Source organism: Vipera berus (genome assembly GCF_964194415.1).
Source record: "Vipera berus genome assembly, chromosome: W".
Classification (NCBI taxonomy): domain Eukaryota; kingdom Metazoa; phylum Chordata; class Lepidosauria; order Squamata; family Viperidae; genus Vipera; species Vipera berus.
In genome coordinates this window covers 37,406,019-37,478,107 of record NC_138210.1, presented here as the reverse complement: position 1 = coordinate 37,478,107, position 72,089 = coordinate 37,406,019, and the positions used below count along the sequence as shown (strand labels likewise).

The following is a 72,089-nucleotide window of genomic DNA, read 5'->3' as shown; positions in this document are numbered from 1 at the left end:
AGCCGTCGCAGCAAGATACCATGGTCGATGGTATCAAAAGCTGCTGAGAGGTCAAGTAGGACCAGGACAGAGGAACAGCCCCTGTCCCAGGCCTGCCAGAGACCAGTGTGACCAATGCTGTACCAGTGTGACCAATGCTGTTTCCGTGCTGTAACCGGGTCTGAAACCAGACTGGTACAGGTCCAGATAGTCCACTTCATCCAGGAATTGCGGAAGCTGACGTGCCACAACACTCTCAACAACCTTCACTACAAAGCGAAGGTTGGAGACAGGACGATAGTTATTCAAAAAGGCCGGATCCAAGGCAGGCTTCTTCTTTTTTTTTATTGAAAAGTTTTACAATACATTTTGAATACAAAAAAAAGAAAAAACCCCTCCTCCCCCTCCCCTCTCCCCCCCCTCCCCCCTCCCCGACTTCCCAGAGCTGAATACAGGGTATAATAATACAAACAAGCATAATCTAAAATATGCTAACAACAATAATAAAACATCAAATTCTATCACACTTTAAGTCTCCATAGTCAAAATATTAATAAAATAACTACTAATTATACGTCATAAAAATCCGCTACTTATTCAAATACTAAATGATACTTTTTAGTCCCATATTTATTCTGAATATATTCAATCCATCTTCTCCATTCCACAATGTATCTCTGTTGCGATTGATCTTTCAAATATGCTGAAATCTTTGCCATTTCCGCCAAGTTAGAAACTTTCAAAGTCCACTCTTCTATAGTCGGCAGTTCTTCCTTCTTCCAATATTGTGCTACTAAAAGTCTCGCTGCTGTAATTAAATTCAACATCAACTTTGTATCTATAACAGTAGTATCTGTAATAATACCCAATAAAAAAAATTGCGGAGAAAACTTAAATATCTTTTGCATATTCCACCAAATTTTAATCCAAAAAGCTTTAACCTTTTTACAAGTCCACCATATATGAAAATACGTTGCATCCTCACAGCCACACCTCCAACATTTGGGCTGGCAGTTCGGATACATACTTGCTAATTTTTTAGGATCTAAGTGCCACCTGTAAAACATTTTATAAAAATTCTCTCTTAAATTTTGGGCCTGTGTAAATTTTACATTTCTAACCGAAATCTTTTCCCAAGTGTCCATTGTTATAACTTCTTGAAAATTCTGGGCCCACTTTATCATACAATCTTTAACAAGTTCCATTTCTGAGTCAATTTCTATCAATGCATTATATATCCTTTTTATATGTGCTTGACCTTGATCTCTAATTTGTTTTACCAAATTTTCATCAATCATCGAGAAACCAACTTTCTGGTCCTCTTTCCATCTTGCCTGTAATTGCCCATACTGAAACCAAGTTTGTACAATCTTTTCTTCTTTTAAGATATTATATGGCTTTAATTGCCATACATTCCTTTCTAAACTTAAGATTTCCTTATATGTAGTCTCATCATGTTTAAATCTCACATTTATATTTTCTATTGCATGTTTAGGTATTGCCCAAATTGGTATCTTGTAATTTAACTTATGTCTATACTTTTTCCAAACTCACAACAGAGCATACCTTAAAATATGTATCTTAAACACATTATCCACCTTCTTATCATACAATAAATATGCATGCCAACCAAATAACAAATCATGACCCTCAAGATTTAATAATCTCCCTTGTGTTAAATTAAACCAGTCACTTATCGATGACAAAGCAGCAGCCTTATAATATAATTTAAAATTAGGCATTTTAAGACCGCCTCTTTCACGTGTATCTTGCATTATCTTAAATTTAACTCGTGGCTTTTTCCCTGCCCAAACAAATTTATTAATTCCTTTTTGCCATTCCTCCAAATTTAAATCCTTTTTAAGTATAGGTATCATTTGAAATAAAAATAAAAAATTTGGCAAAACATTCATTTTCACTGGTGCAATTCTTCCCAATGAAGATAATTGTAATTTTTTCCAACTATCTAAATCTTTTTGTATTTTTCCCCATAACATTTCATAATTATTTTTATATAACTTCACATTTGAGACTGACAGGTAAACCCCCAAGTATTTAACCTTTTTAACTATTTCAAATCCCGTTAGCTCTTCTAAAACAGCCTTTTGTGATACAGTCATATTCTTAGACAATATTTTGGTTTTTTGTATGTTTATCTTAAATCCAGAAACTTTCCCATATAACATTATTATCTCCATCAATTCTACAACTGAATAATCCAGCTGAGTTACTGTAATAACCAGGTCGTCCGCAAACGCCCTCAGTCTACAATCCTGATCTCTTATTTGGATTCCCCTGATTTTATTCGAATCTCGTATTTTAATCAGTAATATTTCCACCCCTGCCTTGTACCCTTTTCAATATTACATGGTTCTGTCAAACTGTTATTTACTATTATACGGGCTGTTTGCTTTTGATAGATTGCCCTAATAGATTGTAAAAAATTTTCCCCAAATTCCATTTTCTCTAATACTTTCATCAAAAATTGCCAATCCAATTGATCAAAGGCTTTTTCAGCATCCCAAAAGATCAGCGCTGCGGGGATCTGATTATTTCTTTCCAAAAATTCCAATAGATCTACAATGTGTCTCACATTATTCTTCATTTGTCTACCACTTATAAATCCAGTTTGATCACTATGGATCACTTGTTGCATTACCTTAATTAATCTGTTAGCTATGATTTTTGCAAATATCTTATAATCAGTATTTAAAAGCGATATTGGTCTGTAGTTTTTAGCTTGGGTGGCATCCTGATCTTCTTTCAGGATCAACGAAATAAAAGCAGTTTTCCACGATGGAGGCACCCCTCCTCCCAATTGAATTGTCTTAAACAGTTCCCTTAAAGGTTCCACCATTTCTAACTGTAAATTTTTATAGTAAACGGCAGTCAAACCGTCAGTTCCCGGCACTTTACCCACTTTTAATTGTTTAATTGCTAAAAAAAATTCTTCATCAGTTATCAATTGGTTCATCCCTTCCTTTTGTTCTTGCGTAAGAACAGGAATATTGGCTTTTATCAAATATTCATCTATATCTACATCTCTAATCTTATCTCTAGCATACAACTTAGAATAAAAATCAACAAAAGTCTTTTTAATAAGATTCTGCTGATACACTACTTTATGCTTATGTTCTATTCTATCTATATTACAAGCTCTTTGCTTCTTCCTTAACAAGTAAGCTAACAATCTACCCGGTTTATTAGCATTACAAAAAGTGTTACGTTTAGCATACCGTAAGTTAGTTGCCACTTGATCTGCCATTAACGTATCAAACTACCCCTGAATAAAGTAATTACCTCTTTGATGTTCCCATCAGATGGATTCAGAATTAAAGCCTTTTCTTTTTCCTTAATTTCATCCTCTAATTCTTTCCTCTTAAATTCCAGTTTACGTCTATGTTTATTATTCAAATATATTAATACACCTCTCATATAAGCTTTACTTGCATCCCAAACCATCTCAATAGAAGTACCTTTATGCATATTAATTTTAACAAATTCTTTCATCTGTTTTTTACACTCTTCCACATTTTCCTGGTATCTAAACAAATTTTCATTTAAACGCCAAGACCGTCTATCTCCATTATCTTTTTCTATCTCCAACCATACTGGACTATGATCAGATATAGTTCTTGGACAAATCTTGATCTTCTTAATCCTAGGAAAAAATCATTAGTAATTAATACAAAATCGATCCTGGAGAAAGATTGATGCCTGTCGGAGAAAAAAGTAAAGTCTTTTTCTTGCAAGTTCCTTTCTCTCTAAACATCTCTCAATTCCAAGTCATCCTTCATCTCAAAAAAAGATTTAGGCAGTTTAGCATGACTTGGCGTGCTTTTAAAAAGGCCTCCCTTGTCCATTTGTACATCCAAAACGCCATTCCAATCTCCCATAAAAATACAAGATTTATAATCCCACTGAATAATCTTGCTGTGTAGTAAATTGTAAAAATCTCCTTGCTGTTGATTAGGAGCATATAGTCCAACCAAAAGCGTTTTCTTGCCTTCTATTAATAATTCAATTATAACATATATTCCTTGTTTGTCTGCTTCAATTAAACTCGCTGTTAAAGTATTCTTAACATAGATAACAACTCAATTTTTCTTATCAGGCGCAGAAGCAATAAACTGTGTGCCCAACCTAAAGTTTACCAGGTACTTTTGATCAGCCGCTCGAATATGTGTTTCCTGTAAGCAAATAATATCGTTTTTAAATTGCTTTAAATATTGAAATACTTTCTTTCTCTTATGTGGTGAATTTAGACCATTAACATTCCAGGTTAGAAGCTTTGTCGCCATCTTTTGCGACCTGAAGCTTTTGGAGCGCCTCTTCCCAAATCACCTGCACTCTCTTTGGCCTCGCTCCTCCCACTGCTTCACTGTAAGTAGGTTTTTGAGATGCCATCATAACTCTCTGCTGTTCTTGCTCTTGTCTCATTTGTCTAGCTGCAGCGCGTGTCATTCTTTGGTCTCTGACCTCCTTCGTTGATACTGAAATCTGATCCACTCCTGTAACTTTCTGGAATTCTCCATCTTTCAGCTGCGTGACTCCTTCAGCACCTTGTGTACTCTCACTTTGTGGTTGACGCTCTCCTTCACCATTCTTCCTTTTGGATTCCAGAAGTGGTATGGGGACTGCCTTCAAAATGTTGGCATAGAAATCACGTGCCTGTAACACTGTGAGAAGACGATATCTCATGCCTGCATACATCACCACCATACCTACTGGAATCTCCCATCTGAACTGGATATCCCGTCTTCTTAATTCTTCTGCCAAAAAAGCAAACTCTTTCCTTCTCCTTAAAATTCTTGGAGGGATCTCTTTTAAAATTAAAACTTCTTGCTCTGCAACTGCAAATTTGCTATTATAAAAGGCTTGAATAACCTCATTTCTAATTGCTCTCTTTGTAAAATAAACCACCACATCTCTAGGTAGTTTCCTTTGTCTTGCAATCCAGGAATTGACACGAAATATTTTATCTATATCCACCATAATATCTTCTGCTGAGCGCCCCAAAACCTCTTCAAGGGCTTCTGAAACTACTTTTTTCAAATTTTCCTTAGGGTCTTCCTTCATCCCTCTAATTCTCACAGCAAATTCCATCTCTCTATGCTGAACCAATAATAAATCGTCGTCAATCTTTTCCATCACCATTTCAGCATCCATCATTTTAGTATCTAATCTCACACTATTTTGGCTAGGTTCTTCCACTCTCTCATACAAACGTTCAATACAAACAGCCATGCCTTGAAATGCAAGTAAGATGTCTGCCCTTAATTCTGTGTTCTTCTCCTCCATAAGTTCAGCTAATTGTTGGGATTGCTTTTTCAAAGCCTCTTGCAAAACATCCTGCAAATCTTTTATTGTCAAGGCTGGTGCGGGTGCAGGTGCCGGGGGGGGGGCATTAAAGCCTGTAATGAAGATTGCTGAACTGGCAAAGCCCCCGCGCTTCTAGGAACTTTAGATGATTTGGCAGCCATTTTCACCCACTTAATTCTGTTACGCACTTTCACTTTTAAAAGTCTCCACAAAATGTACTGAGTTAAAGTTCATATACTTGCTCTGACAACATTCTCCTGTACAGCTCTGCCTGCATCCAAGTAATCCAAAGTTCACTCTCGCTGGCAGGGATGGTTGCAGCGTCCTGCTCTGCTCCAAAGCCCTGGAGCAGAGGCGTCCCGAAGTCCGGAGCGAACTCAGGCTTCGGGGGGGGCTCAATCCTTCAACCACCAGAGTTTCAACTCTGGCGGTCTGGTAGAGCTCTACCCCTGCCTGGGCGGTCACCCCCTCCTCTTCTCCCGAGGAGCGGGCTTCCGAGCCGCCAAAAGAGCTGATCGACGTTGTTTCTGGCGGCTCTACAAAAACAACAGGGCTGACAGCCGAAATGGCTGCCGGCAACGGAGCCTTGCCACACGGAGGTCCGATCCAAGGCAGGCTTCTTGAGGAGGGGCCTCACCACCGCCTCTTTTAAGGCGGAGGGGAAGACACCCTCTGTCAATGAAGCGTTGACAACTGCCTGGAGCCACCCCCCTGTCACCTCCCCGGTGGCCGAAACTAGCCAGGAGGGACATGGGTCCAGTAAACAGGTTGTAGCGCTCAGTCTGCGCATAATCCTGTCCACATCATCCAAAGATACAGGGTCAAACTCACCCCAGATGGCCAGTCTCTTCCGGTGGCGACGCGGCGCCGAAGACAGCCGCCTTCAGGCTGTCTGCTCCGCAGCTGTGTTTTTCCATCGTAAACAGCGTCGATCAGCTGTTTAGATGGATTTGAAGCCCCCTCCTCGGGAGAAGAGGAGGGGGTGAGGCCCCAGGTAGGGGTTGAGCTCTCCGGGGCCGCCTGAGCTGAGAGTTTGGGCGGCTGAAGGATTGAGCCCCCCCGAAGCCTGGGTTGCTCCGAGCTGCGCAGCGCCCCTGCTCCGGGATTTATGGAGCAGAGCCAGGCGTTAGCAACCACCCCTGCCAAAAGGAAATACTTTTGATTATCAAGATGCAGGCAGAGCGGTACAGGAGGTCAAGGTGATGTGCACTCTTATCTTTACTCTCTAGCTCAATGGATTTTATAGCTTTAAAGTGAAAGTGCGCAATAAGTGAAAGTGGGGGAAGATGGCGGCTAAAACTTCTAAAGCTCTTCGGAGTGCGGGGTCTTCCCTGGTGCAACAGACCTCATTGCAAGCTTTGCTTCCTCCTGCACCTCCTCCGGCATTGACGCTTAAGGATTTACAAGATGCTCTTGGAAAGCATTCACAATTGATGTCTGACATGATGGATGAAAAGTTGAAAAAGTTGGAGGAGAAAATGGAGAAATTGGAGAAGAAGATGGAAGAGAAGTTTAGAGCAATGAGGGTGGACATGTTGTCTATGATTGAATCTGTAGCTGAATGTGTGCAACAGCTGGATGTAAAAGTGAAGGATCTCAGTCAAAAGAACTCTATATTAGAAGCAAAGGTATTAGAAAATGAAAATATAAGGGATAAAATGGATGGAGAATTGAGCCTTGCTCAGTATCATCAGATGCAGTATGCTATTAGAATCAGGGGTTTAAAGGAGAACTGTAAAGAAGACTTAAAGCAGCTGATTTCTGAGGCTCTGGAAGGGGTATTGGGCCAGCCAGCATCTGAAATTGAGGGAAATATGGACAAAATTTTTCGTGTAAATTCATGGATTGCAAGACAAAGGAAGTTACCCAGAGATGTGGTGGTCTATTTTACAAAGAGAGTAATTAGAGATGAAGTCATTCAAGCTGCTTATGATACTAAACTGGTAGTGGCTGAGCAAGAAGTCTTGGTTTTAAAAGAGATTCCTCCGAAGATTTTAAGGAGAAGGAAAGATTTTGCATTTCTAGTACAGGAACTTAAGAAATGTGATATTAAGTTTAGATGGGAGATTCCAGTTGGACTGGTGGTGACGCATGAAGGTAAAAGACATCGTCTGGTTACTGTGGCCCAGGCACGTGATTTTTATAGCAATGTGTTAAAAGCAACCCCCCTATCATTTTTGGAAGCTGTAAAGGGATACGGCGAGGGAAAGCTTCAAGATGTTGCAGACAGACAGATAGAGGACAATGGTGTTGGAGGGGATCAAGATACAGTTTCATCGGATGTTGCAGGAGGCCAGAGGATGACGCGTGCCGCCCTAAGAAGAGCGAGACGAGAGCAAGAGCAAGACCAGCAGATAGTTATGGAATCTCCAAAGTGTACTTACAGTGAAGCTGTGGGAGGGGCGCGGTCCAAAGAAGTTTTGGGGGTCATGACAGACGTGCTCCAAAAGCTTTGGGGCGTTAAGATTGCTGATTAAATTTTTAAATTAGAATGTTAATGGATTAAATTTATCATAGAGGAGAAAGAAAGTTTTTTTTAATATTTAACACAATTTAAGATGGATGTTATTTGCTTGTTAGAAAAGTATATTAGGGTTATGGACTAAAAGTATGTGTTGAACTAAGAATGGGTATGCAAGCTCCTAATTAACAACAAGTTGTCTTACAGACTGCTTAAACCTTTTTTTTTACTCTTTTTATTTGAACTCAAGGATGACTTGGAACTGCGAGACATTTGGCGTGATACATGCAAGAATTATTTTTGATTATGGTTTAGTTTGGTTGGAGATTATTAAGGTTAATAGATAGGCGCTTTTGGCGCGTAACTGAGAATTTGTTTAGAAATTAGAGAAAGGTTGGAGAATGTAAATAGTAGGTGAAAGTTTTTTTTTTTTTTTTTGAAATTAATATGAATAAGGACTGGGATTAAGAAAATCTATTCTGAGTAAAGCTCTTTTTCTGTTTTTCTCTTTTTCTTTTTTACTTTATTTGTAATATTAATATTGTTTGTATTCATTTTACATGAGCTAGAGGGAGATAGAATTAATAGTTTATTGCTGATAACATAGGGGTGCTTATGTTTGTTTTTTGATTTTATACCCTGTATTTAGCTCTGGGAAGTGGGGGGGGGAGGAGGGAATGGGGGGAAGGGATAGGGAGGGTTGGGTGGGGGTGGGGGAGGGGGGATTAAAGTCAAAATGTATTGTAAAACTTTTTAAATAAAAAAAAAACAAACTCACCCCAGATGGTATAACCAAGACCTGCCCCTTCCACTCTGCCGGATTCCACCCAGTCGGAGTCCAAACCAGACCAGATCTGAGCGATTTTGTCCTGCAGATACTGTACAAATTCCTCAGCCCTACCCTGCAAGGGGTCATCCCTCGGTCGCTGATTAAGCAGTGAGCGGGTCACTCTAAACAGGGTGGCTGGGCGGTTATCTGCGGACGCGATGAGAGCGGAAAAGTAAACACGCTTTGCCGCTTCCATCGCCACTAGGTAAGACTTAAAATAAGTTCTCAACTGTGTTCGGTCAGATTCGGATCTGCTGGACCTCCAACGACTGTCTAGGCGTCAAGTCATTAAACAACTCTTCTATTAAACAAATAATTGAGGCAAAACAAATCCCACATCTGTTAGTAGATCCAAATGTCATATGCAAGCACCACCTCAGGGAAGAACTCAAGAGGCTGAATACTATAGGATGGAGAAAGGATGAAATTGGGTTAGAAGCAAAAGCCAGTCACACCTTTGCTGATACAGGATTTTGAGATACAGTAGGTTCAGAGGGGAGTCATGCAGTTCCTGATAGATGTCAGCAAAGTAAAAGGCACAAATATGAGAATGGGAGATGGCAAATAAGATATGTACAGGTGAAACTCGAAAAATTAGAATATTGTGCAAAAGTTCATTTATTTCAGTAATGCAACTTAAAAGGGGAAACTAATATATGAGATAGACTCATTACATGCAAAGCAAGATAGTTCAAGCCGTGATTTGTCATAATTGTGATGATTATGGCGTACAGCTCATGAAAACCCCAAATCCACAATCTCAGAAAATTAGAATATTACATGCAATCAATAAAACAAGGAGTGTACATAGAACAATATCGGACCTCTGAAAAGTATAAGCATGCATATGTACTCAGTACTTGGTTTGGGCCCCTTTTGCAGCAATTACTGCCTCAATGTGGCGTGGTATGGAAGCTATCAGCCTGTGGCACTGCTGAGGTGTTATGGAAGACCAGGATGCTTCAATAGCGGCCTTCAGCTCTTCTGCATTGTTCAGTCTCATGTCTCTCATCTTTCTCTTGGCAATGCCCCATAGATTCTCTATGGGGTTCAGGTCAGGCGAGTTTGCTGGCCAATCAAGCACTTACTGTCATGGTCCCATGGTCATTGAACCAGGTTTTGGTGCTTTTGGCAGTGTGGGCAGGTGCCAAGTCCTGCTGGAAAATGAAGTCAGCATTCCCATAAAGCTCGTCTGCCGAAGGAAGCATGAAGTGCTCCAAAATCTCCTGGTAGACGGCTGCGTTGACCCTGAATTTAATGAAGCACAGTGGACCAACACCAGCAGATGACATGGCTCCCCAAATCAACACAGACTGTGGAAACTTCACACTGGACTTCAAGCATCTTGCAGTGTGTGCCTCTCCATTCTTCCTCCAGACTCTGGGTCCTTGGTTTGCAAATGAGATGCAAAAGTTGCTCTCATCAGAAAAGAGGACTTTGGTCCACTGAGCAACAGACCAGGTCTGTTTTTCTTTAGCCCAGGTAACAAGCTTCTGACCTTGTTTGTTGTTCAGGAGCGGCTTGACAAGAGGAATATGACATTTGAAGCCCATGTCCAGGATCCGTCTGTGTGTGGTGGCTCTTGATGCACTGACTCCAGCCTCAGTCCACTCCTTGTGAAAGTCCCCAACACTTTTGAATGGCCTTTTCCTGACAATCCTCTCCAGGCTGCGGTCATCCCTGCTGCTTGTGCACCTTTTCTTCCACACTTTTCCCTTCTACATAACTTTCTATTAATGTGCTTTGATACAGCACTTTGGGAACATCCAACTTCTTTTGCAATTACCTTTTGAGGCTTTCCCTCCTTATGGAGGGTGTCAATGATGGCTTTCTGCACAACTGTCAGGTCAGCAGTCTTCCCCATGATTGTGATTCCTACTGAACCAGACTGAGAGACCATTTAAAGGCTCAGGAACCCTTTGCAGGTGTTATGGCTTAATTAGCTGATTAGAGTGGGACATTTTGAGCCTATAATATTGCACCTTTTCACAATATTCTAATTTTCTGAGATTGTGGATTTGGGGTTTTCATGAGCTGTACGCCGTAATCATCACAATTATGACAAATCACAGCTTGAACTATCTTGCTTTGCATGTAATGAGTCTATCTCATATATTAGTTTCCCCTTTTAAGTTGCATTACTGAAATAAATGAACTTTTGCACGCTATTCTAATTTTTCAAGTTTCACCTGTAATAAACAGTGGCAAAAATTTAGCAGTAAGGACTAACAGTTCAACTGAATGTATGACAGAAAGCAAAAATCAAGCAGGGAGTTAAAGGTGAGTTTAGGAATATATTCTGAATCACATTCAGATAGTTGAGTAAAAGTCAAATTCATTATCTAAGCACAAAGTATGCACAGCAAAGACTTTAAATAAAGAGCACAGAATAGAGAAACCTGAAAGAACCAGTAGCAGCTTTGATGGGTTGGGTGGCTTTCATCTGGGCACCATTGGGCATGAAGTCCAAAAACAAATTACCCTTCTTCTATTTGTAGAAAATAATTTTTACAGGCGACAGAGTTGGGATCCTGTGGAATAGTTTATATCAGAAAATGTGCTTCATGGAATAACTAGTGATTTCTTATAGCCTCCATTACAGTAACTTCATATAGCAGTACTCAATTACCACAGAAGAAAAAATAAATGGCAGGTCTGTGCCCTCCAGGGATATTGATCAAGAAAAAGGAGCAGCAAGACTCAGATGAAAAGGAAGCCCATGCAGTTATACAGACCTGGGCTTTAGGATGGCTGAGGTCTTTTAAACTGTGCACTAACTCATAGATTGTTGATAAATATTTGTCAATAATGTTATAAACAGATACTTTTATGTTAATGCTTACTGATTTTAATCAAAAAGTTCTTTGTAAAATTAAAACAAAAGGATGAAATTCCTAGTCTAAGACAGGGTACTGTAGATCAAATTTTCTATTTCACATTGGACCTCAAGTGTGCAATTTCCTTTGACTTTCAAAAAATGTACAACCCATCAACATGCCCATGCCTGCCTTTTGAAATAATTTCCTATATTTACACTAATTTTATGATACAGTCATATTGGGAAAGCATTGTGTCTTCTAACAAAAGAGAAATCTGCCTTGAAGTCATTGGTGGAAAAAAAAAAGAACTTTCAAATCCCATTCCTAATTTATAGTTTCATTTATGCCTTAACAAAATCTTATGCTATGTATAGCATATGCCATGATTTTTAAGCTTTGTAAACCATTCTATGACTTTGGAATAGTGGAGTAATTTGTGGAATTTTTGTTGTTGTTTATAAATGGGAAAAATCCTATCTGAAAGAGTGCACATACATGACGGGAACAAAAAAGTATTTACGTTACTCCCAAAAAGACAGAATCCACAAAGCAGAAGGTACAGGACATAAACACCCCAACAGTCACATTCAAAAGAAAGGCATGTGTAAGAAACACCTTCAGGAAGAGTAAGCAAAGTGTCTTGATTGCAAGTTGATGGTTGATAACCTGCGAAATCCCTCTTTTTAAAAAAATAAAATAAAATTACAAATAACTGATCCTCGTGATAAGAATACTGAAAACATGGAATAAATGAATACAAAATCTTCAGCAGATTTGACAATTGTGGTTGTGAAATCCAACTGCAGATTATAAGATAAAGTTGCAATTCAAATGGGGCAAGAACAATTTGGATTCTTTTAAGAAAACTGAGCTAGTGCAAGTTATTCCAACAATCTGTACTGTATTAGCAGGACAATTGGTCCTAGTGGTTAAGAGCAGTCACTTTCAGCAATTTATTACGTTTTCCCCATATTCTGAGAATGGAGTCTTCCCAACATGGAATGATCAAAAGCTAGAAGGAAACGTATTTCTAACACAGTGGTTCACAGCATAAGATGTTACAAAGAAGTGGTACTGTTTTTAACAGGAAAATATCGTCTTACAGCATAAGCAACCAGATCAACGTATAAAAGTTTGAACCATGAACAATTTAACTCTGGTAGATCTTTACCTTACAGAAATAACTTAATCCAGGTTGTATTCTAACTCAATACAAATGTATTTGCAGCTCATCAAGAGATTATTTTCATGTAGTTACCTCACCGCTTCATGATCTCCACCAAAAAATTGTTATCATATCCCATTATAAATGTGTATTCTTCTGAAACTGCTTTTTTCCTCCCTTGATCTGCATAAAACTTTAAGAAGCCATTTTATTCCCTCATATTCCTCATCTTTTTTGAAATGACGATTCAGAAAAGAAACTGGGATATCAAAAGACCATAAGTAAAAAGTCTTCATTCAACTGACTTAAAATGGTTTTCCTGCATCATTGCAGTTCTTGTCCTTAAAATGGCAACCCATTTCTTGTCCAATCCTTACAGAAAGCAACAAAGAGAATTTGCTCTGAGTAATGAGCAATCAAAGGAAACCATCATTTACAGGTGAAACTCAAAAAATTAGAATATCGTGCAAAAGTTCATTTATTTCAGTAATGCAACTTAAAAGGGGAAACTAATATGAGATAGACTCATTACATGCAAAGCAAGATAGTTCAAGCCGTGATTTGTCATAATTGTGATGATTATGGCGTACAGCTCATGAAAACCCCAAATCCACGATCTCAGAAAATTAGAATATTACATGTAATCAATAAAACAAGGAGTGTACATAGAACAATATTGCTAAGTTTGTAAAGCTGCCCTGAGTCTTCGGAGAAGGGCGGGATATAAATGGAATTAAAATAAATAAAATAAATAAATAAAATATTGGACCTCTGAAAAGTATAAGCATGCATATGTACTCAGTACTTGGTTTGGGCCCCTTTTGCAGCAATTACTGCCTCAATGCGGCATGGCATGGAAGCTATCAGCCTGTGGCACTGCTGAGGTGTTATGGAAGACCAGAATGCTTCAATAGCGGCCTTCAGCTCTTCTGCATTGTTCGGTCTCATGTCTCTCATCTTTCTCTTGGCAATGCCCCATAGATTCTCTATGGGGTTCAGGTCAGGCGAGTTTGCTGGCCAATCAAGCACAGTAATCCCACGGTCATTGAACCAGGTTTTGGTGCTTTTGGCAGTGTGGGCAGGTGCCAAGTCCTGCTGGAAAATGAAGTCAGCATCCCCATAAAGCTCGTCTGCGGAAGGAAGCATGAAGTGCTCCAAAATCTCCTGGTAGATGGCTGCGTTGACCCTGGACTTAATGAAGCACAGTGGACCAACACCAGCAGATGACATGGCTCCCCAAATCAACACAGACTGTGGAAACCTCACACTGGACGTCAAGCATCTTACAGTGTGTGCCTCTCCATTCTTCCTCCAGACTCTGGGTCCTTGGTTTCCAAATGAGATGCAAAAGTTGCTCTCATCAGAAAAGAGGACTTTGGACCACTGAGCAACAGACCAGGTCTGCTTTTCTTTAGCCCAGGTAAGACGCTTCTGACGTTGTTTGTTGTTCAGGAGCGGCTTGACAAGAGGAATATGACATTTGAAGCCCACGTCCAGGATCCGTCTGTGTGTGGTGGCTCTTGATGCACTGACTCCAGCCTCAGTCCACTCCTTGTGAATGTTGTGATTCAGGGTCAGCCTGTGGGTTCGGCAGTTGGGTCGGATGACTCAGAGGAGGAGGGGGTGTTGAAGAACTTGCTGATGATGGCTTTGAGGCTCCGCAGAGCCCTCAGCCAGGCCCCTCCCACCTGGTGGAGACCCAGCTGTGTGAGCCTGACAGCGTGGATGAAGATGACCCACAGCTGGCCCTGTTCAAGGACGCCCGACGCAGGAGGCAGTCAAGTAGGAGTAAACAGAGGAAGGCAACGGGGCTCCTCGGAAGGAGGCACAGAGAAGCCACGCCCTGAACTCTATATAAGGGGAATGTGTGGGAGGGCTGGTTTGCTGAAGGCAACCGCTTGGATTGTTCCTGCTTCTTAGCTCGTGTTTTATGGTTGGTGTTTTGTCTTGCTCTTGTTTTATGTGAATAAATTTGGCAGACTTTATTCCAGCCTCTTGCCGTTTGTAAAGGGGTCGTCCCTGCTTTTGCTGCAGGGCCGGTAGCAGGCTGGTACAGAACAGTGAAAGTCCCCAACACTTTTGAATGGCCTTTTCCTGACAATCCTCTCCAGGCTGCGGTCATCCCTGCTGCTTGTGCACCTTTTCTTCCACACCTTTCCCTTCCACATAACTTTCTATTAATGTGCTTTGATACAGCACTTTGGGAACATCCAACTTCTTTTGCAATTACCTTTTGAGGCTTTCCCTCCTTATGGAGGGTGTCAATGATGGCTTTCTGCACAACTGTCAGGTCAGCAGTCTTCCCCATGATTGTGATTCCTACTGAACCAGACTGAGAGACCATTTAAAGGCTCAGGAACCCTTTGCCTCTAATTAGCTGATTAGAGTGGGACATTTTGAGCCTAGAATATTGCACCTTTTCACAATATTCTAATTTTCTGAGATTGTGGATTTGGGGTTTTCATGAGCTGTACGCCGTAATCATCACAATTATGACAAATCACGGCTTGAACTATCTTGCTTTGCATGTAATGAGTCTATCTCATATATTAGTTTCCCCTTTTAAGTTGCATTACTGAAATAAATGAACTTTTGCACGATATTCTAATTTTTCGAGTTTCACCTGTATATCTTGTTATGTATTCACATTAACTTGTGACCATTTGGAGACTGTGATGCTTTTCAAAGGAAAGAAGTACAAAACTTAACACTACTTTATTCCTCAGGTTTATGTTTGGATATTTATTGTAGCAACCAAAATAGAAAAGGTCCCATTTTCCACCAAGTTTAGAGGCCCACAGCTAGAGCTTAGTTTTCTGCTAGGTCACATTGTCATCATGCACTGACAGAACATCACATCCAGGAGACTAGGCTGCAGTCCTGTAGTACTGGAAATAATAGCTCCAGCCCCACCCCCAACTTTTCTTCTCCCTCCTTTTCTGCCAACAATGGGAAGACAACTATGTTAGGATATTGGACATAAATTCATTGAAGCGCTTCGAATACTGCTCGGGATTGACAGTGGAAATTTCTGCACCAGCCTGGAAGACAAAATAAGGAACTTAAAGCACATGTAATTTCATTCAAGCACAAGACTTGGCATCAGCCAATCCTTTAAAGAGGTTTCCCCAAGTTTTCAAAACTCAGAGAAGTAGCAAATGAGTCTATACTGTTTTGTCCTCTTCAGAATCTGGAGGAGATGATGACTTATCTTGAGGGAAACAGCAGTGGAAACCACATCTTAACTATGCACATATATGAAGAAAAACTGCTCATCTGTAACTGAGGTTTTAAACATTTTCTCACCATCCCAGCCCTTTCTGGCAGCAGAGAATGCTCTCCAAACCCAGTCCAGTTTGCATGTCTGTCCCAAGGGGCAAAGCTCTCTTTCTGTGTTTCTGCTCAGTCCAGAGAAAGCCAAATAATCACCTGCAGCAGAGAGGCAGAACACCTGAAAACTGTTTATATAGCCACCAGAAAAATGCGGTTACAAGTCAGTTACCCATCCTCTCTCTCATGCTTGTGCAGGCAGCGGAACAACAAAGGCACTTACCTGAAAAGTGGTGCAGTATGCCTTAGGATCATGAAAAGAGTAGGACCACCTCCCCAACAGTGACTTCAGCACCTGCTCAAACACCCAAAGTATATTGTTACAGTGAGGGGAAAAAAATCTTTGATCCCCTACTGATTTTGTACGTTTGCCCACTGACAAAGAAATGATCAGTCCATAATTTTAATGGTACGTTTATTTTAACAGTGAGAGACAGAATAACAACAAAAAATCCAGAAAAACGCATTTCAAAAAAGTGATAAATTGATTTGCATTTTAATGAGTGAAATAACTATTTGCCCCCTTCGCAAAACATGACTTAGTACTTGGTGGCAAAACCCTTGTTGGCAATCACAGAGGTCAGAGGTTTCTTGTAGTTGGCCACCAGGTTTGCACACATCTCAGGAGGGATTTTGTCTCACTCCTCTTAATGACTCTCCAAGTGATTAAGGTTTCGAGGCTGACATTTGGCAACTTGAACGTTCAGCTCCCTCCACAGATTTTCTATGGGATTAAGGTCTGGAGACTGGCTAGGCCACTCCAGGGCCTTAATGTGCTGCCTCTTGAGCCACTCCTTTGTTCCTTTCGCCATGTGTTTTGGCTCATTGCCATGCTGGAATACCCATCCACGACCCATTTTCAATGCCCTGGCTGAGGCAAGGAGGTTCTCACCCAAGATTTGATGGTACATGGCCCCATGCATCGTCCCTTTGATGCGGTGAAGTTGTCCTGTCCCCTTAGCAGAAAAACACCCGCAAAGCATAATGTGTCCACCTCCATGTTTGACGGTGGGGAATGATCCTCTGAATCATTATGTTCATTGGCAAACTTCAGATGGGCCTGTACATGTGCTTTCTTGAGCAGGGGGAGCTTGTGGGCGCTGCAGGATTTCAGTCCTTCACGGCTTAGTGTGTTATCAATTGTTTTCTTAGTGACTATGGTCCCAGCTGCCTTGAGATCATTAACAAGATCCTCCCATGTAGTTGTGGGCTGATTCCTCACTGTTCTCATGATCATTAAAACTCCACGAGGTGAGATCTTGCATGGAGCCCCAGACCGAGGGAGATTGACAGTTATTTTGTGTTTCTTCCATTTGCGAATAATTGCACCAACTGTTGTCACCTTCTCACCAAGCTGCTTGGTGATAGTCTTGTAGCCCATTCTAGCCTTATGTAGGTCTACAATCATGTCCCTGTCATCCTTGGACAGCTCTTTGGTCTTGGCCATGGTGGAGAGTTTGGAATCTGATTGATTGATTGCTTTTGTGGACAGGTGTCTTTTATACACGTAACAAGCTGAGATTAGGATCACATTAAAATTATAGACTGATCATTTCTTTGTCAGTGGGCAAACGTACAAAATCAGCAGGGGATTAAATAATTTTTTCCCCTCACTGTATAGTGTTAAATTAAAATAAAGGGCTGAGGGTAGAGGACAGCCCAGCAAAAATTAGCATTTCATTGGAAAAACCTCTCAGGAGACAAAGAGTCATCTTAAAGTTACTGCTAAGGCAGGTGAAAAGAAAAAAAAACCTGAGCAGAAAGGCACTGGATCTTGCCCAGTTGAACAGGTACATTGGACTGGATGGAGGAGACACTGTCTGCTATCCTAACAGCCTCAGCTCTAGATTCTGAATGCTCCAGAGATTCTTCTGCACTAATTTCACTCTGGCCCTCATTTAGCATTCTCTAAATTATGGCTTTGGATGATGAAGCCCTGATGGGCAGAGCTGAACTAGACAAGGTTATTTAAGAGGGAAGTCATGCACACTGACAAGACCTTCACTGAAAGGACGTACCTTGTGGGAGAAAAAAACCATAGGAATAGACAGAAACAGAAGACAGAACAACAGCAACAGAAAAATCATATCAAAATGTATCTGTGGTGTGGTCACATTAAAATATTCCTGATGTGTACAGTTGAAAGCTGCAGAATGGTCAGAAAATGACAACCAAAATGATTAGAAAATGAAAGATTGTGATGGATCTTACTTAAATGATAATCAGAATGGTGATCCGCATATACTTGAACCATTGGAACCTAATATCTGATGTAGAGGTGGACAACCTGAGTTTCTCTGGCTGTATATGGCTTTTATTGAACAAAATGTATATCTCAACTTTTCATTATTTTTTCTAAATTCTAGAGGCCTCTGCAACCAAACCTCCTGAAAAACTATTATCATTTTGAGTGATAAACAAGTAAAAACTCTAGTGTAACCCCAAACAAGTATAATATACAGAAAGAATTTTTTGTAGAGATGGAGGTCAAGGATATGAAGGGACCGTGCACAGCACACTGCCTGCCTTAGTATCTTAATATCCGCATGTCTATGAACTCATTCCAATTAGCACTGCCAAGGACTGCCAAGAGCTAGCTAGATAAGAGAGACTCTGCCCTGGCTGGGATGTTCGGATGTTCTTTAAGATTGACTAGGGAGTACACCAATAAACAATGCTTTTGCTGTGCGTAATTTCCTGCTTGTTAAAACTGTATACACTAAATACAATAAACTCTGCGTAGGCAGACAGACATTTTGGGACACCCTGCGATGACTGGTCTCTGAATCCCACAGCTGGCGCCCTGAACAGGGACAATAAATCTTTAAAAACAAACAAACCAACAAAAAGAAATTTGGAATAGGGACCTCCCTCTGGGGGAGCAACTTTCAACATATTTACCTTCGTCTGGAATAGACCCCAAAGGTACCTTTGTCCTACGGGACCCCTCAGAGGTAAGTATGGGTTGCAATCTATCTCACCAACAGCAGCAGCATGTAAAGGAACTTACCTTCCTGCTACAAAAGTCAGGGCTTAAAGCACCTGTGGCAGAGATAAAGAAGCTCGTTGGAGAGATAGGGAAACATTGTCCTTGGTATCCGGAGTGAGGGATGCTCCGTTTACAGGACTGGGTAAAGATAGGGCATACTTTACATCTTGAACCCCGGGCTCCAGTTCAGATATTACATCTATGGTTTCAATGCCATCAAGCAGTGGAAAAATTTGGCTCTGATGCTTTGGCAGGACAATTGACCACAAAACCTCCACCTGATTATGATAAAATAAATTTTTTCCCCCTAAATCATCTTTAATTGAACCTTCAGCTCCTCGTGAAGAGGTTAATTCTTCTGCTTCTTCACAGCCATTGTATACCCCCAAGAGGCAAATTTTAGAGGAACAATTAGCAAAAGGGGGGGGGGAATGTAGAAGAAATTGCTGATGGGTCTGGTCCCTTTGTTCCAGTTGATGCTGAAGTTGTTTTACCAGCTGCTACTTTACAAGTTGCTTACCAAGCATTTGGAAAAGTACCTGTTTCTGGCAAACCTCATCAAGCCTTCTCTAACATCAGGCAGAAGGCTACTGAGCCGTATCCTGATTTTGTTAACAGATTACAGGATATAGGAACAGCCTTTTATCAAACCAATTTATTGGCAGCCGCTTTATCACAAGGCAGCAAGCCTCAAGGAAAGTGTTATAACTGTGGAAAACCCGGTCATTTTAAAAGGGAATGTCAAGATGTGGGGAGGCATGTCTGCAGCATCTCGCAGCCCTTTCTATCAGAGGTTGAAACCAAAAGCAAGTTTTTTCTTCTGTCTTTTTCTTTTAATCTGGCTCTTTGGACTATTTGATGCTTTTGTCGGAGGTGAGGAGACCTCCCACTTCACACCTACAAAAGATCCCAGGTTCAATATTCCTTTTAGTCTTTCCCCACTGTTTTTTGAAGTTGGTGGGATAAATTGTAAGTAACCATTAATAATAATAATAATAATAATAATAATAATAATAATAATAATAATAATAATAATAATAATAATAATAATAATAATAATTTGGAAGGGACCTTGGAGGTCATCTAGTCCAACCCCCTGCTCAGGCAGGAAACCCTATACCATTTCAGGCAAATGGCTGTCCAGTCTCTTCTTAAAAACCTCCAGTGTTGGAGCATTCACCACCTCTGGAGGCAGGTTGTTCCACTGGTTAATTGTTCTAACTGTCAGGAAGTTTCTCCTTAGTTCTAGGTTGCTTCTCTCCTTGACTAGTTTCCATCCATTGCTTCTTGTCCTGCTTTCAGGTGCTTTGGAGAATAGCTTGACTCCCTCTTCTTTGTGGCAGCCCCTGAGATATTGGAACACTGCTATCATGTCACGCCTCACTCTTCTCTTCGTTAAACTACACATACCCAATTCCAGCAACCGTTCCCTATATGTTTTAGCCTCCAGTCCCCCAATCATCTTTGTTGCTCTTCTCTGTACCCTTTCTAGAGTCTCGACATCTTTTTTACATCGTGGTGACCAAAACTGGATGCAGTATTCCAGGTGTGGCCTTACCAAAACATTGTAAAGTGGTATTAGTACTTCACTTGATCTTGATTCTATCCCTCTGTTAATGCAGCCTAGCACTGTGTTGGCTTTTTTAGCAGCTGCAGCACACTGCTGGCTCATATTGAAGTGATTGTCTACTAGGACTCCGAGATACCTCTCACAGTTAAATATTTCCCTTCTTTTAATTAAAAGGGGAAGCTTGTTTTGGCCTCAAACTCCAAATTGATGTGTGTTTTGTTTTGCTATATACTTACAGGTGAAACTCGAAAAATTAGAATATTGTGCAAAAGTTCATTTATTTCAGTAATGCAACTTAAAAGGGGAAACTAATATATGAGATAGACTTATTTCATGCAAAGCAAGATAGTTCAAGCTGTGATTTGTCATAATTGTGATGATTATGGCGTACAGCTCATGAAAACCCCAAATCCACAATCTCAGAAAATTAGAATATTGTGAAAAGGTGCAATATTCTAGGCTCAAAGTGTTCCACTCTAATCAGCTAATTAAGCCATAACACCTGCAAAGGGTTCCTGAGCCTTTAAATGGTCTCTCAGTCTGGTTCAGTAGGAATCACAATCATGGGGAAGACTGCTGACCTGACAGTTGTGCAGAAAACCATCATTGACACCCTCCATAAGGAGGGAAAGCCTCAAAAGGTAATTGCAAAAGAAGTTGGATGTTCCCAAAGTGCTGTATCAAAGCACATGAATAGAAAGTTATGTGGAAGGGAAAAGTGTGGAAGAAAAAGGTGCACAAGCAGCAGGGATGACCGCAGCCTGGAGAGGATTGTCAGGAAAAGGCCATTCAAAAGTGTTGGGGACTTTCACAAGGAGTGCACTGAGGCTGGAGTCAGTGCATCAAGAGCCACCACACACAGACGGATCCTGAACATGGGCTTCAAATGTCGTATTCCTCTTGTCAAGCCGCTCCTGAACAACAAACAAGGTCAGAAGCTTGTTACCTGGGCTAAAGAAAAACAGACCTGGTCTTTTGCTCAGTGGTCCAAAGTCCTCTTTTCTGATGAGAGCAACTTTTGCATCTCATTTGGAAACCAAGGACCCAGAGTCTGGAGGAAGAATGGAGAGGCACACACTGCAAGATGCTTGAAGTCCAGTGTGAAGTTTCCACAGTCTGTGTTGATTTGGGGAGCCATGTCATCTGTGTCGAGGCCCGTGGGCCCGACATCACAAGGGGCGTCCGGGGGAGAGCATACGGACCATCTGGCCACAAAGCCCTGTAGCCGGACTCACCTGGAAGCGGCAAACCCAGCAGCTGGTCGAGTGCCAGTCTCCATGTGCAGCCCTGCAGGACCCGCAGCCATCGCCCCGACAAACAGCTGCTCCGGGGCTTTCTGGTGCACCTGCGTTGGAGGGAACAGTGGAAGGCCCCGTAGGCAAATCGGAGGGCAGCCGCCAGGATACAACCGTCTCTGCGACTGCCTGTACTCCAGCGGAGCAGCCATTGTTAGAGATGCTGGTCGGGCCGGGGCCAGGACCGGACAGTGGACCATGGTGGGGCTTGTGGGAGGGAGTCACCGGGCTGGGAGGGGCCGGAGGAGCTGTAGTGGGGTATCGGGAGACGATAACATGCTGGGTGGTGAAGGGGAGCACGACAAGAGGGTTGGGGGGGAAATACTTACCTGACGCCCGGCAAGGGGGAAGCAAGGAAGCACAGGTGCTGGGGCATGCGGGGAGATGGGAAGAGGGTGGGATTTATCCAGAGCCAGCCGGATGCTGGTTTGATTGGGGAAGGGTGGGGCTGAGAAATGCACCGTCATAAAAGCGTGTTGGGGCTGACTTTGTAAGCACTTGGAGTTTCGTGAATAAAAGCACTTGGAGTTTTGTGAATAAAGGAATCCTGGTTGTCGACCGTACCACGCTTCATTGATTGATTGTTTCATCGGGGGACGGTTTTGACAGTAAGTCAGCATTGCCATCGTTTTGCTTCCTTGCTGCTGTGTTCTGTTTCGGCCTCTGAGCCGACCGACATGGCAGAGGGAACCCAGGGGGCTGTACCTGCAGCTGAAGGAGGAGAACCGGCTGGGGCCACAGCACCCCTTGACATGGGAGAGCTAGCGGAGGCTCCACCCATTGTACGGCCCAAGGTCTGGGACCCCTGCCCTGTGGTTGCTGGCAGTGGGCCCCAGGGGACGGGCGGGCAAGCAAGTGGCGGGGAATGGTGGTTGAGCCCTGTTTTGGGACAGACGGACACCGGCCAAGAACAGCCTTCTAGGCAGAGGGGATCGTTGCTGGAGTGGAGGGAACGTCGCATCACTGATGAGGAGGGCGAGGAGTGGAGTTATTCAACAGCTCCAGGTAGCTACAACATGGATGTCCTGAGGGACAGGTTTGGAGAACCCCAGCCATGGACCCCCGTTGAACCTGAACCAGACTCCGGATGCTGGTCACAGGACAGAGCCGGCCCCATGCGGCAGGGTCAAACTCGCTTCCGTCTAGCCAGTCCCTGGTTCCGGGGCCCACAAAACCCAGGTACACCGCAGGGGACCGTGCCTCCAATGCAAGCCCCAGTTGTTGCTCTGGGCCAGGGGGCCGTAGAGACGCCTGCACCGGGAGGTGGCAGCTCTGCACGGCGCACAGGACCACCAGTGGGAGAGTTGGGTTGGCAACAGCCGGGGCCCAAAGCGCAAGGACCAGGAGCCCAAACGGGTCCCTGGGGAGCGGCTGCAGCATGGGGCCCATCGCCGCTGCCGATGACTTTTGATGGCCACCCCGACCATTTGGCTATTTTCCTAAGCCACGTAATACAGCATCTGTACAAATTCGGCCCAGTGTATGCCTCCCAGTGGGCGATGGTGATGGCGGTCACGACAGCGCTTCAAGGGGAAGCTGCGGTGTGGGTTGCTAATCTATACAGCGACCATGCCAGGGAGCTGGGGGATGTCGGGTTGTTCCTTGAGGCGTTACGTGTACGCTTTGAGGACGTCTCCCGTGTACAACGAGCTGAGGCTGAGATCGTCGGACTCTGACAAAAGGGCCGCCCGGCAACAGAGTACGTTCGTGAGTTCAGGGAGGTGGCGGGGAAACTTAGTTTGTGGCCGGAGCGGATGTTGATTCACCACTTCTGGACTGGGCTGGATGAGGCTCTCCAAAGGGCTTGCATCGTCCGCGGGATCCCTCCTAGACTCCAGGATTGGCTCCGAGTGTCAGTCGAGTTGGATGTCGGCTTGCAGGGCTGCAAATGGCGTGCGAGAACTCCGGCTGACCCTTGACAAGCCCTGAATCAATCGCAGCGGGAGGGGCAAAAGCCAGTAACACCAATGGTGACACCCTTAGCACCACCACCCCGGCCCGTACTCCGTTGTTTCCGGTGTAATCAACCGGGGCACCGTGTTGCTGACTGCCCGATGCCAGTGCCTCGGGTAGCGACAGGCACAACACCAGCACGGGGTATCTCCCCTGGACGTTCTGTGGAGCGATCCCGTGCCACACGTCAAGCCCTGGGTGTGACACCCATGAGGAATAACCAGACTGAGACGGAGAGGCCAACGGACGCGGATCTAGACGTCTATGGTGGCACTGAAGAGCAGGAGGAGGACCCAATGGTAAGCACACCAATATGCCCCTTCACGATCCCAATAAAATTGGTGAGTCCCAACACGGGTGACAAACTGGAGTTTAAGGCTTTGATTGATTCGGGTAGCACTCACTGTTTAATTAACCAAAAGGTGGTGTCCAAGGTTGGTATTAGGGTGGTGCGGTTGGAAACCCCTATACGTTTCCAACAGGTGGACGGGTCCCTCTTGGGGGGTGCACCCATTACGCACGTAACAAAGCCTGTATGCCTGGAAACGGGGGAGCACTGGGAAATGTTGTGGTTTATCGTGGTGCCTTCCATGACCAAGGAGGTGATTTTGGGTCTTACATGGCTGGATAAATGGGGCCCGACCATTTGGTGGGAGGGGGGTTGTCATCACCTTCGCCTCGGGGTGGGGCCCCAACCCCCGAAACACGAACACGTGGGGGAAGGAAAAAGGCCGAATGAAGAGAAGGCTTGTGGGGTTGGGACCAGGTCAGAGGTTCAAGTACCACCAGAGTATTCCGACTTACTGGAGGTCTTCAACGAACAAGAGTGTGATCTTTTACCACCCCATCGACCCACGGATTGTGCAATTGAGCTGGAGCCGGGAGTTAAACTGTCCAAGCCGCGAATGTACGCCATGGCACCACGAGAGATGCAGGAGTTGCAGTGATACATAGACAAGAACCTGGCGAGGGGGTTCATCCAGCCTGCTCGTTCAAGGATGGCAGCGCCCGTTCTCTTCAGGGAGAAGAAAGACGGCGGTCTGTGACTATGTGTGGATTACCGCGGGGTTAACACGGTGTGCGTCGAGCACTTGTACCCACTACCCTTAATGAAAGACATGTTAGCCCATCTAGCTAGCGGGAGGGTGTTCACCCGATTGGACCTGCGGGAAGCTTACTACCGGGTACGAATCAAGAAGGGTGATGAGTGGAAAATGGCGTTTAATTGTCCACTTGGTAGCTTCCAGTTCCGTGTGATGCCGTTTGGACTCCAAGGGGCTCCCGCGGTGTTCATGCAATTGATAAATCAGGTATTGCATGAACATCTGTATAGAGGGGTCCTCGTTTATCTCGATGACATTTTAATTTATTCTGGGACCATGGAAGAGCACATCGCTCTGGTGCGGCGGATGTTAAGAAAACTCCTGGAGGCCCAGCTGTATGTGAAGCTCACGAAGTGTGAGTTTCATACTTCCCGATTGGACTATCTGGGCTATAGGATATTGGCAGCTGGGATTGAGATGGACCCCAGGAAAGTGGAGGCGGTACAACAGTGGCAAGCACCGAGAACACGACGTCAATTGCAGAGTTTTTTGGGGTTTGCCAACTTTTACCGGCAGTTCATGCCATCGTTCGCTGCGATTGCTTTGCTTCTGACGGACCTGCTGGAGACCAAGCGGTTGTCAGTGAAGCCACATCCGGGGTTGAGAGTGGCATGGTCCGCCGAATGTCAACAGGCGTTTGAGTCACTGAAAAGGATGTTTGCCAGAGAACCTGTTTTGTTGCACCCCGACCCTAACGCGTCATTTATCGAAATGGTAGCGGAGCGCTACAGCCTTGTGCATATGCATCAAAGAAGCTAACGGTCACCGAACGAGCCTGGGCCATCTGGGAAAAAGAGGCCTTCGCTGTTTGGTGGGCGTTGGAAACGTGGTGTCACCACCTGGAAGGAGTGGAAAAACCGTTTGAGGTGTGGACGGACCACAAAAACCTAGAGGCCTTGCAGTCACCTAGGAAGTTGGCCCCGAAGCACGTCCGATGGGCTTTATATTTCAGGCATTTCAGGTTCACCTTAAAGTACGTTCCAGGGGGAATGAACTTTCTGGTGGACGCACTCTCACGTCTCCCACAATATGATAGCCGACAGGAGGAAGTGGTGCAGGCTATTATACCCCCCTGTGGACCAGAAACGATACAAACCACAGGGTCTGATGAAGTGGACAACCTGCCACACCGCCTACGGAAAACGCTCAAGGAGGACATTTGGTTACAACAACATCCGCACCTTCTGACCCTAAGTGAGGGGCTGGCCTGGTACAGAGACAGAATGTATATACCGTGACCTCTTAGAGCGGCCGTCCTGTACAGATGCCATGAAACAAAGCAAGCCGGCCACTTTGGTTTCTTGAAGACCCTGCACCTGGCACGACAGCAGTTTTGGTGGCCAGGCATGAAAAGGGATATCGAGGAGTATGTAAGGAACGGCCATACGTGTGCCACTACTAAACCCCGGCCTGGAAAGCCGTTGGGACTCCTGCAATCAGTGGCAGATCCCTGCAGGCCATGGCAAGACATACCCATGGACTTTGTCGTGGAGTTACCGGAAAGTCGAGGTTATACTGTTATATGGACGGTTGTGGATCTGTTCTCAAAACAGGCCCACTTCGTGCCGTGTAAAGGATTGCCGTCAGCCCGGCGATTGACATGGATGTTTCTAACACACATTCACTGCTTACATGGTGTGCCCAGGCGTATCATTTCAGACCGAGGGGTACAATTTACAGCTAAATTCTGGTGAGAATTTGTCCAGTTCATTGGGTCGTCCCAGGGACTGAGTTCCGGGTATCATCCCTGCACCAACGGAGCAGCCGAACGAGCCAACGCCACGGTGGAGCGGTATTTGCGTAGCTATGTGTCCTACCAACAAACGGACTGGGTGGACCTACTGGCTTTCGCGGAGGTAGCCCATAACAATGCGGTGCACAGCAGTACCAGCTACCCCCCCACAAGGTGGTATTGGGATATGACTGTCTTCCTATCCCGGAGTACGGCCAGGGGACGGCTCCCCCCTGCCATCCCAGGGAATGGATGGTACAGATGGAGGGGGTATGGAAAGCAACCAGAGAGGCATTGAAAAGGGCAGCTAGCACAAACAAGGAGCAGGCAGACAGGAAACAACAACCTTTTCACACCCCTAGGGTCGGGGACTGGGTGTACCTCTCCACGAAGTATCTGCGCTTGCAAATACCGAGTAGGAAACTAGGCCCTAAGTTTATAGGACCGTTCCAAGTCACCCAGGTCATCACCCGGTGACAATACGGCTTAGGCTGCCCAAATTCCTTGGCAAAGTCCACCCGGTGTTCCACAGTAGCCTGTTGAAACTGGCTCTCGTGTCTGCAGGGGTGGAGAAGGGGTCCCCTGGTCCTGTCCACAACGGGTATTACGAGGTACAGGACGTCATTGACTCTAGAGTACGAAGGGGAAAGGTGCAATACCTACTGTTGTGGAAGGGGTATCCGGCATCCGAGGCATCATGGGTAGTGGAGGGGGATATCCAAGCACCTCGGTTGGTTCGGGCGTTTCACCGCAAGTATCCAGGGAAACCCGGGGGGGGCGTGTGGAGCCTGTTGCTCACGTAGGGGTGTGTGTGACATCTCCCTCTTGTCTTCCAGGTGGAGCCCTGGTAAGGGGAGCCGCCTGTTGAGCCCTGTGGGCCCGACATCACAAGGGGCGTCCGGGGGAGAGCATACGGACCATCTGACCACAAAGCCCTGTAGCCGGACTCACCTGGGAGCGGCAAACCCAGCAGCCGGTCAAGCGCCAGTTTCCACGTGCAGCCCCGCAGGACCCGCAGCCATTGCCCCGACAAACAGCTGATCCGGGGCTTTCTGGTGCACCTGCGTTGGAGGGAACAGTGGAAGGCCCCGCAGGCACTCCGGAGGGCAGCCGCCAGGATACACCCCTCTCCGCGACTGCCTGTACTCCAGCGGAGCATTGCGACCGGCAGCCATTGTTAGAGACGCCGGACGGGCCGGGGCCGGGACCGGACAGTGGACCATGGTGGGGCTTGTGGGAGGGAGTCACTGTGCTGGGAGGGGCCAGAGGAGCTGTAGTGGGGTATCGGGAGACAATAACACGCTGGGTGGTGAAAGGGAGCACGACGAGAGGGTTGGGGGAGAAATACTTACCTGACGCCCGGCAAGGGGGAAGCAAGGAAGCACAGGTGTCGGGGCGCGTGGGGAGACGGGAAGAGGGCGGGATTTATCCAGAGCCAGCCGGATGCTGGTTTGATTGAGGAAGGGTGAGGCTGAGAAATGCACCGTCATAAAAGCGCGTTGGGGCAGATAGCTCCCAACGCTGACTTTGTAAGCACTTGGAGTTTCGTGAATAAAGGAATCCTGGTTGTCGACCGTACCACGCTTCATCGATTGATTGTTTCATCGGGGGACGGTTTTGACAATCTGCTGGTGTTGGTCCACTGTGCTTCATTAAGTCCAGGGTCAACGCAGCCGTCTACCAGGAGATTTTGGAGCACTTCATGCTTCCTTCCGCAGATGACCTTTATGGGGATGCTGACTTCATTTTCCAGCAGGACTTGGCACCTGCCCACACTGCCAAAAGCACCAAAACCTGGTTCAATGACCGTGGGATTACTGTGCTTGATTGGCCAGCAAACTCGCCTGACCTGAACCCCATAGAGAATCTATGGGACATTGCCAAGAGAAAGATGAGAGACATGAGACTGAACAATGCAGAAGAGCTGAAGGCCGCTATTGAAGCATCCTGGTCTTCCATAACACCTCAGCAGTGCCACAGGCTGATAGCTTCCATGCCATGCCGCATTGAGGCAGTAATTGCTGCAAAAGGGGCCCAAACCAAGTACTGAGTACATATGCATGCTTATACTTTTCAGAGGTCCGATATTGTTCTATGTACACTCCGTGTTTTATTGATTGCATGTAATATTCTAATTTTCTGAGATTGTGGATTTGGGGATTTCATGAGCTGTATGCCATAATCATCACAATTATGACAAATCACGGCTTGAACTATCTTGCTTTGCATGTAATGAGTCTATCTCATATATTAGTTTCCCCTTTTAAGTTGCATTACTGAAATAAATGAACTTTTGCACGATATTCTAATTTTTCGAGTTTCACCTGTATATCTGTACATTTGGAACATTAAGCTTGGACTTGGAATGGTGAGAAAAATGGGAGATGGTTAAAGGGCCCTATAAAACCATGTTTGGTTGGAATCACCTCCTGATTTTTCTCGCTTCTTGCAGGACAAGCCATATGTCTAAATGAATGTTGTTTTACTAGTATCTGTGTATATATGTCTGTCTATGTTGTTCTGTGTTATTCCAAGACTTGGAAGAGGGTCTAAACCCCCTCTGATAACAATAAACAAAAAGGCCTTATTTTTAAAAAAACCAAACAAACAAAAAGAGATTTGGAACAAGGAGCTCGTTGGCTTGTAAACAGCTCCCTGAAATTATAATAATAGTGATTGGTTTGCCTGGAGAAAGTATGAAATGAAATTTTTGTATGTGAAATTGTTTATGCCGGCAGTTGGAATGGACCTGAATGAGTTAATTTGCTGATGTGTAAGTGTGTGTGTTAGCTTCAAAACCCTACCACCCCCACCTCTGTCCCAGGCTGTGAAAGGAACAGTAAATTGCTGGTTTTATTGTTGTAAGTGTTTGCATGAGAAGAGTTTTATGGGGAATCTGTGAGTGAATTTATGGAAAATGCATATGAAGGAGAGCAAGCTATTTTTTTAGTGGTGAGATTTTTGTAAAATTCCTTTTACCTTTTCCCCCTCCAGTCTCTTTCTCCCCCTCCCCCCCCCCCGCTGTGTTACTTTAAGAATGAGAGACAGAGAAGGGGGCGGGGCTGGATATTTTAACTGTTTTTTTCTCTCTGCTTAGAATTCTGGTTTGAGAAAGGGAGGGTGGATGTGAAATTTAATACCCACTCTTGCAGTTTCAGCTTGCAGTTGTTTTTTTTCCTGGAAGGAGGAGACAGTACTTGTTGGACAATTCTTTTTGAAATCTTTTGAGTTTTAAAAGAAATTACTCTGCATTGTTTTGTTTAGATTTGTAAGTTTTAACCTACTTGACGGAAGTTTGTTTCCATCTGATTGGAATCTGATTTTCAATTTTATTTTCAGAATAACCTATCTCTTCAGTGTGCTTTAACTGACTATGTGGGCTGTATTGCATATCATTTGCCTAAAGATCCTCGGCTTGTGTGTTTAATGACTTCTTTTTTTCCTATCTGCCCATTGCTTTCGTCTTCTTCGCTTTTGCAAGCTCCGACTGTTTGTTTTTAGATGGAGGGAGAATGAGAGGAGCGATTGCTTACAAGGATGATACATGGAAAGTGTCCTATACTGCAATACAGTCATCTCCGCATGTGTGTCAACTTATGTGTGTCAACTTATTTTTAATCTTCCAGGTGCTTACATTACACCCAGGATTGACTCCAATCTCATGGCTCTGTTTTTAACTTTACAGCAACTACTACAAGACAGAAAGCATTTATATTTTGTTTCTCACATACGCAGTCACTCTTTTTTCCATCAAAATGCCAGGGGGCTGGCACAAGCTTGCCATATTCCACTTGACCAAGCCAAGCAAATTGTTTCATCCTGTCCCCAATGTTCTGGGGCATCTCCTTCGGGGGACACGGGAGTTAATCCCTGTGGTTTCGCCTCTAATCAACTATGGCAAATGGATGTCACTCATGTTCCATCCTTGGCTCCCTGGAAGTATATTCACTTATCTATTGATACCTATTCAGGGGCACTATGGGCCACACCTCAACGAGGGGAAACGGCTAATCATGTTATTTCTCATCTTTTTTCAGCCATTACTGCCTTGGGCAAACCCTCCTCTTTAAAAACTGATAACGGCCCAGCCTATTCTTCATCGGCCTTTTTGCAATTTTGTACAACCTGGAATATTGTTCTTACTCATGGGTTACCCTACAATTCCACAGGTCAAGCCATCGTGGAATGTGCTAATCGGTCCTTTAAGGACTGTTTTCACAAACAAATAAAAAAGGAGGGATCTCAGGTACCCAATTTGTCATGGGTAACTCAACAGGTTAAAAAAGTTTTATTTACCTCCAAATCAATTGAATGTCTCTATTCAAAATTCGACCGCTTATCAGAGACACTTTCAACAGAAAACAAGTTTGCCTCCCCCTCTAGTATATTATCGGGCATTACCAGAAAAAACATGGTTAGAGCCAGTCCCTCTGATTAATTGGGGAGGAGGATATGCTGCTGTGCTTGCTCCTACAACACCTTTGTGGATTCCAGCACGTTGTGTTCGCCCAGCTAAGGATGTCGTGGCACCAGTCCCCGAATCTGGTTCCAGAAATGGCCAAAATGACTTTACAGATGGCACAGCGGCCAATACAATCTTGCCGGACCAGCCGTCCAGTAACGTGGGGAGATATGAAAAGCCTGACCATCAAAGCGCAGGCAGTGCTGCAATAGCAGCATGTGGAGCAAACCCCCGAGAATTTATGCGCTGCCGTTTTTACAGTTTTAACTGCCAATTCCTTAGCCATTATTTGTTTATGCTTGATTATTAATTGTTGCCCTTTAGTGTCAGCAGCTGTCATCTCACCCAAACATTCACTTGAGCAGCGAATGAAGCAAAACCTATGGGTGCAGCTAGCTAACATCACACAAAATGAAGTTTTTTGTTTATCTGAACCGTATGACATGGAAAATTTGCTTTCTACATGTCTAATCCCTGTCTGTACTCCTTCTGCAGTAATTCAAAACTTTACTGGCTTGAGCAAATTTTTATTGTATAAAAACTTTAACTATGGGACTATATCTAGTTGGGGGTTGACTGCCTATGATCTACCCCCTGATGTAATTGCTTTGCACACCCCGATAGTAGCAATCCCTGAGAATATAACATGCGCTAAAATAGTTAATTGTACATCTTCAAGTAAAAAACCTCACTGTTTTCGTATTAGTTCACCTGTTTTAAATTGTACAACTTTTGAGGAAACTTCCTTTAATTTTGCTCATGTTTGGCTCCTGCAAGGATGGTTTTTTACATGTGGTCAAGAAACTTTTAATTACATTCCTGCTAATATTAGTGAAGCACAGTGTTGTCTCAGTCAGTTGATTCCTGTTTTGCTTTCCAAACAGCAAATTCACTCAAACCGTTTTTGACGAGGAGTGGGTGTGCCAGCGCTTGCTGCTCATGCTCATCTTAACATTAATGCTGTTGCGTGTAATTTGGCAAAAACAATTAATGCTACTGCTATAGCTATTTCAGCAATCAACCACGAACTGCAAGCTTTGCGTAAAGGTATTTTACAAAATTGTGCTGCTATTGATTATTTGCTTCTGCGTCAGCATTTGGGTTGTGAAAGTTTTGAAGGAATGTGTTGTTTCAATCTTTCAGATGAATCACAAACCATCCAACACCAGCTCAATATTTTACACAATTTGGCCTCTGATTTGAAAATTGATCCTTTAGGATCTTGGTGGGTAAGCCTTTGGGGCTTGGCTACCCACAAGTTTATTGGGAAATGTCCTACGCTATTTAGTCATTATTTGTGCTATTTTGATTGGTGGATGCTGCTTTGTTCAGTGTCTCCCTTCCTTTTGCAACATATGTATCACAGCTTTTTGCCCTAAACCCCCTCCCACATTTCCTCAGAGAGGTATATGCCTTGTATAAGCAATTGCAAGGATATTCTTCTCCTGATTAGGACCCTTCCATTAACCCTTTTTACAAGTCCTTGGCAAATAAAAAAGTAAAGAGTGAGATGTAGAGATGGAGGTCAAGGATATGAAGGGACCGTGCACAGCAAACTGCCTGCCTTAGTATCTTAATATCCGCATGTCTATGAGCTCATTCCAATTAGCACTGCCAAGGACTGCCAAAAGCTAGCTAGATAAGAGAGACTCTGCCCTGGCTGGGATGTTCGGATGTTCTTTAAGATTGACTAGGGAGTACACCAATAAACAATGCTTTTGCTGTGCGTAATTTCCTGCTTGTTAAAACTGTATAAATACAATAAACTCTGTGTAGGCAGAAAGACATTTTAGGACACCCGGCGATGACTGGTCTCTAAATCCCACAATTTTTTTTCTAAAAACCTCATGGAAATCGCAGCCCCATCAATGCATGTATGAAACGCTTCCATCCCTGCTTCCCTCCAGCATTTTTGCATCACTGCTCAGCCAACTGTGGCTTCAGTTGTTCTGAAACATATTATGAAACATGGAATTGCTTGGCTAAGCATGCTGAGGACAAAGAAAAGAAGTAGTTCCTTCTTACCCCATGTTTCACAGTTTTGGCAGCATGCGCTGCTTTTTTCTTTGTGTCATATGGTGTAAGGATATCTATAATGGCCATGAAATATACTTCCTTCTTAGGGGCACCTGATTAAAACAAGAGAGAGAAAATTTTCAGTGGTGAAGGACACAGAATTGTTTTTAGGGTTTGCTATTCTTACCGAACTGCAAGTACTGTACAACTAAAGCACTCCAGAACTTTCTAGGCTAGATAAATGAGCCAAGAACTAGTTTTTTTTACTCAGCAGATGCTTCAAACAATATCTATAACACACTAGTGAAAATATTGAGGAAGCAGGTGAAAAAGTAAGCAGCTGATTTGAGTATACACAGAGCATTTTTCTTATCAACTACGGCAGGAGTTTTCAAACTTGGCCCTTTTATGACTTGTGGACTTCTAACTCCCAGAATCCTGAGAGTTGAAGTCCACAAGTCATAAAACAGCCAAGTTTGAAGACCCCTGAACTATGGTATACATGATGGGAAATTGGTTTGTTTCAAACTTTGTGGAATACAGGCAGTCCTTAATTTATGACCAGTCTATTAACACACTTCTGGTCATCATAAAACATTGCTCCATCCCCTCTGTACAGTCATGTGATTGTGATCTGGGTAACCTGTTCACACTTAAGACCGGTTGCCAAGCACCCCACAATCATGGGATTGCCATTTGCAATCTTCTCTGCCAGCTTCGCCAAAAAGTCAGTAGGGAAACTGGCAGAGAAGATTGCAAGTTGCTGCTGCCTGCTGAAGGATTTCCCCTCCCTTCGATACAAGAGGTGTTAGTGGAAATCCTTTGTTGGGCTGCAGAAACAAAGCGTGGAACATTGTGATCCCATCTTGTCTTTCCAGCCCAGTGCATGAATTCCTTTTGGATGAGGAGGGGAGAGACTGGGCTGCACTGGGCTGGACAGACAAAGTGGAGATCTTCGTGATCCTCACCTCACCTCTCCAGTCTAGTGCACAAATTCCTTTCCATACATGGTGGAGGAGGAACTCGTGCACTGGGCTGGAGAGATGAAGCAGAGATCTTTGCATTCCCCACTTCATTTCTCCAGAGCAGTGCACAGGTTCCTTTCTGCACACAGAGGGGAGCTGCTTGCCGTCCTTCAGCAGGCAGCTCTTTCACTGTGTCCACTTGATGACTGCAACTGGGAGAGCCGGAACTGCAGTTCTTGAGTGAAGCGGTCATGTGGGTGTAAGTCAAGGACTACCTATAGGACTATTCAATATAAATACAAGTAGTCCTCTACTTATGACCACAACTGGGACCAGAATGACTGCAATCCTGGAAATCTTGGTTGTGGTTGTTAAGCAATCTCATGGGCCAGTATCCGAGGTAAGGAACGTGGGGGTACATCAGGGGGGTGGGGGAGGCCCAGCACAGGATACATAGCACACCAGTCCATGGAAACCTGCCATGGCCCAGGAGGTCTCCGTTGGCTACAGGGCCCCCCAACACATGTAAAAAATGGAGACTGCTTGGAGAATGTCATGAGGTGGCCTTGGTAGGAAGGGTGCACCTTACATAGGCAGCTAAAGAAAAAACATGAAGTTAAGTGAGAAGCTTTGCACATGTTGGTAGGCTAGGTAGCTGAGGCCACCTGGGCCATGGCAGATTTTTGTGCACCAGTGGGCCCTGTAGCTGGCCAAGACCTCCTGGGCTGCAGAACATTTTCTGTACACTGGTGGGCTGGATGGGAGGGAGACAGGCGGGTGAAGAGAGTTGCACTGCCCCTGCAGTTGTAACTGTGTTTGGGCTGCCAAGCACCCAAATTTTGTTCACATGACTGCAAGGGTGCTGCAACAGCTATAACTTTGGGCAGTTTGTAAGACCCTTTGTTCAGCACAGTCACCATTTCAAATGCTCACTGAATGACTAGGTGTAATTTGAACACTACCTGTAGGCACAGTGCACAACTGAACAATGCTGCTAAAGGGCATGAGGATCTTCTGGGCATTTGTGTAGAAGGGTAGGCACAGCCAGGGGTGAAGTTAAACTCATCAGTTTAGAGTCCTTGCATTGCCACAAGAGACCCAGGTCCAGCCTCCCATGAATCCCATTGACCCTTATATAGTGCCAATGTAGTGCTGACTGTTAGTTGACTGGATTCTTGTCAATAATGACAAGACATAATGCCAGGTGTAAAGAATCAGGACCATTCCTGGAGATAAAAGATGAAAAGTACAAATTGTAAGCATTCGCAGATTGACTTGGTATTTATATTAGACGATCTGTTGGAGACAAGTCCTAAATTATTAGCAAAGATCGAAGAATTTGGAGAAGTAGCAGGACTGAAAATAAATAGAGAAAAGACTAAAGTTATAGTTAAAAATCTTACAGTTAAACGAAAAAACCAATTGTCAGAAAAAACAGACCTTCAGGTAGTTAAGAAAGTTAAATACTTGGGGATATATCTAACAGCAAGGTGCGCAACAATAAAAGAAGACAACTACGTAAAATTACTAAAACAAATAAAACTAGACCTGAAAAAATGGAAAAATCTACAACTATCAATTTTGGGAAGAATAGCGACTGAAAATGAACATCCTACCAAAACCACTTTTCTTATTTGAAACAATATCGATAAGAGATTTCTTTTTGATGAATTAAATGCATCGATATTGAAATTTATTTGGCAAGGGAAAAAAGCTAGAATTAGATTAAAAATGTTACAAGAAGCGAAGGAAAATGGAGGTTTTGGGCTACCAGATTGGGTTTTGTACTATCAAGCAGTTGTGCTAACATGGTTAAAAGAATGGATAACCCTAAGAAACAAAAGATTATTATACCTACAGGTGAAACTCGAAAAATTAGAATATCGTGCAAAAGTTCATTTATTTCAGTAATGCAACTTAAAAGGGGAAACTAATATATGAGATAGACTCATTACAAAGATGAGAGACATGAGACCGAACAATGCAGAAGAGCTGAAGGCCGCTACTGAAGCATCCTGGTCTTCCATAACACCTCAGCAGTGCCACAGGCTGATAGCTTCCATGCCATGCCGCATTGAGGCAGTAATTGCTGCAAAAGGGGCCCAAACCAAGTACTGAGTACATATGCATGCTTATACTTTTCAGAGGTCCAATATTGTTCTATGTACACTCCGTGTTTTATTGATTGCATGTAATATTCTAATTTTCTGAGATTGTGGATTTGGGGTTTTCATGAGCTGTATGCCATAATCATCACAATTATGACAAATCACAGCTTGAACTATCTTGCTTTGCATGTAATGAGTCTATCTCATATATTAGTTTCCCCTTTTAAGTTGTATTACTGAAATAAATGAACTTTTGCACGATATTCTAATTTTTCGAGTTTCACCTGTAGAGGGGCATGACCTACAACTTGGATGGCATGCCCTTCTATGGTATGGGAAGAACAAAATTCATAAATACTTTCAAAACAACTATGTAAGAAATGCATTTTGATATGGGAAAAGATAAAATCAAGAATTTACATGAAAATACCAGGATAGATTTCTACAATGGAGGCGTTTGTACACCCAAATTTAATTAATTATGAGAAAGTTGTGACTTATAAAGATATTTTGAATACTGATGGGAAACCACAAACTAAACAAGAATTGGAAGAACAGGGCATAGAGCTATCATGGTGGCCACATTTGCAAATGCAAATGAGATACGAGAAAGATGCAAAAATATATGGTTTTTACAAAGATCAGACAGAGTTTGACCAGATACTTTTGTCATCAGATGACAAATTGATTAAGAAATTGTACAGTTTTCTGTTAAATTTAAAGATGGAAGATTAACAAGTTAAAGAAACAATGATAACTTGGGCAAAAAAATTGGGCACAATGTAGTTAGGAAAATGGCAAAACTTATGGGAAAGAAAATATAAAATAACAAGGGCAGCTACTTATAAAGAAAATTTATATAAAATGTTCTATAGATGGCATTTACCACCTGCAAGACTAGCAAAAATGTTTAAAAGTATGTCTAGCAATTGTTGGAAATGTAGACAAAATCCAGGCACGTATTACAATCTTTGCTGAACATGCTCTAAAAAGCAAAGAATTGTTGGTCAAAATACATAGGTGGCTAGAGAAGATGACAGGAACACATGTAGACTATAAACCAGAACTATTTCTTTTAGTATAATTTCAGAAAACTATGATAAAGAATGTGTATACTTAATATTACATGTATTAACAGCAGCGAGAATTACATTTGCTCAATATTGGAAAAATGAAGAAATACCATCTGAAGAAGATATAATTAAGAAAATCCTGGACTGTGCAGAAACGGATAGACTCACATTGAAAATGAAAGGGAAACAAGATTCAGAATACTTCCAGTCATGGGAAAACTTTTATAAATGGTTAGAAAAACAGAATAAAGGTTAGGAATGGAAACTATTACTCTTAATGTTAAATATGTAAACCCAGACAATGCATTGCTAATTACTAAAGATTGATATTGATATTCGCTCGCAGAACTACGAAACCGAAGACACCAGCCTGAAGATGACGAGTGGGACCTCGTTGAAACGTCGCCAAGACACCCTGAATCCCACACAGGAAAAGACCCGAATACGCCAAGACCTATATATATATATGTATGTATGTATATCCCCTTCATGGATTACTGCCTTGTCGTGGCGAAGGGGCTTGCGTAATTCAATGAAGCTATGAGCTATGCCGTGCAGAGCCACCCAAGACGGAAAGGTCATAGCAGAGAGTTCTGACAAAACGTGATCCACTGGAGAAGGAAATGGCAAACCACTCCAGTATCTTTGCCATGAAAACCCTATGGACAGTACTAAAAGGCAAAACGATATGACGCTGGAAGATGAGCCCCTCAGGTCGGAAGGCGTCCAATATGCTACTGGGGAAGAGCAGAGGGCTAGTACTAGTAGCGCCAGAAAGAATGAAGCGACTGGGCCAAAGCCGAAAGGATGCTCAGCTGTGGATATGTCTGGTGGTGAAAGGAAAGTCCGATGCTGTAAAGATTTTTTCTCCATAGGAACCTGGAATGTAAGATCCATGAATCAAGGAAAGCTGGACGTGGTCAAACAAGAGATGACAAGACTAAACATTGACATCTTAGGTATCAGCGAACTAAAATGGACAGGAATGGGTGAATTTAACTCAGATGACCATCAGGTATACTACTGCGGGCAAGAATCCCTCAGAAGAAATGGAGTAGCCTTCATAGTCAATAAAAAAATAGGAAAAGCAATACTGGGATACAATCCTCAAAATGACAGAATGATCTCAGTTCGAATCCAAGGCAAACCATTCAATATCACAGTAGTCCAAGTCTATGCCCCAACCACCAGTGCTGAAGAGGATGAAATTGACCGGTTCTATGAAGCCCTACAGCACCTTATAGAACTAACACCCAAAAATGATGTCCTTATCATCATGGGGGATTGGAATGCTAAAGTAGGAAGCCAAAAGATAACGGGAATAACAGGCAAGTTTGGCCTTGGAGTACAAAATGAAGCAGGGCACAGGCTGATAGAATTTTGTCAAGAGAATACGATGGTCATAGCAAACACTCTTTTCCAACAACCCAAGAGACGGCTTTACACATGGACATCACCAGACGGTCAACACAGAAATCAGATTGACTATATGCTCTGCAGCCAAAGATGGAGAAGCTCTATACAGTCAGTAAAAACAAGACCAGGAGCTGACTGTGGCTCAGACCATCAGCTTCTTGTTGCAAAGTTTAGGCTTAAATTAAAGAAAGTAGGGAAAAGCGCTAGGCCAGTCAGGTATGAATTAAATCATATCCCTGTTGAATATACAGTTGAGGTGACAAATAGATTTAAGGAATTGGATCTGATAGACAGAGTGCCTGAAGAACTATGGACAGAGGTTCGCAACATTGTACAACAGGTAGCAACCAAAACCATCCCAAAGAAAAAGAAATGCAAGAAAGCAAAATGGCTGTCTGAGGAAGCTTTGCAAATAGCTGGGGAAAGGAGGGAAGTGAAAGGCAAGGGAGAAAAAGAAAGATATGCCCAATTAAATGCAGAATTCCAAAGAATAGCTAGAAGAGATAAGAATGCCTTCTTAAATGAACAGTGCAAAGAAATAGAAGAAAACAATAGAATAGGGAGGACCAGAGATCTTTTCAAGAAAATTGGAGAGATGAAAGGAACGTTTCATGCAAAAATGGGCATGATAAAGGACCAAAATGGCAGGGACCTAACAGAGGCAGAAGAGATTAAGAAGAGGTGGCAAAATTACACAGAAGAACTATACAAGAATGAGCTTAACGTCCCTGATAATCACAATGAGGTGGTCACTGACCTCGAGCCAGACATCCTAGAATGTGAAGTGAAGTGGGCCTTAGAAAAGCTGAGCAACAACAAAGCTAGTGGAGGTGACAGTATTCCAGCTGAGCTATTCAAAATCTTAAAAGACGATGCAGTAAAAGTGCTACACTCAATTTGCCAGCAAATTTGGAAAACTCAACAGTGGCCACAGGATTGGAAAAGATCAGTTTACATTCCAATTCCAAAGAAAGGCAGTGCCAAAGAATGTTCAAACTATCGCACCATTGCACTCATTTCTCATGCTAGTAAAGTTATGCTTAAAATTCTACAAGCTAGACTCCAGCAGTATGTGGATCGAGAACTACCAGAAGTACAGGCAGGATTTCGAAGAGGCAGAGGAACTAGAGATCAAATTGCTAACTTACGCTGGATCATGGAGAAAGCTAGAGAGTTCCAGAAAAACATCTACTTCTGCTTCATTGACTATGCTAAAGCCTTTGATTGTGTGGATCATAACAAACTGTGGCAAGTCCTTAAAGAGATGGGCATACCAGACCATCTTATTTGTCTCTTGAGAAATCTATATGCGGGCCAAGAAGCAACAGTGAGAACTGGACACGGAACCACTGATTGGTTCAAAATTGGGAAAGGAGTCCGCCAAGGCTGTATACTGTCGCCTTGCCTGTTTAACTTATATGCAGAGCACATCATGAGAAAGGCAGGGCTAGATGAATCAAAAGTTGGAATTAAGATTGCCGGAAGAAACATCAACAACCTAAGATATGCAGATGATACCACTCTAATGGCAGAAAGTGAAGAAGAACTAAAGAGCCTCTTGTTGCGGGTGAAGAAGGAGAGTGCAAAACTTGGATTGAAATTAAACATTAAGAAAACCAAGATCATGGCATCTGGCCCTCTCAATTCCTGGCAAATAGATGGGGAAGAAATGGAGGTAGTGACAGATTTTATTTTCCTGGGCTCCAAGATCACTGCAGATGGGGACTGTAGCCAAGAAATTAAAAGACGCTTGCTCCTTGGGAGGAAAGCCATGGCAAATCTAGACAGCACACTAAAAAGCAGAGACATCACCCTGTCAACAAAAGTGCGTATAGTCAAGGCTATGGTCTTCCCAGTTGCAATGTATGGCAGTGAAAGCTGGACCATAAGAAAGGCTGAGCGCCAAAGAATTGAAGCCTTTGAACTATGGTGCTGGAGAAGACTCCTGCGAGTTCCTTGGACTGCAAGGCGATCAAACCGGTCAGTCCTAGAGGAGATCAACCCTGACTGCTCTTTAGAAGGCCAGATCCTGAAGCTAAAACTCAAATACTTTGGCCACCTAATGAGAAGGAAGGACTCACTGGAGAAGAGCCTAATGCTGGGAAAGATTGAGGGCAATAGAAGAAAGGGACGACAGAGAATGAGGTGGCTGGATGGAGTCACTGAAGCAGTAGGCGTGAGCTTAAATGGACTCCAGAAGATAGTAGAGGACAGGAAGGCCTGGAGGAACATTGTCCATAGGGTCGCGATGGGTCGGACACGACTTCGCAACTAACAACAACAAATGTATGTGTGTATATATATATATATATATATATATATATATATATATATATATATATATATATATATATATGTATGTATGTATATACACACACACACATATATATATATATATATATATATATATATATACATATATATATATATATATATATATATATATATATATATATATATATATATATATATATATATATATATATATATATATATATATATATATATATATATATACACACACACACACACACATACATATATATGTAGATCTTTGGTCATTCGGGTTTTTTCCCCACGTAGAATTGGAGGTATCAGGGAAACGTTTCGACGAAATCTCATCCATCATCCTCAGGCTGGTGACTTCAGCTTCGTTCTTCTGGGAGAAGTGTGTGATAGTGGCTGTTTTTTCTTCTTTTTTAAACTGCCAGAGGGGGTGTGTTCTGTGGGTGGAGGCTTGGCTGTGTTCTGATGGGGTGGAGGTGTGCTCTGATTGGGTGGGGGCTTAGCTGTGTTCTGATTGGGTGGGAGTGTGTTTTGAATGGGGGCTGTGTTCTGATTGGGTGGGGATGTGTTTTGAGTGGATGGGCTGGTCTCAGCTGCCAGCCTTAGACCTGAACTGGTGAGTTGTGCTGCTTTTGTTCATGATAACATCACATGACAACTCATGATAACATCACATGACATCACCACCACACAACCATTCAAAAAGCAAATCCGAACCCACAACGATAACGACACACAACCACAAAACAGAAACCTAACTACAGCTGCAACATTAGCCACTTTAAACCCCTCCAAACCACACAACAAGCAAACTGACACCCACTATAAAAACATGGCACCACCACAAACACGGAGCCGAACAAAAGCAGCACAACTCACCAGTTCAGGTCTAAGGCTCAAATATGAGCTGCCACTGCTGTGGCTACTGCCTGTAGATGGCCTTGGGCTAGGCTGAAACAGGAAATAAGATATGTCCCGTGTCTGGGACTAAGCAAGTGTATTCTGAATGCTTAACAAACATTTAAAACATATATATCCCAGAAGAACGAAGCTGAAGTCACCAGCCTGAGGACGACGGATGAGATTTCGTCGAAACGTTGCCCTGATACCTCCAATTCTACGTGGGAAAAAACCCGAATGACCAAAGATCTACATACAAACACCCGCGAAAACCTCAGAAAACAAATATCTTACCTCTACGGGGAGGAAATCCACCATTTAACTAGGACCTACGAAAAACTCGAAGTACGAAGAGCTTCCATTCTGTGTGACCTCACATTCCTACGCAACTGCCGAGATCAAAATTTAATCCCCACATCCTTCCAATTGAAATTCCACTCCAACTCTGCAGCCATCAAACGCATCCTGATAAGAACTGAACTGGCCCTAATCAGAAATGAACTCCACACAAAAAGATTCCTCCTGGACCGAATCAACAGAGACCTCCTCACACTTCACCTCAAACTCAGCAACAAGATCCACCCCACACTTTGGGACAAATTCAAACAAATTGCTGTCTGGAGAGCTGAAACAGAGAATGCCTACAAAACAGACACACACACCAATAAACTCCGAAGACTAAAAGAATGCCAGAAACAAACCCCTCCCCTCTCACAGCAACACATGAAACAAACTGTGCACAACATCTCAGATAGGATTCTCATTAAAGCCGAAACCAATGTCTTGTCTAAAGGATTTAATTTTGCAGTCGCTCCCAAACACATCCCCACGGAAACCATTATATGCGGAGTTGAATCCAGCCTGACCAAAATTAACCCTGACGACACCAACAAAATCAGACTCGAAGTTACCAACATCCTCTGCACCAGCAAACCACCCAAAAGGAACTTACCCAAAGAGGAACAGACAGCACTACTTAACCTAAAAAAAGGCACCAGCATAATCATTCTGCCAGCAGACAAAGGCAGCGCCATGGTGGTAATGAACTCATCTGACTACCATACCAAATTATCCAACCTACTCCGAGACTCCACATACAAACTCCTCAACACAGATACCACCACCTACCTGGAAAAAACCACAAAATCCAAAATAAAAGCCACCCCCACATCCTAGATCTGACCAACCACTGCCTATCAAACACATACTTCATCTACAATAGACAAAGATACAAACAAATGGAAGGAGCACCCATGGGATCACCCCTTTCACCTGTCATCGCAAACCTCCACATGGAACACTTTGAAACCCTCGCTCTAGAAAAATCCAACCACAAACCCAAACTCTGGCTCAGATACATAGATGACACCTTCGTAATCTGGCCACACGGCAAAGAAAAACTGGATGACTTCCTCACACACCTTAACAGCCTACACTCCAAAATACAATTCACCATGGAAACAGAAGCTAACAATCAACTTCCCTTCCTTGATGTCTTAGTCTACAAGAAATCCAACGGCTCCCTAGGACACACTATCTACCATAAAAAACACACACAAACCGCTACCTGAACGCACTCTCACACCACCACCCAGCACAGATCAACTCCGTAGCCAAGACACTCATCTCCAGAACAAAACACCTGTTCTGTACCAGCCTGCTACCGGCCCTGCAGAAAAGGCAGGGACAACCCCTTTTACAAGAAGGCAAGAGGCTGGAATTACGCCTGCCAAATTTATTGCTACAAAAACAAATAGAACAAGACACAAACCAAGAAACAGGAGCTTTTCAAGCAGTTGCCTTCAGCAAACCAGCCCTCCCACGCATTCCCCCTTAAACACAGTTCAGGGCGTGGCTTCTCTCTGCCTCCTTCCGAGGAGCCCCATTGCCTTCCTCTGTTTACTCCTGATTGACTGCCTCCTGCGTCGGGCGTCCTTGAACAGGGCCAGCTGTGGGTCATCTTCATCCACGCTGTCAGGCTCACACAGCTGGGTCTGCGTCGTGACCAGATGAGAGGGGCCTGGCTGAGGACTTTCATCAAGCTCTTCAACACCCCCCTCCTCCTCCTCCTCTGAGTCATCCGACCCAACTGCCGACCCCACAGGCTGACCCTGAATCACAACAACACCTAGCTGACGAACAACACCTAAAAACCTAACTACACACTCTCACTAACGTACTAACAGCCAACGGATTCCAAAGAAACATGATTACCAACTTAATCCGAAGAGAGACACCCACAAAAATCCAAGACAGAGAACAAGAAAATGGCAAAGCCCTCCTCCCATACTTAAAAGGGATCACAGACAGAATCAGCAAGATCCTCCAAAAACACAACATCAAAACAGCATTCTGCACAGACAGAAAAATATCCACCATCCTAAGAAACCCCAAAGACATAATTGGGTTAGAAAACCAAGGAGTATATGAAATCCCATGCACCACCTGCCCCACCACATACATCGGACAGACCAACAGAAGAATAAGTACACGCATTGAAGAGCACAGGAACTCACTCAGAAAGGGAGAACAAACTTCATCCCTGTTCCAAACACACTTCTCCCAGAAGAACGAAGCTGAAGTCACCAGCCTGAGGATGACGGATGAGATTTCGTTGAAACGTTGCCCTGATACCTCCAATTCTACGTGGGAAAAAACCCGAATGACCAAAGATCGATCGATCTATCTATCTATCTATCTATCTATCTATCTATCTATCTATCTATCTATCTATCTATCTATCTATCTATCTATCTATCTATCTATCATCTATCTATCTATCTATCTATCTATCTATCTATCTATCTATCTATCTATCTATCTATCTATCTATAATGAAACAATAAAAAAAGAATCAGGACCATTCCTAAAGTTGTAGTATAGAAGATTTATTCAAGACTATACACAAGAGTCTAGTCAACTAATGGTCAGCTCTACATTGGCACTAGATAAGGGTCAACAGAATACACGGGGGCTGGACTTGGATATCTTGTGGCAATGCAATGATGATGCATTTAATTCCACCTCCCCAGCTCTGTCTATGGTGATTCTCAGTCATCAAGGTCATTGTTGTCCCAAAGGTGCTTTTTCCACGCGGCAACTGAACTTTCTTGATTTTCCTTAAGATGTTTTGCTTCTCTCCCAAGAAGCTTCTTCAGCTCTGACTGGATGGTGGGGAATGGCAGGATTTATAGTCCTTGCAGACAGCTGGTCATTTGCATTCTTTTAGTGAGTCGTTAAAAGACTGCTGAATCTTTTCCAGATGGGTTTGTTCTCCTATGTTGTGCCATGCATTTATGAACTGGTTGTTTTTTTGTTCATAAATGCATGGCACAACACAGAAGAACAAACCCATCAGGACAAGATTCAGCAGTCCATCTGCATTTATAAGACAAAGGCCACTCTTTCGAAGACAGCAAAGTCCACATTCTGGACAGAGAGGACCACTGGTTTGAAAGAGGGGGTCAAAGAGGCCATCTATGTTAAAACTGAACAGCCCTCTCTCAACAGAGGGGGAGGGATACAACATCATCTATCTCCAGTCTACAACACAGTCCTTTCAACAGTTCCAAGAAGGCTCCACACCCATTTGCACTACTCAGGTGACCCTGACAACACAGATAAGCCTCCAGGGGCTTCAACGACTCGCTAAAAGAATGCAAATGACCATCTGTCTGCAAGGAGTATAAATCCTGCCATCCCCCACCATCCAGTCAGAGCTGAAGAAGCTTCTTGCATGAGAAGCGAAACATCTTCAAGAAAAACAAGAAAGTTCAGTTGCTGCATGGAAAAAGTACTTTTGGGACTCCCCAGCTCTGCATGCTCTTCTCCTACAAGTTGTGTATTATGGAAGGCATCCAAGACATCTTCTCTATCACAGAACCCTCCTGTGTTGCAAATTATTCTTAATCCTGCCTTAAATTGTTTCAGGATATAAATGAGCTATGTCTAAACTTTGACCTGACTCTCAAATAGACACTCCTACCCTTTACGATGGCTGCATACTACAGGGGAAGATTAGACTGGAAGTCATGTCTGTAATTAAGGCAGCTTTATTGGCTAGGTTGCTGTAGTTTAGGGAGTCAAACAGTCTTAAGATTTCCAAGAAAGTGGAGTAAGCAACGCTGATTCAAATAACTATCACATATCAGTAAATGCTTGCAGTCAGAGGATATCACTCTGGCTTTCACCAGACAACTTTACATTTTGTGTTCCACTCCCACTCCCATCATCCAGATCCCAGCACTTACCTTCATGGCTTTTCATAGCATAGACATCCACTGATGTATCAAACTCCCCAGGCCCGAAAAAACGTGGGAAGTTGAGAAGGTTACCGGGACTCTCAGGTGGAGTCCCATAGGAACCAATTGGATTCCCACCTACGCCATCATTCTCACATTCTTCATCTTCTGCCCGGTCCTCAACTTCCATCTCCTCTTGCTCAGCCCGATCAACATCGTGAATCCCTACTAGCAAACTGTAATCCATGATCTTCAGCTGTGCAAGGAACTGGAAGTCAACAGAAAGACATTCCTTCTCATTTTTAAGGTCTCTATATCACCTCCAGGATTTGAGTTAAACCATCTTTCATTAACTTGGCACCAGCTCTAAGTATTGGGACTCCAAGTCACTTAAATCTCAAAGCTTTTCTACATGATTGTTTGGAATTCTTATGGTTACAGGATTATAGGAGAAGAATGTTTTTAGTCTATGGTGGCAAAAAAATTAGGAGTCTGGTAGCACCCTTTCTAACTAACAAACTTTATTGAAAGACTTTTAATAAACTTTTGTGAGTTTGCTGCTTACTTCATCAGATGCAAAGAGTGGCTAGACTGATATAAAATTTAAAATGGGATGAGGCGGAGTGGGTGAGTGGGTGGGAGAAACTAATTAGTTATGCAAGTGCAGGTTACATGTGAGACAGATTGCAAGTACCTAATTAATTAACAATTGTAATATGCTAAAAAACCCACTGTATTTGTGGAAACACTTTGAGGTCGCCTGAAACTTTTTGATGTGTATGAGTTCAGCAATGTCTCACTTCAATGGTCCCATTAAAGTCTTTTTTTTCCAAAATGGTCACTTTGAAATCTGTTGTGCTTTGTGGTCTGTATTCTGTTTAAATTTAAATTAATTAAAAAACCTAATAAAGCTTGTAGTCCGAGAAGGTGTTATCAGACTCCTTCTGAGACTTGTAGGAGTAACACTCATTTCTGTTGATCTCAAGTTATGGAAAACTGAGCTACTCTTGAGCAGGATGAAGGAAGTAATCCCCAAAGTGAAGCTGAATGCAAGAGACAGTAGCAGGCAAATAAAACTCTTCTCTGTTTCCTTTTTCGAACAGAAGTTCTTTTCAAATTCATTTAAATTTACTGAGGTTGTGAGACAGAGTCTACCAGACACCTCTACCTTATCTAGCTTTTTAAAGAGCTTGAAAATTAGTGTAACAGTGGGGACTCTCTGGTGATTCCACCACTTAGTCATACCCCCATTCCCCAAAACCAACTGCTTAGCTACCCTACCTCAACATCTTGCTTCAATTTCTCCAGGATTTTTTTTTTATATTCGTCTCCAACATGGAGCTTTTGGCCTTCATTTAGAAAGTCGTTGTCTTTAAAGGTTGGTAGATCCTTAGCCTAGAAAGAAGGATTGAACTGAAGTAAGTGCAAAACATTGCTTCTATATTATGTGATCCAAAGCAGCTCAATATACTGCTTGCTGAAGTTGGGGCAAAGGCAATTCCATCAACTTTGAGGAAAGGATTAAAAAATACTAAAATATTCGTGAGAAGTTGCTGGGCTAAAAGTAAAAGCTTGTGAGAGACTGTGGGAAGGAAATAGAGAAGGACTGCAGTTTAGGTCAGTAGATGCAACATATAGGACATGACCAGGCTGAGCCCGAGGGAAGAGCCAAATGCATCATCACTCATGAGTCCCTTCGTGCCCACAAGAGATCTAGGTCCAGCCCACCTTGAATTCCTGTGACTCTTATCTACAGCCAATTTGCTTGGGCCCTTAGTAGCTCAGATTCTTGTAGAGAGATTAAGCTTGCAATAAATCTTTATACCCATTTGAACTGCCTGGATCTCATGATTTCCCTGGTGCTTAACAAAACACAGCCCAAATGTGAGAGCCAGGGGAAGAAAGCTTTTAAAAAAAGAGACTTCTAGGAATTGGTCTTTCCTTTTTTAAAACTATTTTATTTTATTCAAAAAGTTAAAATCCAAAATCCCCTCCCCTATCACAGCATGCTGAACAGCACCTCTCCCATCATGGCATGCTTAATGGACAGGAACAATAATTTATGCAAGCACCACTGTTCAAAGGCGTCAATTCTTCTTTGATCAGCTATTTAGTGTCCAACTCTCATACCCATACATCATTATTGGGAAGACTACTGCTCTAACTAGCCTGCTTTTTGTATCTATATCAATATCTCTGCTTTTCTAGATCTTATTAATGTTAATAATTACAGTGTGGCCTAAGGTTATCCTATGTTTGATTTCAGGAGTAGAACTGCCATCATGAACAATTTTTGATCCAAGGAAGATAAATTCTCGAACTAATTCAATTTCCTCCTTGTTGATTTTAAACAGCGCATGTCCATCTGCAGCTTTTGTCATTATCTTTGTTTTCCTGATGTTAAGACTCAATCCAACTTTTTCACTTTTGTCCTTGATTTTCCAGATCATTTGTTCCAGGTCTTCCTTCTTTTCAGCCAATGGTGTTGTATCAACTGTGTACCTCAAATTATTTATGGTTCTTCCTCCAATCTTCACTCCAACATCAGGCAGTTCCAGATCTAATTTCTGCATGATCACTTCAGCATACAGATTAAACAAAAATGGTGATAAAATACAGGTGAAACTCAAAAAATTAGAATATCGTGCAAAAGTTCATTTATTTCAGTAATGCAACTTAAAAGGGAAAACTACCGTAATATATGAGATAGATTCATTACATGCAAAGCAAGATAGTTCAAGCCGTGATTTGTCATAATTGTGATGATTGTGGCGTACAGCTCATGAAAACCCCAAATCCACGATCTCAGAAAATTAGAATATTACATGCAATCAATAAAACAAGGAGTGTACATAGAACAATATCGGACCTCTGAAAAGTATAAGCATGCATATGTACTCAGTACTTGGTTTGGGCCCCTTTTGCAGCAATTACTGCCTCAATGAGCATGGCATGGAAGCTATCAGCCTGTGGCACTGCTGAGGTGTTATCTTTCTCTTGGCAATGCCCCATTGATTCTCTATGGGGTTCAGGTCAGGCGAGTTTGCTGGCCAATCAAGCACAGTAATCCCACGGTCATTGAACTAGGTTTTGGTGCTTTTGGCAGTGTGGGCAGGTGCCAAGTCCTGCTGGAAAATGAAGTCAGCATCCCCATAAAGCTTGTCTGTGGAAGAGATGCAAAAGTTGGACTTTGGACCACTGAGCAACAGACCAGGTCTGTTTTTCTTTAGCCCAGGTAAGACGCTTCTGACCTTGTTTGTTGTTCAGGAGCGGCTTGACAAGAGGAATATGACATTTGAAGCCCATGTCCAGGATCCGTCTGTGTGTGGTGGCTGCTGATGCACTGACTCCAGCCTCAGTCCACTCCTTGTGAAAGTCCCCAACACTTTTGAATGGCCTTTTCCTGACAATCCTCTCCAGGCTGCGGTCATCCCTGCTGCTTGTGCACCTTTTTCTTCCACACTTTTCCCTTCCACATAACTTTCTATTAATGTGCTTTGATACAGCACTTGGGGAACATCCAACTTCTTTTGCAATTAGCTTTTGAGGCTTTCCCTCCTTATGGAGGGTGTCAATGATGGTTTTTGCACAACTGTCAGGTCAGCAGTCTTCCCCATGATTGTGATTCCTACTGAACCAGACTGAGAGACCATTTAAAGGCTCAGGAACCCTTTGCAGGTGTTATGGCTTAATTAGCTGATTAGAGTGGGACACTTTGAGCCTAGAGTATTGCACCTTTTCACAATATTCTAATTTTCTGAGATTGTGGATTTGGGGTTTTCATGAGCTGTACACCATAATCATCACAATTATGACAAATCACGGCTTGAACTATCTTGCTTTGCATGTAATGAATCTATCTCATATATTAGTTCCCCTTTTAAGTTGCATTACTGAAATAAATGAACTTTTGCACGATATTCTAATTTTTTGAGTTTCACCTGTAGGCAATGTGATCTCGAGTGCTATGTCACTTTCTAAAGCCAGCTTGTACATCAGGTAACTCTTGATCAATGAAAGTCTATAGCCTCTGTTTAATGATTTTTAACAGAATCTTGCTTGCATGAGAAATGAATGCAATCATTTGGAGCAGTCACTGGCATCGCCTTTCTTTACTAATGGGATAGAAACAGATCTTTTCCAGTCCTGAGGCCACTAACATGTAGTTCATATCTCTTGACACAGGGCAGTGATGATGTTAACTAGCACTGGTCTTAGTAATTCCACAGGTATTCCATCAATACCTGGGGGCTTTCCAGTTCAGCAATTTCTCCATGGCCGATTCTATTTCTTCTTTCAAGATGTTTTGTTCTTTATTAATTGGGCTGTCATCATTGTCATCTTCATGGTAAGTCAAACTGCTATAGAGTCCTTCTGTATATACTTTTCACCTATTCTTGATCTTCTGCTGGTCACTTAGTACATTTCTGTTGCGGTCCTTACCCTGCTGAGAAGCTGGATCACATCATTTTCACTACAGCAAACATGACCTCAGTATGTCCCTTCCTGTTAGCTTCTTCCAGATGTTGACACTGCTCCTCCTACTGCCTATTTTTGTCTTTCCTGGCTTCACATTGGAAAATTGAATTCAGCTTTTTAACTTTGTCCTTATTACTTTTGGCTTTGGCTACCCTTTGCTGATCAGCTATTTTGATGGTGTCATCAGACAGACACTGGTTTGTTCTTTGGATTTTGGTGTGACACATACTTTCCAGCAATTTCCATGTTACCTTGGATCTCTCACCAGTGTTCATTTGGACCTTTCCCTTCTAAATTCAGTAGTTCAAACCTATTCTCAACCTCTATGGCTGTTATGACCCAGCTGGTCAAGGCAAGGCAGGCCTTTAGAGAGTCCTTTATTGTCCTCAAGAAGTGTTCAACAAACAGCCCTCCAATGACCAGTAAAACTCCACCCCATGCTACCCTGAAGGCAGCTACCCTCAGTTCCCCAAACACCACCACTTGGTACATAGCCCAAAACTCTTAGAGGAATACGTTCACTGCGGGCATGAGAGAGTCCGATGGGGCTAAGGGAAAGAGGCACAGGTGAAAACCGTAACTGGTGAAGAACAGGGTCACTTGGGTACAGGTGTGTAGCGAGTTGTATGCAAACGTAGCCACCGCTAGTATGTCCGCCCAGTTGTCCTGCTGTTGATTCATGAAGCACTGGAGATATAGCTCAAGGATGTCATCCATCCGTTCAGTAACCCATCGGTCTCCAGATGATGGACCGAGGAGAGACACACCTGGATCTTGAGTTCTTTCCGCAGAGCCTGCCAGAACTGACCATGAATTGCGCTCCTTGATCTGACACAACCCGGTCCGGCAGACCGTGCAGCCAGAACACATGGTGAATGAATAACTGGGCTGTGGACCGAGCTGTGGGTAGTCCCAAACACGAGATAAAATGGGCCATTTTAGTGAGCATATCCACCACGACCAACACAGTGGTGGCTCCCTTAGATGGTGGCAGCTCAATGGTAAAATCCATATAGATGGCCCCCCATGGTCTCTGCAGTGTGGGCAAAGGCTGCAGCAGTCTGGGGGGAGCACCGGTGGTGTTTTTGGCATGCCTACATTGCACACACGAGGCAATGTACCCAGTGATGTCATGCTGAAGAAGCGGCCACAAAAAAGTCTAGGAAACCAGATGGAGGGTCTTTTTTTCCCCAATATATTTTTTATTTTATTGAAATCATCCACAACTACATCATAACAATACATTGCAGTGCTTATTAAAATTCTTTTTTAAAAAAGAAATACAAAACATAATAATGAACATTCTAATGATTTAGACAAATTCTTTTACATTATATAATCAATCCTTCCCATAACCATCCCTTTTTGTCAACCATTCATACCATGGTCTCCAAGATAGATAATAATCTGTATCCCCCTTATCTTTCAACAGCATGGTCAAACGGTCCAATTCCGCACAATCAATAAATTTCTTAATTAACAGATCCTCGGGAGGGCTAACAGAGTTTTTCCAGTATTGAGCCCATAATATGCGTGCCGCCGTTAACAAATGCAACATCAAATACCATGCAGATCTATTCAAGTTGTCTGGTTTTAAGCCTAACAAAAACGTCTCAGGAGTCAATTTAACAGAATATCCTAAAATCTCATTCATCCAGATATGAAGCCGATGCCAATACTTCCTCGCTTCACCGCAGGTCCACCACTGGTGGTAATAGGTGCCTTCTCTTTCTCCACACTTCCAACATGCTGGGGACACACCCAAAAACATTTTACCCAACCTAGCTGGCGGGAGATGCCAACGAAACATCATCTTATAAACGTTCTCCTTATACGCAGTAGATTTCGTTAGCCTAACATTTTTCTCCCAAATGGACCTCCACTTATCACGTTCAATTTGACAACCCAGATTCCTTTCCCAGGCGACCCTAAAGCCCTCTGTAAGCTCATTTAACCCATCCATATCCAATAGTAAGGAGTAACATTTTGCCAGCAACTTCTCACTTTTCCCGAAAAGAATCTTATCGAATCCTTGAGCTTCTCTAGTAATCCCTGGCACCACTCTCTCCTTCATGAACCGACTGCGAAGCTGCATATACGCCCACCAATCTACCTGGATACCCTGTTCCTGCAATTGCGATTTAGATTTTAATTCTCCATTTGAATGTAATAATTCTTTATAAATCACCCTTTTTTCTGGATTAAACACATTAGGGAAGGTCAATGCTTCCATTGGGGACAGCCAATATGGTGTCCTCGTATAAAACTTCTTCCTAACCAACGACCAAGCCCCTAATAGTATATTACGCAAATAATGCCTAATAAAATATTTCGGTGGGCTTCCTGACTCCCGCCACAAATGGGCATGCCACCCTTGGGCTAGATCATGTCCCTCTAATGCTAGCAATCGCCTATTTTGGAGAGTCATCCACTCCCTTATCCAAACTAACAACGCTGCAACATAATAATACTTCCAATTAGGGAGCCCAAGTCCTCCTTCTGCCTTTGGTCCTTGCATTATCTTAGCCTTAACCCGAGGTTTTTTATTTGCCCAAACAAATCTAGAAACAAGTCTCTCCAAGTTCTTAAAAAACGAATTGTCTAACTTCACAGGAGCTGTTTGGAAAAGAAAGAGAAATCTCGACAAAACCTGCGTCTTTATTAATGCTATTCTACCAAATAGAGACAGGGACAATTTGTTCCACTTCTCCAAGTCCTTGGATATTTGTACCAGTAATTTTTGATAATTATTTTCTTTAATTGAGGAGCACTGTTCTGTGAGCCAGATTCCAAGGTATTTTACCTTACGTTCCACCTGCAGCCCCAACTTGCCTTGCAGCTCCACCCTTTGTGCTATTGTAATATTCTTTACCATGACTTTCGTTTTTTCTTTGTTAATCTGTAACCCTGACACCTCTCCGTACTCATCCAACTTCTCCAAAGACGCTTACCCGAATTCATAGGTTCTTCAAGAATAAACACCAAATCATCCGCAAACACCTGGACTTTATATTTTTGTTCTTTTATCCTCAACCCTTTAACTTCCGGGTCTCCTCTCAAGGCTCTCAAAAATGGTTCCAAAGATAAGATAAATAACAAAGGAGACATAGGACAGCCTTGCCTCATTCCTCTCGCTATTTTCTTATGATTCCTCTCCATTAATCAAAATTTTGGCAGTTTGCTCTTTATAAACTGCCTGAAATGCATTCAAAAACCTTGGACCAAAATCCATGTACCTCAATAACCAATTTAGATACCTCCAATTCACCTTGTCAAATGCCTTTTGGGTATCAAGGAATACCAATGCTAACTGTTTATCAGGTTGGGCCTCATAATATTCCAACACATCGATTATAATTCTCAAGTTATCCCTAATCTGCCTAGATGGTAAAAAACCATTTTGGTCACTATGAGTGAAGCTATTCAAAAATCTTTTAAGTCTCCCAGCCATGATAGAGGCAAATATCTTATAATCTGTATTTAAAAGGGAGATAGGTCTATAATTCTTAATTTGTAAGTGATCAGTGCCTACTTTAGGAATTAATGTGATATAGGCTTCGGACCAAGATTTGGGAACTACAGATTCCTCTAAAACTGTGTTAATAGATCTTTCAAATATTTCACCAAAGTCTCTAAGAGCAATTTATAAATTTCAGCAGGCAAGCCGTCTGTCCCTGGAGTCTTACCCGTCTTTTGACTCCTAATCACACTTTCTATCTCCCCCTCTGTTATCTCTTCATTTAAAAGCTCCCTCATGTCTTGTGGAACTACAGGGGGATCCACGTAAGTCAGATAGTCCAAGATCTTATTCTCCTGTATCTCTTCTCCGAAGTATAGACGTGAAAAAAAATCTTGTGCAATTCTCTTCTTTCCATCCATATCTACTCTAATCTCTCCTGTCTCATCTTGTAATTGATCAATAAACCTTTTCTCTTTCTCTTTCTTCAACTGGTAAGTCAACCAATGCCCTGCTTTGTTAGCGTGCTCAAAATGGTGCTGCCTAACACTTCGAAATTTCTGGGCCAAATCGGCCTGTTCTAATAGCGTAATCTGATGTCTAATTCTATCAACCTTCTCTCCCAAACTTCGATCTAATGGGTGTGATTGTAAGTCCCCTTCCGCTTCTCTTAATTTCTCTACCCACTCCTCCCTTTCTCATAATTTAACCTTTTTCTTCCTCGCGATAAATTTTATTGCCACCCCACGCATATAAGCTTTCGCCGTATCCCAAAGGATTTGTAACGACGTCTCCTCATTATCGTTCTCCCTAAAAAAAACCTCCATCTCTCTCTTAATTAACTGCTGAAATTCTATATCTCTTAATATTGTTACATCAAGGGTCCACCTTCTCCTTTTCCAAATCCTACCTTCACCCCATACCACCACTATGGGGTTATGATAAGCCCAAAAATTAGTCTGTATTTCCACAGTGGCTAAAGATCTTATCTCTGCCGTCATCCACACCATGTCCAAACGCGACCAAGATTTATGCCTTGTAGAAAAAAAAGTAAATTGTTTCCCATTTGGGTTCAACTCCCGCCAAACATCTCGAAGGCCAAGCTCCTCCCTCATCTCGTCGCAAATTTTGGGGAGTATCCGCCTGTCTATCAGCTGCCTAACCCCTTGTTCCTGACCACAATTATAGTCCATCTCCTTATTGATAATCCCATTGAAATCACCTATTATACAAATTTGGTCATACTGCAAATCTACCAACCTATAATATAGCCTTTCATAAAATTGCTTTTGGGCTCCATTCGGGGCATATATCCCCACCAGCAGTGCCCTGTGACAACCAATCTCGACTTCAATCATTAAAACTCTCCCATCTTCGCCTTGATAAATTAATTTAGCTTTCAAATACTGTTTGACATAAAAAACCACTCCCCTTTGCTTTTTATCTGCTAAGGCCACAAATAAATTACCTAATTTAGGGCAATGCAAAACAGTTTCATGTTGTTTTTTAATGTGCACTTCCTGGAGACACACTATATCCACACCTGACTTTAACAATTTCGAAAAAAATATTTCCTTTTAACCGGCAAGTTCAAACCATTAACATTAACTGAAAGTAAACATACATCGCCCATTTTCATTTCTCCGCCATTCTTGCCCTGGTGGTCTGTCTAGTCACTCTCTGATACTTCTCCTCTTCCTCTTTGTCTCCCCCGCTCCCCACATCATCCACCCTTCCCCCTGTCGCACCACCTTCTGGTTCCTTCACTCCCATTTCATCCCCAGACTCCATTCCCGAAGGTTTGATCTCATTAGCTAAAAAAACCTGTGCATCTTGGGGGGTGTCCAACCAAATTCTCTTGCCTTGCCACGTCAACGAAAGACCATCAGGAACTAACCACTTATATCTTACGTCTAATCTTCTAAGTTCAGATGTCAGTGCCAAATATTTCTGCCTTCTCTCTCTGACCCTACGGGGTAATTGTCTTAATTAACACAATGATTTGCTTCCCAGCATGAGAGAAGGTCTGGCTTCTAGACTTTTGGTACACTTCATCCCTAAGTGCCTTTTTACTAAATCTAACATATATTTCTTTTGGGAGTTTAAATTTCTTAGTATAAGAAGTGTACACCTGAAAGCATTCGTCAATATCTCTGCGTACCATTTCAGCCTCTCTTTGTAACATCTCCGCCACAATTCCTGAGATCACTTCAAGCAAATTTTCACCAGATTCCTCACCAATATTCTGAAACCTCAATAGAAATGCGGATCTTTCCATGTCCAATTTAATAATTTCGTCTTCCATCTCCCTGTTAATTACTATTTGCTTAAGCTCAACCCTTTCCACTTTCCCTTCCACTTTTTGAATCTTGGTTGCTGATTCTTGAATTTTCCCATCATGCTCCTCCAAAGTTGCCCGTATCTCCTTAAATTAAATATCCCCCACTTCATTTTTAACTCCGCTAAATCCTTTGCCATAGATTCCTGATTCCATACCATCGTTTCCTGCATAGAATATAATAAATTTTGAATCCCCTGGAGGCATGGAGCCTTCTCAGCCGCCATACTTTCAATCACTCTATGTGGTGTAGGGGCATTGTAAAACCCTTTTTTGGTTTAACTGCTGCAGAGGAACTCGACATTTCCATAAGGCCTCCAAACCCTTTTTAAAAGTTATATACTACCCACACCCAATATAGTAATCCCCCCTTTCCCCCCTTTCCTTTCCTTTTCCTTTCCCCTTTTTGCTACCTTCCCCCTCCCCCTATGGGTTTAATTAACCAAATTAATAGTTATTTAGATTAGTTCATCTAACTGTAAAGCCAAAATACTTACAAGTAATAAATTTATCCAGAGATACAAGCAAAAATTCTTATGTCTAGAGTTATTAATATCAATCAATTAAGGAAAAGAAAAAAAATCAGTGTAAATCAAGGAGCAGAGTCCAAAAAGTTCCAATAATCGGAAGCCTTCTTCAAAGTGCTACTATTCCAATTCAAATAGTGAAAGGCATATTCCACACTCCAAATGCGACTGTGAATCAGCAAAAATATAAAGGAACTAATCAACCAACAAGATATTAATTGTTAATTGTTCAGCAGATCCTTGCACAGCCAAACAGCTGCTCGATAAAGCAGTCAGGAGAAAAGCCAACTAAAAGAGGGAGAGGCCCCTCAAAACAGAACGCAAAGTCCAGAATCCAACTTATTTTTTAAATCCAAAGGAAAGCAAAAGTAAAGTTCGCCACCATCAATCACTAGCTCAACTGCCGCTCCGCTCCGAAGCTTCCACTCCTCCCCCGAGGAAAGCTGATCTCCAAGCCAAGTATAAACAAGAAAATTCTTTGTCGGGGCTTGCAGACTATCCTTATCCGCCTGCACTGCACAGCTGATAGTGTCCAAGTTAGTGGCGTCGTGGTATTGGGGCCGCCATTATGGGGCCCTCTTTTCGCCCTGGGATCAGAGCCGTGCGACGATCATCGGAGAGCTCGCACTGCTCCCCGCGTTCTAGCGCATCCGCTCTTCCTTACCAGCCTCTCCGGGGCTGGCAACAGCCACGTTTGGCCGCAAATCGGCGAAGAGATTGAGCTGGGGGGGAAAGAGAACTTTCCTCACCCGCTCGCCTAGTCCACGACGTCACCGGAAGTCCAGATGGAGGGTCTTGAACACCCAAAGTTTCCCGCTGCCGGGCTGTCATGGCACTACCACAAGATGAGACCCTGGAGGGGCCCCGCTGGTATGTAAAGGCGGTCCTGGAAATGAAGCAAGTTTTCCATGTAGGACCAGGTGATCACCTCATTCCCCAAACCTCGGGCCAAGTAACAACGGTGTGTCACCACAAATGGATCCTGCTGTTGTACATCCAGGATCTGCACTCTCAAATTCACCAGTTCCTCGTGTTGTGACTCAGGGCCAGCCGGTGGGTCCGGCAGCCGGCTCAGATGTATCGGATGACTCAGATGAGGGGGAGGAGGAGGGTGTGGAAGACGAACCAGCTGATGATGGCTTGGAGGCTTCGCAGAGCCCTCAGCCGGGGCCCTCTTCTCAGCTGCGTGAGCCCGATAGTGCGGAGGATGATGACCCACAGCTGGCCCTGTTCAAGGACGCCCGACGCAGGAGGCAGTCGAGCAGGAACAAACAAAGAAAGGCTGTGGGACTCCTCGGGAGGAGGCACAGGGAGACCACGCCCTGAACTCTAAATAAAAGGAGTGTTTGGGGAGGGGCTGGTTGCTGAAAGCAACCCTTCCGCTTGAGGATTCAAGTTCTTGTGTTTCTTGTTCTGTTGTTTTGCTTGTGAATTAAACTTGGCAGACGCTTTGCAGCCTCAGACGCTCTCCAGTCTCTACTACTTGAACAGGGGTTTGCCTTATTACAAGGCCGGTAGTTGGCTGGTTCAGAACACCTCGGTGGCAGTGAGACGCTCCAACAGAATGACCGTGCGAGGCACTAACTTGTCCCTTTCAGGACAACGCATCTGCACAATGTTTGCACCTGCTTGGCACATGTCACCCGAAAGTCAAAGTGCGCAAAGAACAACAACCATCACACCTGTCACTGGCTCAGAGTCCAGGCTGTCCACAGATGCTCCAGATTGCGATGATCGGTCCGAACCTCAATTTGATGCCGGGCACCCTCCAAATGGTGCCACCAGGTCTCAAAGGCCACCTTCACAGCCAGCACTTCCTTGCCCCTTTTGTATAGTTCCTTTCTGCTGAGGACAACTTCCTGGAGTAGTAAGTGCAAGGGAACAGGATACCTGAAGGAGTGTAGGCTTGCAGGAGAACAGCCCCAACAGCCATGTCCGATGCATCCATCTCCACCACCAAAGGCCTCACCAGATTGTGATGCTTCAGGATGGGCTCCGAGGCCAAGGCGGCTTTTATGGCATCGAGGGGTTCCTGCTCTGCCATGCCCCAGTGGAACTTCACACCCTTCCGTAACAGGTTGGATAGGGGTGCAGTCAAGGTGGCAAACTGAGGAATGAAAGTGCGGTAGTAGTTTGTGAAGGCCAAGAGCTATTGCACGTCCTTCACCCAGCATGGGGGCTGTCAGACCCACAGTACCTCCAATTTCTCAGGCTCCATCTCCGTGCCCTCAGGGGAGATGTGATGGCCCAGGAAGTTGATGGTTGTCTGTGTGAATTGGCATTTTTCATGCTTCACGAAGAGTTGATGCTCTCACAGGCACTGCAACACTAAACAGACATGCTTCCCGTGCTCTCTCAGGGAGGGAGAGTAGATCAAGATGTCATCAAGGTAGATGACCATGAAATGGTCCAACAGATCCCGGAACACATCATGCATGAAATGTTGGTGTTGGTCAGGCCAAAGGTCATTACTGTGTACTCGAAGTGGCCACAGCATGTCCTGAAGGCCGTCTTCCACTCATCCCCCACTCTGATTCGGACCAAATTGTAGGCTCCCTGCAGGTCGAGTTTGGTAAAAATCTGGGGCCTGGTACAACCTCTCTATAAGCTTGGGGAGCAATGGTAGAGAGTACCGATTGTGTAAGGTGATAGCTTTCAGTTTGCGATAGTCACAACAGAGTTTTTGTCTAAGAACTCCCAGAGAGCAGCCAACTCAGGTTTGGAAAGGGAGTAAATATGGCCCGCAGGCAATTTTGGGACCAAGTCTATTGGGCAATCATAGGGGTGGTGAGGTGGCAACCTGTCCTCATACTTCTCCCCAAACACATCAGCGTAGTCTGCAATCTCAGAGGGTAAATCCAATGGTCGTCTCTCCCTGTGATGATTCCCCCGGACGATTCCAGTTACCTCTCTAGATGTCAGCTCGGGGAAGGATGAACTGGTTCTTGGCATGTCAGGAGCCAAGATAATTGATGGCTCTGAGCAGCCATCTGGGATTTGGCTGAGATTCCAGCTGGGGAAAGCATGCAGTTGCAGATGGTCAGTGAGGAGGAGGAGGAACTGCCTTCTGCACCTGATCCAAGAACACGTAGGGCAGAGAAAAGGCAGCAGCAGAGGTCGGTCAGACTACTTAAGAGGTGAAAGCCTTGCCCTTCTTTATGGGATGCATCAGAAGCTGGCTATTTAGCACAGCAGACAGAGGGAGGCATTACTGGGAACAACATGTTTGTTTTCTAGCTGTGTGTTTTCTGGTCATTGTGATTCCTGCCTCACTTTGGATTGACACCATGCCTTGACTTGAATCGTACCTTGGAAACTTTGTACTTTTCTTGACTCATGAGCTCTCTTGTGTTGTAGATTTAAGTTTGCCTGGTGGATTTATTTTGTTTGAGAAACTTTCAAGTGCTTTGTGGACTCTTTGGCCATTGTTTTGTGGACTAACATTGGTCTGCTCGTGGCTGGACTTAATTGGGACAGTTCTGGGTGTTTTGATGAAGGGAATTGCAGGGGAATATTAATAAACTCAGTAAACCAGAGTTACATTTTTTTTAACCAGAGTTACATTTATGTGTGAGTGAGCTGGGCAGCACAGTTTGTTCCCAGCCACTCATTTCCTGCCCCCAAGCAAGCATACCCTTCAAAAGGACGGAGCAGTTGCTAGCAGATTATGCACAGATGGCCCAGCAAGTGGCCCTGCTCTCCTCGCAGCTGGCCCAGATGCAAGTGGTGGCCCTGGCATGTCCTCGTCAGAAATGCCCAATGCCCGTGCCAGACAAATCTGATAGAACTTTGGAGCAGTTCCGTGTTTTGGGGGCAGTGTCAGCTCTTTATGAACTTCAGGCCAAATGATTTCCAGATGGACTGAGAGAAGGTGGGATTCATCATCAGCCTCCTGACTGGTTTGGTGGCCTGGTGGGCAACCCCGCTGGCACCTAGCCCAGTCCTCTTTTGGATGACTATGCAGGGTTCTGTATCCAGTTGAGAGCTATGTTTGAGGACCCCATGAAGGCCCAGACGGCGAACCGGTGCTTGCAAGAGCTAAAGCAGGGGCGATGGCCGGTTGTAGACTATATCAGCGACTTCCGGCTAAGTTAGGACCTGAGGTGGAATGAAGAGGCCCTCAGCTATCAGTTCCAGGAGGGTCTGTCATCAGAGCTTCTGGATGAGCTGGCCCGGATGGACTGCCCCAGCACCTTACAGGCCCTCATGCACCTCTGTCTGCATATAGACAGGCAGCTTCAGCAATGGAGGGCACAGAGACGGAGGGCGGAATCACCCCCGCTGGCGAAGCCCCATGACCTCCAAGGAACCTATGCAAGTGGGGGTGGTGAGGGTGGCCATGGATCACCACTGCCGAGAGGGATCACCATTGCTGGGAGAGACTATGCCTCTACTGTGGGAGGCCTGAGCATCTGGCTGCCACGTGCCTGGCTAAGAAAAGTCGAGTGCTGTTGGGAAACTCCAGGCACCCGACCTAGGAGGCTCGCAAAGTTGAGTGACTATGTTTGCAGGGCCAACGCAGCAACGAGTCACGCCAATGCGGCATTTGGTGGTGGCAGTGATTTTGACACGACCCGATGGGGTGAAGGTGCCAACACAAGCTATGGTGGATTCGGAGGCCACCACGAAATTTATGGATCTAGAGTTTGCCGCGAAATGGGAGATCCCACACAAGATTGCTCCTGCCATTCTGGTGGAAACCATAGATGCCCGACCTCTCTGGTCAGGACTCATTACAGCAGCCACTGTCCCACTTCAGATGCACATGGACGATCACATGCAGCAACTTGAGTTCTACTTGGCGGTCGCTAATTTCCCTATCATGTTGGGGTTGGAGTGCTTCCAGGCCCACGACCCGAGGGTCGTGTGATCGGAGGTGATTCATTTGGACAGCCAGAAGTGTCATACCCATTGGCTGCAGGTGTGCATGGCTGAGGGAGTCCCCACAACAATCTTAGACCTTCTGTCAGCAGTTGTGGACTATGCTGATGTGTTCAGTGAGAGAGGCAGAACAAACTCCCACTGCACTGCTCGTATGACTGCCCCATCAATCTGGCTCTGAATACCAAGCTTCTGGTGGGTCAGATTTATTCCTTGTCTGAGCCTGAACTCCAGGCCTTCAATTTTTTTCTTTAGGAATTGGTCTTTCCATTTTGTTGTCAAGCCCCACATAGCTAGCGAACCAAGGAACCAAAGCCATATAGATTTCAGGAAGGTATATTTAATCCTAGTCTGAGGTAAAACCAGCATTCTGAAAACTTTTAAGGACAAATTCCTGCCAGACTTATACTAAATTAACTATGGTGGAGTCTATTTGAAACAAAGCTCGATCTTCCTGCCCTATGTTCTTCTAATTCACTTGTTGGGGCTACACAGCAAGGACATCTTTGGGATTCCAGGATGATGTTCTGTACACCACCACCACTCCCAGTGTCCCATAACTAGGAGTTTTGTAAAACTCATAGTTCTGGACAAGTCAGTGTTGTCCTCGTTTTCACTGGTTTTCTGTTTGTTTGTTCCTTTCAGTCAGTTTTGACTCCTGGACAAGTCGCTGCAGCTTTCTTGGCAAGATTTTCTAGAAGTGGCTTGCCTTCTTCCTAGGGGTGTGTGTGTGTGACTGGCCCAAGGTCACCCAACTGGCTTTGTGCTTTACACAGGACTAGAACTCTCAGTCTCCCAGTTTCTAGCCTGGTGACTTAACTTGTCAACTCTAGAAATGAGCATGGCTGCAGCCATTTTTTCTACTAATTTTCAGTTGCCACATAGAACGGACGGAGGGGGTGGTGGCCCAGGTGCTTCGCTAAATAATGTTTTGTCCTGTGGGAACCAAGGTTATCGGCTGCTCCCTAGACTGCAGGCTGGGCGTTGCGTAAAAAGCCCGCCAAGAAGATGTATTGGGGAACGTAGTTGCTTGCATAGTTTTAGGGAAGGGATTTTTTTAACTTAATATTGGGGAATTGTTACGTGTGTCTCCAGACTTGGTTTCATTTTTGATGTGCTGATACTTTGTAACTAATAAACATGTTCTTTGAGGAATTTGCAAGCCTCGGAGTTCTGCTTTATTCGTCTCTGTTGAAACTATGACATTAAACCAAGTCTCATAAAACTTTGTTTTCTGGGGTGCTGGGCCCTGAACCCCTCACTTTTGGGAGAGCGGTAAAAACTCGAGATGGAGGAGAAATTTGAAACCGCTGCTAGCCGCAATGGGACTCAGGCTGTCGGAGCGCAGGCTGGCACTCCAGCTAACAAGGAGGTGTCACTGGCAGGGGCTCAGCCGAAAACCAGGTTGATCCAACCTGGGAAGCTGGTACCGCAGGAAAAAGCTACAGCCCTAGCGGACCTCTACCAAGTCAAGGCTGCCACTCAGCGCAGGAGCACTCCTGTAACCACTGGAGAGGAGCTCTTATTACAGCCGTTCCAAGGTTCTTTGTCTGCGGATGGCAAGAAAGGAAAGGGGTCAATGGGATGACTCTGGAGAGTGGAGATTTCAAACTGCAGTCCATAGCCCCTTGCTCAAACAGCTGAAGGAGAGGTTCGGCAGGCTGGAGGTAAAGGATACGATTCCTATTGCACAAGAGGTGGGTGCCGTGGGGGGAAATGCCAAGAGCTACCCATCTCTTTCGCCCCCTTGCCAGAGTTCTAGCCCAACCACCAGAGCTCGTGCTGCTTCGCCCATCCCCCAACCAGCTGTGATACCAAGCCCTGTATCCCAGCCAAGTCCATTGCCGCAGCCTCAGGATGCCAGTCCCGTAGCGCAGCCAAGAGAGGTCCATCCTAATAGATTTGGGGTGCACTCGGTGCTTAATTAACTTACCCACTTTACTCAAACTGGGCATCTGAGCCAAGCTATTGCCCTTACCCATGAGGTTTGAGTAAGCCGACAGGTCCCTCATCGGAGATGCCCCTGCCACGCGCCTAACCGAACCTGTGCATTTGGAAATGGGTCAGAATTGGGAAATCAACCGTTTTGTGGTGGTTCCAAAGATGACCGAAGCAGTAATTTTGGGGCTAGCATGGCTCAATAAATGGGATCCTAACATCTGGTGGGAGGAGGGAATGCGGAAGTTAAGACTGGGGACAGGACCCCTCCTACCTGCCACTGACAATAAAACAAAGACACTGGCCATCACCGAGATTCGAGGGGAGCCCCGCGAAATCCTAAAGACTGTAGCCAAGAAACTGCCAGGAATTCAACTGGTCCCCACAGAATACCGTGATTTGGCAGAAGCATTTAGTGAGAAGGAATGTGACATCCTGCCCCCAGCCCCAGGCTACGGACTGTGCTATTGAAATTCTGCCCGGTGCCAAGCTCCCTAAACCAAGGATGTACTCTATGACACCCAGAGAGATGAAAGAACTGAGAGAGTACATCGATAAAAAATTAGCTCGTGGTTTTATTTACATTGAAACCATGGATGAACACATAAAATTGGTCTGTGAGGTGTTAAACACTGTTAAAAGCAAAACTGTATGCGAAGCTGTCAAAGTGTGAATTTCACCAGACACACCTTGATTATCTAGGGTATCAGATTTTAAATGAGGGGGTGGAGATGGACCCTGCCAAAGTAAAAGCAGTACTAGAATGGCAACCCCCACGCACCCGCAAGCAACTTCAAAGTTTTCTGGAATTTGCCAACTTTTATCATCAATTTATTCCCTCTTTCGCAAAGATAGCCATGCCAATCACCAATTTACTCAAAACAGGAAAAGGAGGGGGGAAACCCCGACCTTGTCAGCCATTACAATGGTCGTTAGTGTGCCAGGCAGTGTTCGAAAAACTAAAGAGACTCTTTAAAGCTGAACCAGTTCTTAAACACCCTGACCCTGGACAATTCATCATTCAAGCCGACGCATGTGACGTGGGCATGGGTGCTGTTCTCTTACAAAAAAATCACAAAGGAGAGTTACAACCCTGTGCTTACACTTCCCGGAAATTAACTGACATTGAGAGGACATGGGCAGTTTGGGAGAAAGAGGCTGTCAGCGTCCTCACCAGCCCTGGTCCCCCCAAAAGGCAAATGATGGTCATTAAGGCAGCTGGCAAAGCAGGAACATTCTGACCAGTGTTTAATGGCAAACAAAGTCAGCATTGGGAGTGATCTTCTCCCAGCACTTTACATACAGTCTGTCCCCTCAGCTCCACCCCCATCCATCTAGCCAGCATCCGGCTAGCATCTTCAAAAGCGGCAACACCGGCCCCTGGATCCTTCCTCCGGCTTGCTATGCAGTCCCCTGCATCCTTTCTGCACCGATCAGCTGTTTGTTGGCGGCGCGGCCACCCGGCTGTTCAGTGGCGTAGCAGTGCAGGTAGGAACACCCCTTCTCTTTCCCCGGGTGCCGTTCTTGCTGTTGGGGCTCTAGCGCCGGCCAGCTGCTTTGCAGTCAAGCCAGGAACTCCCTGGGCATTCGGTGTCATTGCCAGACTAGCGCCGCGCTGAGGAGCCTCCCAGCTGTTCATTGGTCAAGCGAGGGATTCCCCGGGTTTTTGGCGTCATCAGCCCAGCACCAAGCCACAGAGCCTCATGGCAGTCTCCCTCCCCCCTCCCTCAAATGGGAAGCCCATGGGGCTTTACAGGCAGCCCCTTCTACCAGGGCTCCACCTGGAAGGCAAGGAGAGACATGTGATCAATCACCCACTGTGGCAGATGGTTCACCTGACACCCCCCCTTCCCGGCTTACTGGGACACTGTCAGTAGAACCTCTGCACCAGTTGGGGGGCTTGGACATCCGCTTCCCCCAACCATGAGGTCTCCGTGACAGGGTATCCCTTCCACCATACTAGGTACTGCAGCCGGCCCTGTTGGAACCAGGAGTCCAGTATCTCCTGCACCTCGTAATGGTCCCCTGCGATAGGACCTGGTACATCTTGCACAGGCCTAAAGGAGGTCCCCTCTACCGGTTTCAGTAGGCTACAATGAAAGACCGGGTATATCTTCCCCAGGGACTGGGGTAGCTGTAGTCATACGGCTACTGGATTGATAACCTGTGTGATCTGGAACAGCCCTAGATATTTGGGCTCCAGCTTTTTGCAGGGCACCTGCAAGCGCAGGTACTTGGTCGATAAGTCTACCATGGCCCCCACCCTAAAAGGCTTTGGGGCTTCCTTTTCCTGTCTGCCTGCACCTTTGAGGTCTCCTCCACTCTTACTAGGGCCTTTTTCACATTTCCCCAACCTCCCCCCATGTGAGCTATCCAATCACGGGGTTGACAGGGGGAGGGGTCCCACTGGGAATACTTGGGGATAGGAACAAAATCGAGGCCATGTACCACCCAGAAGGGAGCGAAACTGGTGCTGCTGTGCGCCGTGTTATTGTATGCTACTTCTGCGAATGGTAGCAGTTCAGCCCAGTTGGTCTGTTGCTAAGAGACGTAGCACCGTAGGTATCGCTCCACCATCGCGTTGGCCTGTTCTGCCGCCCCATTGGTACTGGGATGATACGCCGAGCTGAGTCCTTGGGATGATCCAATGGAACAAACTCACGCCAGAAGCGGGCCGTAAACTGCACCCAATCTGAGATGATCCAACGGGGCACCCCGTGCAGGCGGTACACCTGCATGATCAACAGTTTGACCAGCTTCCGAGCAGACAGCAACCCCTTAGATGGAACAAAATGGGCCTGCTTGGAGAAGAGGTCGATTATCATCCAGATCACTGTGTCAACCATGACTCTCCGGCAGCTCCACGACAAAATCCATTGCTATATCCTCCCATGGCTGTGTCGGATCCACCACTTTGTGCAGCAACCCTGGTGGCCTCCCAGTACGAGGTTTTGTGGTGGCACACACGGGGCAGTCCCATACGTAGGCCTCTATATCCGCCTTCATGTGTGGCCAGCAGAATTGGTGTCTCGCTAGGTGCAGTGTTTTAAGAAACCTGAAGTGCCCTGCCTGCTTCACATTATGCCATCGTTGTAACACCCTTAGTCTTACCGGCTGTGGGACATATAGCTTTTCGCCCTTCCAAGCCAGCCCATCCCTCTTTGTTAGCAGGGTTTGGTGGTCCCGTAGCCAGGGTTCGTCCTGGGTTGCTTTATGCAGTTCCTGGACCAGGTCGCTTGCCAGCTGGTGTGCAACCACCTGCGCCACCGCTTGCCGGAAGGGAGGCATAATGGCTTGTACCACCTCCTCCTGCTTGCTCTTATATTGGGGCTTCCGTGACAGCATGTCTGCCAAAAAGTTCTTACCCCCTGGCACGTACATCACGTGGAAGCGGAAGCGCTGAAAGTATTGTGTCCACCATATGTGTTTTGGGGACAGGCGTCACAGTGTTTGCAAGGCCTCCAAATTTCTATAGTCCATCCAGACCTCGAACGGCTCTTTTGCTCCCTCCAGGAAGTGCTGCCACATTGACAACACCCACCGTACAGCGAATGCCTTCTTCTCCCATATTGCCCATGCTCGCTCTGTGTCTGTTAGCTTATGGGAGGTGAAAGCACAGGGCTGTAACGTCCCTTGGCTGTTCCTCTGGAGTAAAACTGCTCCCACCACGACATTGCTGGCATTGGCTTGCACGACAAATGGCAGGTCAGGGTTAGGGTGCAGTAGAACCGGCTCCCTTGTGAAAAGGGCCTTCAGGTCCTCAAAGGCCTTTTGACGGGCCAACGACCACGCCAGAGGTTGACCGGGGCGTGGCTTGGCCGCTGTATGTCAAGTGCAGAACAGGTTCGTTAGGGGTAAGGCCACCGTAGCAAATGAGGGGATGAACTGCCGATAGAAATTGGCAAACCCCAGGAAGCTCTGCAGCTGACGGCGGGTCCATGGGGCCTGCCACTCCAGTACAGCCCTAATTCCATCTCCACCCCTTTCCCTGATATCCAGTACCCTAAATAGTCTAACCGGGTTTTGTGGAACTCACATTTGGACAGCTTCACATACAGGTGTGCCCTCAGCAGTTTCTCTAGCACCTGTCATAACAGTCGGATGTGGTCTGCCATGTTGGGGGTATAGATCAGGATGTCGTCTAAGTACACGTGCACCCCACGGTACAGGTGTTCATGCAAGACCTTGTTAATGACCTGCATGAACACCGCAGGAGCTCCCTGCAAGCAGAATGGCATCACCCGGAACTGGTAGCTGCCAAGTGGGCAGTTGAACGCCGTCTTCCACTCGTCTCCCTGTTTGATGCGGACCCTGTAATACGCTTCTCTGAGGTCACGTTTTGTGAACACCTGTCCCTCCGCCAAATGGGCCAATAGGTCTTTCATCAGTGGTAGGGAGTACATGTTTTCAACACAAACCCCATCGATACCGTGGAGGTCTACACACAGGCGCAGGGAGCCATGCTTTTTCTCCTTGAACAGCATCGGAGTTGCAATCCGTGATCGTGCCAGCTGGATAAAACCCCTTGCCGAGTTCTTGTCAATATATTGACGCAGCTCCTCCATCTCCTTGGGCGTTATTGCATATATCCAGGGCTTTGGCGGTTTGGCACCCGGCAATATGTCAATCGCACAGTCAGTTCGCTCATGGGGAGGTAGCACATCACAGGTTCACTGAACACCTCAGCGAGGTCAGCATACACCCCGGGGAAGGGGGCCTCCCCCTTCGTGCTTTCCTGGGCTACCGATGCCTCCCTGGCTCTCTCTCCACGCTCTTTTGATTGTTCCTGAGCAGCCGGGCGAGGGCCAACACCAATCCGTTGCTTACGGTAACCCCCTTCCCAACAGATCATAGGACCCCACTTGTCCAGCCATGCTAGCCCCAGGATAATGGCCTCAGTCATGGAGGGGACCATGATAAACCAGAGGACCACCCAATGGGCCCAAATCTCTAGCCGCAGTGGCTCTGTTATAAGGGTAGCTGGTGCCCCCCCCCAAGGAGGGAACTGTTCTGTACCAGCCTGCTACCGGCACTGCAGAAAAGGCAGGGACAACCCCTCCACAAACGGCAAGAGGCTGGAACTACGCCTGCCAAATTTATAGCTACAAAAACAAACAAGACACGAACCAAGAAACCGGAGCTTTAAGAAGCATGAACCATCCGAGCGGTTGCCTTCAGCAAACCAGCCCTCCCAGACATTCCCCTTATATAGAGTTCAGGGCGTGGCTTCTCTCTGCCTCCTTCCGAGAAGCCCCATTGCCTTCCTCTGTTTACTCCTAATTGACTGCCTCCTGCGTCGGGCGTCCTTGAACAGGGCCAGCTGTGGGTCATCTTCATCCACACTGTCAGGCTCACACAGCTGGGTCTCCATGGTGACCAAGTGGGAGGGGCCTGGCTGAGGGCTATCATCAGCAAGATCTTCAACCCCCTCAGCAAGGTCTTCAACACCCCCCTCCTCCTCTGAGCCGTCCGACCCAACTGCCGAACCCACAGGCTGACCCTGAATCACAACACTATCCCGCACCGCAGGGCCCTTCCCCCGGGTCTGCCGATCCGGATGCGGTCGGGATGGAAATTGTTCATGAAAAGCGGTCACCAACGCAGGGGCATGAAAGGCGGTCGCGTCTTCCCAGGTGAAGTCCTCTGGTCCGTAACCTTTCCATTCAATCAGGTACTGGAAACGACCTTTCAGCCAACGGGAATCCCTGATGCTGGCGACCTCGTACTCGGGGGTGCTGCCCCCATCACGAGGTCCTGATGGGGGAGGTTCCGCTCGGCGGAGTGGACAGGCCGGTTGCTCGGGGACCAACAGAGACCGATGAAAAACTGGGTGCATGCGCAGGGAACGTGGCAGAGTTAAGCGATAGGCGACCGGATTGATGACAGCCTCGACTGGGAACGGTCCTAAATATCGGTGATCTAACTTTCTCACCGGCCGTGTTGACGGTAGGTTCCTGGTGGACAACCAGACCCGATCTCCCACCGATAGTGGAGGCGTATCCCGTCTTGACCGATCAGCAAACCTTTTGTAATCGGCCTTGGCCTTCTCTAACTGACGTCGTACCAATCGATGGATCGCCTGTAACTCTGCCATGAAGTTGTTCGCTGCCGGCTCCGGTGAGTCCACGGGAGAAAGGGGGAAAAACCGGGGGTGATATCCCACATTGGCCAAGAACGGTGTCATCTGTGTGGAGGTGTGCTGCGAATTGTTAAATGCAAACTCAGCTATGGCCAGATAGTCCACCCAATTGTTTTGCTGCAGATTGACGTAGCAGCGCAGATATTGTTCCAGGATACCGATGACCTTCTCGGTTCCCCCGTCAGTTTGAGGATGATGCGCGGAGAGGCAAATCTTGATATCCAACGCATGCATCAACTCCTGCCAGAAGCGGGCTGTAAACTGGGCCCCCCTATCAGAGACGACTCTATCAGGGAGGCCGTGCAGCCGAAACACCTGCTGAATGAACATTCGACTAGTGGCACGGGCTGACGGTAAGCCGCGACAGGGGATGAAGTGCGCCATCTTGGTCAGCATGTCCACCACCACATACACTGTTGTAAAACCAGAGGATGGGGGTAAATCCGTCAGAAAGTCCATGGACACAGCCCCCCAGGGTCTTTTGGGTGTCGGCAAAGGCTGCAGTAATCCAGGCGGGGCCCCTGTCTCTGACTTGGCCTGCCTGCATGGGATGCAGGAGGTAACATAGGACTGGACGTCGTGTCGGACTCGGGGCCACCAGAAGGTACGGGAGACCAGGTTCAGGGTCTTGAACAGGCCAAAATGCCCCGCCGCCGGGTTATCGTGACACTGGCTGAGGATGAGTCCCCTGAGTGGCCCTCCCGGAACGTAGAGCTGGTCACGATAATACAAGACTCCATCCGTGACCGTTCAAGGAGAATCTGGCCCCACCTCCTCCTTCAGCTGAGCCACCCACACCTCCTGCTGCTGTGCCTCCCGGATCCGAGCCCGTATATCAACCGGCTCCCGCACCGCAGCAAAAGACTCGACGGGGATCACTGTCCTGGGCAGAAGCTTGTCTTCCACTCGGGAATATTCGGGCTTCCTGGACAGAGCATCCGCTCTTTGATTGTGCCCACTAGGTATGTACCGAACCCGGAAGTCAAACCTCGCAAAGAAAAGAGACCACCGGATCTGGCGTTGGTTCAAATTCCGAGCGGTCTGCAGGCTTTCCAAATTCTTATGGTCCATCCGGACCTCGATTTGATGCCGCGCTCCCTCCAGATGATGCCTCCAGGCCTCAAATGCCGCTTTGATGGCCAGCAGCTCCTTCTCCCAGATTGTATAATTGCGCTCCGAAGGGTTCAGTTTTCGTGAATGGTACGCGCAAGAGGAAGAGGGTAACGCTGGGCGTCGTTGCCTGGAGTAACACCGCCCCAATGGCAATGTCGGAGGCGTCCGCCTCCACAACAAACGGCCGTTGCGGATCAGGATGCTTCAAGATGGGCTCCTTCATGAAGGCTTCCTTCAAAGTCTGGAAAGCCTGTTGTTCTGGAGCGTTCCACTGGAACCGAGTCTTCTTCTGCAGGAGCTGGGTGAGGGGGGCTGTCAAGGCAGCAAACCCAGGGATGAAAGTTCGGTAATAGTTGGCGAACCCAAGAAGTCGCTGAACATCCTTCACGCGACACGGGGGTTGCCAATTCTGCAAAGACTCAACCTTACTCGGCTCCATGGCGATGCCCTCAGGAGAAATGCGGTGACCCAGGAAATCGATGGTCACCCGGTAGAACTGGCACTTCTCCAACTTGGCAAACAGCCGATGTTCTCGGAGTCGCTGCAGGACCTGATGGAGATGCTGATGGTGCACCTCAGGCGACGGGGAGTAGATCAGGATGTCATCCAAGTAGATCACGACAAACTGATCCAACAAATCCCGGAAAATGTCATTCATGAAATGCTGAAACACAGCGGGGGCGTTGGTCAGGCCAAACGGCATCACCGTGTAGTCAAAATGTCCATAGTGAGTACCAAACGCCGTCTTCCACTCATCACCCGGCCGAACCCTGACGAGGTTGTAAGCTCCACGCAGGTCCAGTTTCGTGAAGATCTTAGCCTCCCGGAGTCGGTCCAAGAGTTCGGGGATGAGGGGCAGCGGGTAACGATTGCGCACTGTGATGACGTTGAGTTTCCTATAATTGCAGCAAAGCCGCAATTCGCCCGACTTCTTTTTGACGAAGAGCACGGGTGCAGACACTGGCGAGGACGAGGGCCGGATGAAACCGCGAGCCAAATTCTTCTCCAGAAAGTCCCGCAATGCAGCCAACTCGGGGTCCGACATGGACTACAAACGCCCCACTGGGAGAGGCGCATCAGGGACTAAATCAATGGGGCAGTCATAGGGCCTGTGCGGGGGTAATTGATCCGCCTCTGTCTCGCTGAACACATCAGCAAAGTCGGACAGTTCGGGAGGCAAGGAAACCCCTGGGGAACCCTCCA

The 72,089-nt window shown here is 45.0% G+C and overlaps 1 protein-coding gene across 1 annotated transcript; it reads right to left on the bottom strand.

The window, feature by feature from the left end:
* Positions 1–15,316: 15,316 nt before the first annotated feature.
* Positions 15,317–51,363, bottom strand: LOC308676259 (phosphatidylinositol 5-phosphate 4-kinase type-2 beta-like; the record flags this gene model as incomplete). Its single annotated transcript, XM_081342073.1, has 5 exons — positions 15,317–15,616; positions 33,035–33,138; positions 46,024–46,282; positions 47,296–47,409; positions 51,010–51,363. The coding sequence occupies 5 exons, from the start codon at positions 51,361–51,363 to the stop codon at positions 15,536–15,538; spliced, it is 912 nt and encodes a 303-aa protein (XP_081198199.1). The 3' UTR covers positions 15,317–15,535.
* Between the last annotated feature and the right edge of the window lie 20,726 nt (positions 51,364–72,089).